The following is a 72,089-nucleotide window of genomic DNA, read 5'->3' on the forward strand; positions in this document are numbered from 1 at the left end:
AGTAGACAGGAAGTAATTGTGCGTAACTGAAATACATTTGCAATAGTGCAGTTTTACATAAACCTTCCTCTGAACCCTTACATCCTTTTAAATATATTTTAAAATTGTGAAATGGACTAGAACTGAGATTTGAGGAATGGTAGTTAGAATTAATGTGTCAGTTTGGAGATAGCTCTACTCAGTAAGGTAGGGTTTAAAAAACAGAATAGAAAATAATATATTATGTGCTGCCTTTCAAACAAGTGATAATGGTTGTTTGTGTATCATATTATTTTCTGTCTCTTTCAGAAGACACAGAAGACAGATGAAAAATTACCCTGTCTTGAGAGTGAGGCCTGTATTATTTGCATAGTTCGGGCTTAATTGTGGAATTTGTCATCGAAGGTATGGTTTTGAGGGCGGCTGATGTTTTGGTTTTGTAATTATAAAAGTGAATATGGTCATGCAGGCAAAAGTAAGTCACTGAGGGGTAAAAAATTGATATATATTTCCTTGAGAGGCATTCTTTTTTGTTTTCTCCTGAATCTCTCTCACTGCTTATTGCTTGCACATTGTGTAAGTAAGTCACTCAGGAGCAAGTATTTCAGTAATTATATCTCTCTGTTCTGTTTGTTGAATTTCCCATTCTGAGGAAGTGCTATGAAGTCACATAATCTCTGCTGCTCTGGTAAGATGGAAAACAGATGGATTCCTCAGTGGTCAGCAGTGTTTCTAGTTACATTTGGGTTTTTTGGCCTCTATGTTTCTGTCAATCTGCATGATTTTCTCTTTGTAAATTCGTGGTGATTACTCCCAGTCACCTTCTTGTCTTTCATGTGTTTAAAAGCAGTTTCCAGGATTGTTTCTTTCACCTTCCCAGGGAACAGGGTGAGACTGGTAGGCCTGCAGTTGCCTGGCTCCTCCTTCTTGACCTTGAAAGCAGGGTTTTCACCGACACTTGTTTTTTTGAGTCCTCTGAAGTGTCACCCAGCAGCATAAAACTTCCAAACGTAGTTGAGAATGACTTCACAATGACAAGATCAGCTCTCTCAGCTCAGGTTGGCACCACAGCAGGTCACATGGAATGTTAGATCCAGTTCACTTAAAATTTATTAATCTGATCCTCCCTTGCTCAGGATAAGTCTTTTGTCCTCTACACTTTGGCAGAGATCTCAGGGACCTGGAATTCCAGAAGGCAGGTCTTACCCATAAAAGACTGAGGTAAACAAGATGCTTTGACTTTTTTGTATAATTTTGATTCTTTCAGCAGCAGGCTGACATTTCCTCTAGCCTCCCGTATGCTGCTCATGTACCTGTACAAATCTTTCTCTTGGAATTTCATATCCCTCACCTAGATTCAACTCTAGGAGGATCTTGGTTTTTCTAACCCTGTCTTAGTGTACCTACATGGTGTTCCTGTGTCAGTTGTGTGCACATACTTGGTGCAGCCCCACTTTACCTTGGTTTGGCTGATTATAAGATCTCTGTTTTTTACATCATTCTGCATCCTTTGCTTGCAAACCACAACCACCACTTCCTTGCTCATTCAGAGGTCACCACCTTCTTCGGTCAGCATTCCTTGTTTAAGCAATCGCCAAGTTGATTAACCAGCCTCTTGGCAAAGATGCTTTTACCCTATGCAATTTCAGTTGGATCTTGTTCCCTTTCACCCTCAGTTCTTGAGCCTAGTAGAAGGTTCTATAGATGTAAATGCTGCACAACCACTTGCCCATTTGCAGGATATGTCTGCTTCTCCTCCAGTTCTCCCCCTTCACCAGCAGCATGAGCGAGACACCACTTGCCTACCAGACTTTGGCCAACACGCTGTGAACTGTGTAGTCACTAGATAGTCTTCTGGTCTCCCCTGGCTGTGTCCATGGTGCCTGAATGGAAGAGCACCTGAGGGTAATATAATAGTTTAAGGGCCAGACTACTGCCAGTCTGTCCATGGTATCCAGGACCCAGGCCCCGGCAAGCAGCATACTTTGCCAGGTGACAGGTTGGGCTGGCAGAGGTGTCTTTGTCCCAGAAGCAGGGACCCACCAGTGTTCCTTACCCCATGCTTCACATACTGCCACAGGATTCAGGCATAGATGGCTCAGAGGCTTCCTTGGACAGAACTTTCCATCCATGTGTTCTGCCAGGGCTTGGAACCTGCTCTGTAGATCAGATCTGCAGGCAGAACAGGAACTGTCCTCTTGGTGCTGGGACACAGAGGCTCTCAGACTTTGCTGCACTCTGCGTCTCCACATCCAGCTTGATCAGCTGAGACTGCTTCTCCTAGTGCAGTGGAGGTTTCTGTAGCTGCAAGAACTTGGTGGGGATCTTGTCAGTCTCCTTTTCAGCACCCCTGAATGTGCAGTTTCCTCACCTTCTCCCTCACCTTGTCTCCTTGGTGGGACGGGTCCTTCATTAGTACATGCTTAGAAGTACATAGGATTTTTTTTTATTCTAAAACTGCTGGTTACCACAGCCTGCTTACAACAGACACATTAACAACTGGCAGATTCAGTGGTATAATATCACATCGTGTTTTGTCTAGAGTATGTACATAAGTGTACATTGATACCATGCATGTAACAGCCAGTAGTGCATGCATGCTAGATATTAAGAGGGATTATAGGCCTAAATAGGTTTTATGATTATTATGAGCTTAAAAACAAGTTCTAACAACACAGCAGCTTTATTCAATATACAGTATGGTTCTAAAAGCAAATGTTAGGAAATTTGGTATTTTTAGGATAAAACCAAACATTTATTACTCTGCTGTACTTGAATGGGGGCACTGTTACATTAGAAGATAGCAAACAAACGTTATGATAAATGATGCAAAGGAGAAGTGTGGGAAAATGACAGCTTGTTTGTGTCTGATTTTGATAAGACATCTAATAAAAGAGGAAAAGACATTAATGAAATTTGTCAATAAGGTTAAGTAAAGAAATTTTGAATGCAATTGAGGATAGTCAAAAATGAAACAAGTAAGCAAAGCTCCTGGAAACAGTAGTTTGATAAACAAAATTTCAATGCAACAAGTAGAAGCTGAAAGGAATGGAAAGAAATCTATCAGAAATGGACAAGATTCCTGAAACACAGAAATTTAGGAAACTAGTGAGTAAGAGAGTAGATTGAGATATATGTGTGTATTGCAATAATAAAATATGTATATAGAGGTGGTCTGACAAGAAAAAATAACATCAGTAATCCCTCCCCTGATAGTTGTGCTGAACAGTGGTTAGGACTTAGTGCTGTGTTATGGAGATTGGTTTATGAAGCTGAGAAGTTCACATTGTAGGACTTGGTGATGTTTCTTCGGTCTAAAACAAAGCCCACTAAGGATGTAAACCTGAATGTTTTAAATGTGATTATTAGAAAATGTTGCACTGTGTGATATTTTTAATAATCTATATGAAAAATATCAGAGTAATGACTCCTTTCTCCCTTGGTTTGATGTTAATGTCATGAAGGAGGTTTTTTTAAGCGATGAAACCCTGAATTCTTAGTGAAGCTTTTGACTATTTTAGCATAAAAGCTTTAAGAAAGCAAACATGAAATACAGGGGGAGAATCTGTAATAGAGACGTGGGGTGAATCTTTGTGGAACATAAATAATCCCCTATATTTCTTATTTGCTTTGCAATCTTTTTTGTTTAGTGGAAGAGTTTTCTTTGCTGCTGCCACCTGACTGACAGTTGCTGCTTTACCTATTACTTGGTAGTTTTCCCAGGTAGTGATTTTACTTGCATCTTGTTAATAAATGTTACTTTTTAGCCAGATAGAACTAATTAATGAAATCAGAGAATTATTCACTACCTGATACTTGAAAAATGTACCTGAAATGTTTGTAACTTTTTATGTAATTCCTTAAATCAGCAGCTGACAGTTTTTTTTTTTTCTTTCTTACTTGAATGTATGAATTTGAATGTGTGAACCATATAGGCTGCAATATACTAGTTAATTTATTCTTTTTAAAAAAATATTTAAATATTTTTATTTATCTCTTTAGGATTGTCTTCCTGGGTTGTGACAATTTATTACCTGTTGTGTTCAATGGGGCAACGAATTCACTTTGTGGTTGATCCTCAGGGTTGGTGTTGCATGGGCCTAATTATTTTCATCTGGCTGTACAATACAATCTTCATTCCAAAGGTCATCCTTTTTCCTCATTATGAAGAGGGAAATATTTCAGTTGTGGCAGTTTTGTGTAAGTAATTTTAACTATTTTAACTTTTTTCTGCTAATAAAATAGCATCTCTACTTACCATGCATAAAAAAAACCAACCCTGTCAAAAATAAAAACTAGTGTGAAAGTAAAGACAAAAGGTAAGATAAAGGGTAAGATGAGTCCTACATTTTTTTTTTGTTCTGAGAAGCTGAGACACTTCATTTCACAGGTGTTATTGTAGAACATGTTTTTGTGGAGACTGGTGAAAAACCTGAATGTGGCTTTCAGGTCCTGTACTTAGAACTTGTTGACAGGATTTCAGGTTCACATCTCTAAGTACCTGTCAGAATTTGGTGTGATTGTACTGATGATTTGGAACACACTAAATTTTGTTAGTTTTGTCATACATCCCTGTAGGGGTTAGCTCATATGAGTTTTGCTGATAGGTTTGCTGGGGAAAAGGCTTGAATTATGGCTGGAACAAACTTCAGGTTGAAGATGCACTATTGGGAATATCTTTCATATGGAGGCTTTGAGGTGTGGTATGATTGGTGCTTGTGTGGTAAAACAGTGGAGGAATGTCTTAAAAACAGTAGTGTGATCATAGTAGCACATGCTGGTGCTATCAGAACTGTTTACTACTTTTTTCACTCTATTTATTGGGAGGTTCTTAATGTTGTATACTTAATATTAAAAATATATCTGAAATTGAATGAGAAGGCTGACTGTTTTCCAACTCAGTTCTGGAGCATCTGTATTTTTGATACAGTGCACTTCATGAGTATGAAAAATACTAACAAATGCTTATTTAATTTTTTTTTAGGTTATTACTTCTGCTCATTGTTTTGTATAGCTTCATTATTTAGAGCCTCAGTAGCAGATCCAGGAAAACTACCTGAAAATCCAAAGATACCAATTACAGGTATGTTAAATTGTATAAATGTTTCTGTATAATTGAATAAAAGTTATTTTAGTATCCTCAAAATAAGTAGGAATAAATTTGACTTTGTGAGATTTGATGGAAACCATGAGCTGTCCCTGCTGAATAAAGTTAGTATGTCTCTGTTTTTAAGTTGTAAATTTCTAGCACTTTTCCTTGTGTAGCCTCAAAACTTCATTTTCTAAAACTTATATTTTACCAGAAAGTCCAGCTATGTGAGACCTGCTAGGAAATTTTTCCATGGATTTTTTTGTATTCTAGACTTTCAAACATATTGCGTATGCTACTAACTTGATAATATTTAATAAAAAAATGTTTAGAGGTGGCTAATTATTTTAATTCTATTGCTTTTGTCTAAGTAAATTTATATGATGTTGAAAACGGTGGTGGGTGGTAGTTCTATGCTGGTTTTTACCTTTGTGGTTCTTACTCTTTTTTTTTTTTTCCCAGAGTCTTAAGACTCTGTGGGCTGTTAACAAAAAAAACCTGAATCATGATGCTAATTACAATGCATTTTTATAAAGTAGCAACTTAATGGAGCAAGTCCTTCTTTTAAATTTATCCCACAATTTCTGGATGATATCCAGTGCTCCAGAAGTTGGAGGAAATTTAGAACCTGAATAATTCTCCACAGAGATAGACAGTATTTTTATGAACTGTTGGGTGCTATTATCTAATGCATAGAGCTTTTTCTTAGGAGTTTAGAGTGGAGTAGTGCTGTTAAACAGCATGAGATTTATCACATTAACAGATAACACTTCATGAATGAAGAAAACATATCCCATGCAGTGAGGGTGAATACTTTGTCTTGTCTTGAGATATGGTGAATGCCCAGAATAAAATTTTGCTCTCTCTTCCTGATACTGAAAATCTAGGATGATATGTTCGAAAACATGGTATTTTTAGCGTTAGTGCTGATGATACAATGTGCATGAAGTAGACAGCTGATACTAGAAAGGGGTGCATCTCCGCAGGATTCAGATGTGTCAACACTAATTGCAGAAGACCTCATGCAAGTGTTTTTTCTTCTGGCAACTGATCCTTTGATCTAGTAAAATGTCAGGTGTTTCAGGCTTGGGTTCTGGAGTCAGAGTTTTTGCTGCAAGAAGAGCAACATGGATTTTGTAACCTGAGCTGGATAATGAAGACACTCGCTAGTTACAGACAGTTACATTTGTATTGAAATTGTCATTTACCTTCAAAACAACAGGACCAGTGCAAATTCCCTTTGTACACAAATGGGTTTTTTCTAATTTAAGGTGTCTCTTTGCATAGTTCTCCAACCTTTGCATGCTCCATTCAGTCCATATGGCAGTCATACTTAATAAGTGCTTCTGAAGGTGAAACATTTAGGCTAGGTCATGACTTTGATATTTTGGTTTGGTTTATGATGTATCAGGGATTTTGTACTTCTGGAGTGTCGCCGACCATCCAGTTCCCTAGCTGGGATGATCTGGGTGCCGCGACCTTCCCAAGTGAGTCGCCCACGGGGAGACGGCCTCAGCTCAGGCGGCACGGGCACTCCTATAGAGTGATCAGCTCTTTTTGTGAGATCGCCGCAGCGATCAAGCCTGTCAGCTCTATCCAGGCTGCAGCTGCTGATGCAGCTGTCTTCTAGGCAGGGGTGACCCAGGTGGCGCGGGAGAGATCACAGGAGCCGGAGGTCTTCTCCAGGAGCCTTCTTTATTCCTCTCCGACTCTCCGAAGAAGGACCCAAAAGTCCGGAGAGCCCGGTTTTTATTCGTAATTTAGGGGGTGGGGTTTGCTAAACCAACCAATAGGGATGCGGATTGAAAAACTATCCAATAAGGGCGCGGATTGAAAAGTTAACCAATGGGGTGCAGATTGAAAAGTTACCCAATAGGGGAAAGGATCCAAAACGGACCAATCAGGGTACAGAATTGAGGAGAAAAGACAACAACCAATCAGGGGTAAGGTAACCAACCTATCAGGAAGTAAACTTCAAACAGTACAGGGTTAAACAACTTGGATAGAAAAACTCAAGGGTTAGGCTCCCTCCATGGGAGTGCCTGGAGCGTTGCTCCGTCCGCATAGCCCTTATGAGCCTCCACAACTCCCCCTTCTTTATTTAATATAAAAACCTTTTTTGAAAACTTTTCTAAACATTTTAACCCAACTGCAAAGGTAACCAAAACAATCAAGATAACACCCAAAACCCACATAAATCCATTAAGGAAGGATGCAACCCATCCTTTCAATCCCCAGTTCTTAAAAATATTGTCCGACCATTCCGTGGGCTTTTCCATCTTAAGTTCTTTCACAGTGTCTTGGATCGCTTTGATCTTTGCCTGGATGCTTTCTCTGTGAGAAAAGAGGTTGAAACAGCACAGTCCCTTGAATTCTTCACAGCCGAGTCCATGGGCTAGCAGCAGAAAATCGATCGCTGCTCGGTTCTGGAGGGTGGCCTTCCGAATTGTCTCCTCGTCCTCAAGGAGGTCACTGAGCACCACGGATGTCAAATTTGCTTGCTTACCCATCCAGCACTCCAGGTGTGATAGCTCACCCAATGCTTTTGCTGCAGCTACCCATGGCAGAAATATTGACATGAGTATCTGCTTTTGTCGAGACCAATCAGTAATTTGGCTGTTGCAATCCTCTTGAAAGGTTTTTAAATCTCTTTTTCCCCAACCTGATTCTTGTTTCTTATTTTGCCAATCATGTAATAGCGTAACGTTTGGGGCCAAAATGGTGAGCTTACCTAGAGTGCATGGTCCTCCTTGAAGACGAGCAGGGATTCCTGCCCATACCCTATCCCCACAGATCATGAATATTCCTTTTGGCAACATTCTGGGATATCGAGTGGATCGGGAAGGTACAATACATGGCTGGGGAAGACCCCGAAAGGTCCAGTTCCTGGGGCTCTTCTGATGCATGCGGTAATATTCCCGTCCACTCATCCCAGGTGTCTACCGGATTTGGTATTTTCCCCGTAAAGGGATATTCATGTGGCTGCAGGGGAACCCCTACGAGGCAGGTTGACAAGGGGTTATGAGCATTGCCCATGGACAGGCACAGGCTTTGTTGTTGAAGGGACTTTGCAAGGGTGACCCAGACATTCTCCTGCGGCTGTTTGATTATCCAGGTCTGACCCATCTTAACCAGGAAGAGCGTCTGAATCACTGAAAGCATCCATGCCGTGACCAGTCGGTGGCTCATCTTGGCCCTAGGATATCTCATAAACAGAAAGCTGGGGTTAGCATCCATCCTTTTAAGATAGTCTTAACATCTTTAAACTTATATAACTTGGGGATAAGGGGGTACAGGAGAGAGGGGCAAGGGATTAGGATCAAGAACAAGGGAGCCGAGGTGTCCTGGAGAAAACAGGTTTGGGGTACGATCTTCCGAGCCTCTCTGAGGCTCAGCACAGTCTTTGGTAAACAGATCAGCACGTGGTGTCTCTAGCAGCATCAATCATGCCACTGTCTTTCGCAGAAATCGTCTGTGATCTGGTAAGTGGTCGGTGTATAGTCTTTGGTGTCTGTGGCCTTCTTTTTCTTCTTTCCCAAGCTGCTGTTTTCTGTGGCTCCGGTATCCCTGTGGGTGGCTCAATGACACTCGTGTTATTATCAGCACTTTCTTTTTCAAGTGGTCCCATGTATGGTTTTATGTTTTTTGCTGGGAGCCATCTTGGGCCTGAAGGGGTCGATACACATGCATACCCTCTCCTCCAGGTTATCAGCTGATGAGGTCCAGATATTTGATGGGACTCTGGATCCTTGATCAACACAGGCGGTTTCTCATCAAGCTTTGCTCGGGCCGAATTTGAGAAATGCCTTATCACGGGGGGGATTGGGCTCTGTACTAGAACAATTTAAGAAATTAATTACATATAGAGCCTTACAGAGTCTCTCAATGGGAGATAATGTCTCTGTTCCTCCCCGCTGTTGATGAAGGACCTTTTTGATGGTTTGATGAGTCCTTTCAACAACTGATTGACCTGTCGGAGAATATGGTATGCCTGTATCGTGCTGAATTCCCCATTCTTGAAAAAATGTTTTCAATTGCTTTGACACATAAGCAGGCCCATTGTCGGTCTTAATTTTTCGTGGTACTCCCAGTGTAGCAAATGCCAGCAAGAAATGTCTTTTCACAAAGGTGATGTTTTCTCCCGCATGGGCCGATGCAAAAACTGCCCCTGAAAAGGTATCTACAGAGACATGTACATATTTTAGTCGTCCGAAGGATGGGATGTGAGTCACATCAGTCTGCCACAATTCGTTACTGTTCAGCCCTCTGGGATTAACTCCTCTTTCGAGGAAAGGTAATTAGTAGGACTGACATTGTGGACACGACCCCACAACAGCCTTGGCTTGCTCTCGCGATAGATGGAACATTTTTACTAGAGTGTGTACATTTTGGTGATAAAATTGGTGCGAAAGTTTTGCCTGCTGGAAAGTGTCGGGTAAATTGGAGGTCTGTGCTACCATAGCTAAGGCATCTGCTCTTCTGTTACCTTCCACGATGGCTCCGGGGAGGTCAGTGTGTGATCTAACATGCATGATATGGAATGGTTGCTTTCTGTGGGAGATAAGAAAAATCAATTTAGAAAGCAAGGAATATAAAGTTTTGTTAGACACTTCCTTCAAAAAAGCATGCTCTGCTCTCATGACTACTCCTGCTACATAGGCCGAATCAGTAACCAAATTAAGAGGTTGGTCTTTGAACTTTTCAAAAGCTCTGACAACGGCTGTAAGTTCTGCAATTTGAGGGGATCCTTCCACCACCCGGACACCAGACTCCCACTGCTGAGTCCTCGGATCTTTCCAAGTCATAACTGACTTATGGGAAGATCCTGAGCCGTCAGTAAAGACTGTCACAGCTTGGAGAGGGAACTTTGGACAAATTTTGGGACCAGATTAAAATTTGTCTTAAACAATTTATGTCCGGGATAATGAATTGAAATGCTACCAGAATAGTTATCGAGAGAACTGGAGGCTATCATTCCTTTGGAGCAGAAACTCCAGCTCCTCAGCATTTGCCAATGGGACATATATGCATGTAAAATCACACTCTGCAAGAGAGCACATGAGCGATCTACCTTTGCGGATAACCGCAGCTATGGCTTCCTGAGGAGTAGTCACCTTTTTCTGGGGTTGGGAATGGAGAAAAATCCATTCCAGAATCAATAAAGGGTTCTTCAATTCAGGATCCCATTGAAAGAGCAGTCCGTAAAAATGTGGGGTATTACGTAGGATGGCCAAGGAAAAGGGTAGGCTCGGCTCATACCTGTGTGCTTGCCGAGCAGACAGGGCTTCTTGCACTCTGGTGACTGCATCTCGTGCTTCCGGCATCATGTGTCTAGGCGAATTGAGTGCACTGTCTCCTCTAAGTAGGTTGAATAGCGGGGCCAATTCCTCGGAGGAGATTCCCAGGAGAGGTCTTACCCAGTTGGTGAATCCACAAAGTTGCTGCACTTCATTGAGGGTCCTGGGGTTGGTATTAATGACGACTTGTTGTGGTGTCACTGTCCTCTCCCACACTCGGAGACCCAAGTAGTTCCAGGGGCTGGTGAGCTGGATCTTTTCCGGCTGGATTTCGAAGCCTGCTTCCTCGATAGCAGTCCTAGTAGCTTTAAGAACAACGTCTAAGTCAGCTTGGTCTTTAGCACACAAAAGGACATCATCCATGTAATGCAAAATAACACTGTCCGGAAATTTTTCCCTTATTGGAGATAATATTGAAGCGACATACCTCTGGCATATTGATGGGCTATTTTTCATCCCTTGAGGGAGAACCAGCCAATGGTAGCGCTTTAAGGGTGCCTGCCGGTTTAAAGATGGAACAGAAAACTCAAATCGGGGAGCATCCGCTGGATGAAGAGGAATGTTAAAAAAACAGTCTTTAATATCAATGACTGCGAGTGGCCAATTTCTGGGCAACAGCATGGGGGAAGGCATTCCTGGCTGTAAGGGCCCAAAGTCCTCAATCACTTCATTCACTTTCCTAAGGTCCTGTAACAACCTCCATTTGTCCTTCCCAGGTTTTTTGATCACAAAGACAGGGGTATTCCAGGGACTATTTGAGGGAACAATGTGCCCTTTGGACAGCTGTTCCTCGACTGAGGTCTCCAATGCGCGCAATTTCTCCTTGGATAAGGGCCACTGATCAACCCAAACTGGATGATCTTGCTTCCAGTTGAGTTGGGGGATATCCAAGGCGCGCTCTTCAGTGGCCCCCACTAAAAATCCCTGTAGTTAATGGTAAGAGTAGCCCCCCATTGGGACAGGACATCTCTTCCCCACAAAGTAATCGGGGCCCTGATGACAAAAGGTCTTACTGTAGCCACCTTTCCCTCCGGGCCACTAATGACAATGTTCTTTTTTGCTCGCCACGATGTTGCGACCCCTCCAATACCAGAAATAAAACCCGATACTGGCTCCAGCTCCCAATTTGATGGCCATTCAGATTTTGTGATAAGAGTTACATCAGCGCCAGTGTCCATCATTCCCAATCTTTTGATTCTTTCTCCTTGGGAGAACAGAGTGCATTTAATTACGGGTTTCCTTGCCCCCATCAACTGAACCCATAGGACAGTCGGGTTCTGTGGCACAGTATCTGGTAACTCTTTGGGCAATAAAAATGCCTGAGCGAGGGGTACTCCTGCTGGCAAGAAATAAGGGTAATCTAAGCATATAACAGAAATAAAAATCTCCTCTTCCGGATCGAAAGTCCGCACCTCTGGAATTACTGCCAACGCAGCTGGCTTACGAATAGGATTGCCTATGATTAAAATGGCAGTTGGTCCTCTCAGAGGTGCTTTTTTACCCGTAGCGATTCTATATATATAGTCTGAGTCAAATTGAACAGATACGTTGCTTACCACCTCGCGCCGGGTTCCCACCTGTATCTCGGTGTAAACCGATTGGTCTTCATCGGTGTGGGAACTTCTGAAGCTGGTACCTTCTTTCCACATGGAAAGTGGTCCTTGTTGTCCTCTTTCGGCAGCTGAGGGTTGCGATCCAGGGATGCAGGCTGGAAATTTGTTGTCGTCGTGCGGCGCCGATCCGCGCTCGCCCTGGCGTTTCCCGGCTTCCACCCCTTACTGTAAATACGTCGGTGGTCCTGAGCCATCTCTTTCTCAGGACAGTTCGCAATAAAGTGTCCAAATTGTCAGCAATTAAAACACCTTTGATTGTCTTTAGCTGTTATAACCGCAAAGGCTCCTGACGTGCCCTGTGCGATGCCTTGTGCTACTGCCTGCTCAACAGTGTTCTCAGTGGAATTATGTTTTATACATGCCTCTATCGTTTGATCAATAGTTGGTTCGGGATCCAAAGGTAAGGATCGAAGGATGGGCTTTGTGGCTGAATTGTCATTCATTAAGGCCATCTTTATTAACATCTCTTTTCTGGCATCAGCACTTTCAAGTTGTTTTTCTAAGGCTGCCTTTAATCTGTCCACAAATTTTGTAAGTGATTCGTCTATTCCTTGTTTAATACTCGTAAAACTTTGCACAGGCACTTTTTCATCAGGCACCAAAAGGAGAGACGCCTTTGCTGCACTGGCAATTTCTCTTAAGGTGGAATCCGGAATGTCAAACTGTTCAGTCGGTTTTAAATAATTTCCTTCCCCAGCAATTTGCTCCAATATTAAATTTGGTTTATCAAGATCATTTTGATATGCTGCCACCAGTGTAGCCAATTGTTTTTTCCAATTTCTTTCCCAAATTAAATATTCCGCTGGGGTTAATAGACATCCAATGATATTTCTGATATCATGCGGCAGCAGTGTATGTGCAGCAAAAGTGGCTTCCAGTATGTGCCTAAAATAATGAGAACCTCGACCATGCTCCTTAGCAGCCTTGTGAAGTTCCTTTAACTCATTAAAAGGCATAGCTTGCCAGGTCACCTTTCGGGCTTGTCTTTTGCCCTAACCATTATCGGAAACACTGTTATTCTGTTTGCCATATCCCAGTCTTTGTCCTTTATTGCCTCTTCCCTAACTTTTGCCCAATGGTCCTCAATGTCCGATAACGAAGAGTCACTGCTGTCGTCCTTCGAGGAGGATAAAGGGGGCTTGTTGCCTCGACGACCTTGCCTTTTGTTTGTGCTTGAAGGGGATGCCTTGCTACGAGTAGCATCCGAAGCCAAGATGGCTTCCTTCCGGTTACTCCCACCCTCCCTTCCGGTATTTCGCCGGGGAGGCAAGGGGGTGTGTTGTTGCTCGAGAGGCGGGGTCAAGGGGCGTGGTCTTGGAGGTAGGCGTGGCCTGTGAGGTAGGCAGGGCAATAGGCGTGGCAGGGGGCAGGTACCTTTCAAGGGTGTGGTCATAGGCGGGGTCTGTAAGGAGGGTGTACTTAGGGGTGGGGTCAACAGGTGATGACATCACAACTGAGTGGCCATTTTGTGGATTAAGGGCGGGAAAACTTGGGAGTGAAGGAGGTAAAATGGCGGGACGAGCCATCTTGCTGACGCCATCTTGAATCTAAACAGAACTCAATAATTGCAAACTTGAAACGTGTGGAGGGGGTAAAACTGGGTAGGTGGGCATAGGAAGGAGGTTGCAGGGAAGGCCCAGGGAAGTGTGGCCAGCACTGTCCTGAGAAGGGTAGAGAGGGGGTTGGGGAGAGCCCGAGAGACGGTGGCTACCCAGTGCAGTGCTGCAGGACGTGCCCGCCGACCCACCCTCAGATAGGGAAGAGGAATTAGGGACACGGGGTGAGGGAAGAGGGGTAAGGGTTTTTAACTGGGGTCCCCGAACATTCCCCGAATCTCCTCCCAAACTACTCCTTTCAGTTGCCTTTATTATTAACTTAAATAACGGAAAAAACTTCGCTACAGAAGTATCCCCTTCCAATTGAACAACAGTTAACTTGATTCCCACTGCATCCCAAAACTGATTAGACTTAACCAATGCTAACTTAACATTAGGAAAGGATTGAAAAATCCATTGAACAAAACCCTTCAAAAACTCCTTACAAAACTTAAAATTCGCTCCAACAAGGGTATTTTTAACTTGGACATAAAACTCCCGCTCTGATGGGGTGAGCGTTGGACGGCTCAGCTTACTCCCCATCCTGTCTCCACTCCCTCCCCTATGGTATAAGGAAAAACAGAAACAAAAAGCCCAACAAACTCACGATTCTTCTTCGCCTGAAAAAAACCGAAGGGGGGTGGCCGCCTGGTCCAATCGGCTGCTGTCCGATGTCTTCAGCAGGTCCTGATCGATGCCTCCTCGGTGCCTACTGATACAACACAGAAGGGTCCCTCGGAGGAACTGGGCAACCCAAGGCCGTTTCTTCCTCCCACAAGTGGGAACGGCTCACCAGGGGAACCCAAAAGGGGCCCCACGTTGGGTGCCAGTTGTCGCTGACCGCCCAGTTCCCTAGCTGGGATGATCTGGGTGCCGCGACCTTCCCAAGTGAGTCGCCCACGGGGAGACGGCCTCAGCTCAGGCGGCACGGGCACTCCTATAGAGTGATCAGCTCTTTTTGTGAGATCGCCGCAGCGATCAAGCCTGTCAGCTCTATCCAGGCTGCAGCTGCTGATGCAGCTGTCTTCTAGGCAGGGGTGACCCAGGTGGCACGGGAAAGATCACAGGAGCCGGGGGTCTTCTCCAGGAGCCTTCTTTATTCCTCTCCGACTCTCCGAAGAAGGACCCAAAAGTCCGGAGAGCCCGGTTTTTATTCGTAATTTAGGGGGTGGGGTTTGCTAAACCAACCAATAGGGATGCGGATTGAAAAACTATCCAATAAGGGCGCGGATTGAAAAGTTAACCAACGGGGTGCAGATTGAAAAGTTACCCAATAGGGGAAAGGATCCAAAACGGACCAATCAGGGTACAGAATTGAGGAGAAAAGACAACAACCAATCAGGGGTAAGGTAACCAACCTATCAGGAAGTAAACTTCAAACAGTACAGGGTTAAACAACTTGGATAGAAAAACTCAAGGGTTAGGCTCCCTCCATGGGAGTGCCTGGAGCGTTGCTCCGTCCGCATAGCCCTTATGAGCCTCCACACTGGAGGAGGCACTTCAGTTCTCTGGTATTCTCTAGGCTGACAGGAGGGTACATTTCTGCATAGTATAAATTGTGTTAAAAAATGATTTGGGGTGTTTCTGAACTCTGCTGGTAGCTACTCTATTAGTGAGTGACACCTTTGCGACACCAGATGTATGGGAACAGATTGTAAATTAGTTTCCATCTGTCATTATTACTAGTTTAATGATCTTCGATATTAGGTTTGTTTACTTCCGGTGTCCAAAAGTTATTTTGCAGCAAGAAAGACAAGATTAGAGCTGCCTGCAGGTGGCTCAGAAGTACTAAATATAAATTTATTTTGTTTACATAGTGAAAGTGTTTTAAAGTAAAAATTTCAGAATGTCCAACTGTAAATATTAAACTTTTTTTCGTTTTTTCCCTCTCTCCCTGAGATCTGAGAAAATTTTGTGTCTCAAAAAAGTTTATTTAGGTAGAAACAAAGTTGAACAGTCAAAGTATTTAAGTTTCTCAGTCATTCACCTGTTTTCCTTAAAGACAGAAAATATATGCTTTTGTGACTGGAATTATTTCAATATTAATCTTATTTGTTTTCCATGTGAAGATGAAATTTTTGAACATATAATTTGAATTTTTATTTTCAAAGAATTCTTCTAATTTGGATGGTGCAATTTGAGATAAATAATAGCTAAGCTGAGCAATAGTACTCCTTGTACTTCCAGCTACTCAGTATTTCTGGAGATCAGCTTTTAAAGAATCTCACATTAGTAATTTAAATATAGTATATATTTGTAAATAAAAGACTATTCTCTATCTCTTTCTTTGATTACCTTTTGTGTAAAATTGCATATGGTGATATACATGCCTTTAAAATGCTTTGAGGTGGAGGATGCTCCTGAAGTGTTCATGTGTGTCATATTTTAGTTAGCTAGCAGTAGCAGTGTTTCTTAGGAGGTTCTGGAACAGCAGGGAGATTGTATCCTGATTCTGTGAAGCAGATATTTTTTTTCACAGTAGAAATGTAAGGAAATAATTGAGTTACAGTCTTCCTTGTCTGAGTCACAGCTTTTGTACTGTAATAATTACTTTGTAGGAATTTATAGGAAGAGAGAGCATTTTGGAGAAGGAAACTGGCACAGAGCAGCAGTAATATCTTCCAGTTTAATTAAGGTCACAGTGGGAAAAAGCTTTTTATGTGCTGCTGATCCTTCTCAGATCATAGTAAGATTTGTTTTTTTAATTAGAATTACGAGCATACGGATTTATTGTGAGCACACATTACTGAGTTTAAATCTCTCTAACGTGTCTTTACATTTTCACCTAGAACTAGAACATTGGGAGTTATGTAACAAGTGCAATATGATGAGACCAAAGCGTTCACACCATTGCAGTCGCTGTGGACATTGTGTGAGGAGGATGGATCACCACTGTCCATGGTAAAACCAGGACATTTCTTCCAGTAATTTACTGTTGTTTTAGTGAATCACTTTGAAATTTGTGGTGTTGACTGCTGCACATTTTTCCTGTTTCTTTCCCAGTGGTGCTTAATCATTTAGGCATTTAAAGCAGAGAAGTAATAAATTTGAGCTTTCATAATTCCCCAGCAGAACTCAGAGTAAGTGAAAATAAACATTCCTGAAAGTAGTTCTGAGGTATCATTTTTAGCAAGACAAACAGCAGAGGACAGAATTGACATCAGTATTCCCATATGTTGATTTAGCCATTTTTCAAACTACCTTTTTTGTAAAGTTTTTGCTGCTTCAGTGAATAGTACTAGTGTAGTGCTTCTGTCACAGTGGCTTAGCTTGGTACTGATGTCTGTGCTAATGCTTGTATGAAATTGCATCCATGTAACTTCTGTGAAGCAGACTATGCCCCAATTTCAAAGGTTTTTGATCTAGTACTTAGAATAGATGTAAGGATAGAATCATTGTGTTTCCTTTACTCTTTTCATGTTGGAGTGCGCAGAAGGAGTTTCTGAATAGGGATGCCTGTATTGTATTCTGTGCCTTTGCTTCATTTCTAAGTCATATTTCTTTGTTATTGAGGTAGCCTGTGACCACATTTATTTTAAAATATTTGTTTGTGTTTCCAGTTTTTGGACTGTCTGTAGTTCACAACCTGTGAAATGTGTTGAGTAGCAGAAGATAAGACATTTTATTGTGAAATTTTGCAGACTTTAAAAAACCAATTTTATTATGAGAGTATTACTTAAAGTTGTAGTAGTACCTTTGCTATATGAAAATACAGAGCAGTGTGTCTCATTCTAAGCAATTATCTCCATAGCACAGCCTACACTTTAAGGTATGGTGCAAGGCATCCAGTAGTTTGCTCCATAAGCAATCATAAAGTCCTCTATTCACAATATTATAACTTGAGTGTTAAATTTCTCTTTTTATGTATGCACACTTTGTTTCTCTGCAGGATTAATAATTGTGTTGGGGAAGACAATCACTGGCTCTTTTTACAGCTATGTTTCTACACCCAGATCCTTAGCTCCTATACGCTGATACTTGACTTCTGCCATTACTACTACTTCTTGCCTTTGGAAAAAGAAAATTGGGTAAGAACCTGTCTTCTCTGTGAAGCAAACAAATAGTATTGCAATGTGGCTTGTTTTGGCATCCAGTTACTACACATTTTTGGTGGTTCAGCTTCAGTCTCAGTCAAGAGAGTTCAACTAGCTGTATATTATTAGGTAAGAAAACTTGATTGATGTTAAGTAAGAAAATATTTTTATGAAAGGGAATATGATTTCTGTATGCTAGAAACACAATACTGGTTTTCTTAGAAATCTGGGAAGGGTGGGGAGAACCAGTCAGCTTTCTTTGGAAGTGATTATGGGTACTGGAAAGATGAGATTGAATACTTTAGATGTTATCAAATTTCCTTTTACTTTCTCCAAAGAAAAATTAAGATGAGTATATAGCTATCCTAATATTGTGATTTAAAAAGCTGATATTGCTTTTTTAAGAAAGGAAGAAGGTGCATGATCATTCTGCAAGGGGAAGAATATACATTGGTTTTGTAGCAGTATTTTGTGTTGCTTTGAAAAAGTTGTGTGGGTTAAGGAGTAATTAAATTTGGTTTGTTTTATGTGGACTGTATATAGTTACAGTATTTTCATGTCTTGTCATCAGTAAAAGGTTGTTGTATACACAGAGAAAATGGAATTACCAACTGGACTAGAGTAAAAAATTAAGGAATTTCTTCCGCTATGAAATTTATATTGTTAAGTTGCTATCTGGTGCTCATTTATGCCTATTATCTGTAGTATTCAGAATACTGAAGAAGACTGCTTGAAAGTTGCTCAGTGCTTGAAAGTGCCAGGACAGCAAAGTTAGAGCTCTTTCTATATAAAAAAACTGTTATACCATCTTGCTTATGAAGAGGCAAAATCTTCTAGCCTAAATCTGAAATGAACTTTTGTATTTGTGCTGCACTATAACAAATACAATAACACTAAAGAGAAAAACCTAGAAACAAGTTTAAATAATTTTCAAAATCAGGTAACATTTCAAATGTCACAAGTGAAGAGAATAAAATCATCACAGATATTGCACTCTAAATTTTGTTGAGATTTTTTCTGAATACTGACATGCAGAAGATTTTTTAATACTCTCTTGATGTCATACCCCATCATACTCTCTGCTGGTGATGTCATACTCATATTTCCAGAGTACTGGAACCTGATCCTTCATTGTGGGTAAGGCAAGTCCCATTTTCCATTTTTTTGAGCAACTGAAGCTTGTCATATAGTTCTGTATCCTACATTATATAAGGATTTCACTTTGTGAAAAATTCTATTTCTGGAAAAGGATGAGGCATAGTCTTCTGAGCTTCTTATTTGTTCCTGTATCAGTCTGAAGTGGATGTGATGTTCCCATAAAAGTGTTTGCAACAGTGATGTGGCAAAGGAGAGCTGAATGTGTAGGAAGACTGTATTCCTTGGATAATCAAAACTGATAATAGTGCTATATTCAAATTCATAGATACCAAGTTTTTGTTATGGAGGATGTTCCAAAGTTGAAGATTTTTGTAACTCTTTCTTTAAGAAAAAAAAATATTCTAAAGGAATTTAATTACTTTTTGCATTTACATCAATACTTCAATTTTAATCATTAAAAGGCCTCTGGAAATATGGAACAGAATTTGCTGTCTACTTGGAGCATCTTTCATAGGCACTGAAACAGATTTTTTTAGCTTCTAATAGTATAATGTCATGGTAGGGTATTTCCTTTTTATTGTGAATGTTCCCTGAACGTATTTCTTCATGTAATATTATGCTGTATTGAGTAATGAGCCAAAGTTCTGTCTGTTAGCCTTGCTTTTTAGAAGTAGTATGAAGGGTAACCAAATTATTTTCTTGGAGCTGGTCTGTGCAAAGGAAAGAAAGGGAAATCATGTTTACTTCAGAGGTTTTACAGTACCTAAATAGGTGATAATAAATAATCATTAATGATTACAGTTCAAAAATCAAGTATGAATATGTATAGAACTTATTCTTGCTGGCGTAGCTGGATTAATTTGATGTCTTTTGGAGAGAGGTCTAATTTTAATATCTACCCCGGTGACAGGTTAGGAGGTAGAATACATGTGCAACAATTATTTTAACCCATTTTAATGTATTTGCCTGAAGAGTGGATCAGGTTCCTGTATTTGGCTGCCTAAGTTTACAGAGAGCTTTGGAAGAAATCAAGTACTTTGCTCTGTTTAGTTTTGTTTAGTTTTACCGGTGGTTTTATTTGGTTTTATCAATTTCTGCATGTGAACATATGGACACTCAAATGACACTCATTCTTTTAAAAAGTGGATCTGTGCTATAGTATACAGTTTCCTGTGCCTCCGAGAGAAAAATATGTTTATACCGTATAGAAAAACAGTAGACACAGCAGGTCTGGGCTGTTCAGACCTTCTTTAAGTACAGTGTAACACTGAATAGTATTTTGCTTTCTCAGTTTTTCAGCTCCAGAATGGGAGAGCGCAGAGTGAAGTAGAGAAGACTAAAATAGTTTGTTAGCATGCCTAGTCAATATATATCTCTGGAAGATGATACCAGAGTTCCATGAAGCTTATTTTTTAAAGTGTTGCTAAGGCGCCACAGAATAATTTGTCAGAACTATGTCTTTTTGACACCAAATGAGCAGGACTGAGAAGATTAGCTTAGTAGTAGTTAGGGTTTTAGGCAAGCATCCTGCAAGATTATTTTTTTCTTCGTATATCAATTAAAACTGAAGTACCACAGCATTCCAGAGTGCGGTACCTTTAACCTTTCACAAAAGTGCTGTTCTTTGTTGAAATTTTGGCTGTAACTGAGAGCTTAGATTTTTTGAATTGACAGGGGCTAATATTTAGCACAGATTCAAAGAACTGAGTAATTTTTTTTCTGAACAGCCATCTGGAATAAGCTTATTTTTGCTCATTTAAAATACTTGTGAATTTTTTGGTGGTGTGCCTTCCTCTAAATTTTATTCTTCAGATATAAAGTAGTGCATAACACAGAAGCTGTAGAATTAAAATTGCTTTTAGTGCTATTGTGAAATAATAATTTTATTACAGTACTGATTAATGCATTGTGAAAATTTGATCAGCATGTTAGTATCCCTTTCTGAATTAAAACTTGTGTTTTTATTTTTAAAGGATCAAAAAAGAAAACCCCAGGAATTTGATTAACTATGCTGAGTTAAGGATGATAGCTCTAAAGGCAGTGGAGGAAGCTGTTTCTATACAGTCTTTCAGCTTCATCTGTTGTTGCAGAAGATTGCTTCATAGTAGTCTTGGTTCTTGTAACTGATACACGTTAGAAAGTTAGGTTATGATTGTTGCCTCCGTTTGTCCAGCAGGAGGAGTGCAATTACTGCTAGAAATAAAAGAGATGGTAATTAAATTGATTATGTTGTATGATAGCACAAGAAAAAGATATTTCTTGAGTAAAATCAGAGTATTAGTTCTTCTGTAAGCTTTGGTGATTTTCAGAGGTTAACACAGGAATATTCTTAATTTTATATCTTCGTGAAAAAATGTCAGGAAGCCTGTGTCTTTTAGGAAGTAATCAATCTTGTGAATAGTGAGATGACAAGAATAAATATTAGACTTCTCATCAATCCATAGTTGGTCTCTCCATGACTGTGCTGGCACAGATTCTAGATACAGCTGGTCAAAATGCAAAGGTAAATGTATTATATTTGGCAGTATATTTTACCTTATTTGTAGAAGGCTTTTAATCTTTTAAGCAAAAGAAATTCTGCTGATACATTCTGTTTGCTAGAAATGTTGCTACAGTAACTAGCCAAACCTCCTGACATACAAAAACCTGTGCCCCTTTACTCTCGTTTAGTTTTATTTTGCCCCTGTTTCTGCAATTACAAATCATTGTCTTTGGAAGAAACTTTTTGCAGTAATATTAATACTGACTAATATTAATTAAAATCTGACAATATTTATCATCCAAAGTCCATTTATAGTGTCCTTACTCTTAGAATCACAAAATTATGTATAAGATGGGAGAGATATTTTAAAAAACGAAAACACAAAAATTTTCCTTCTCAATGTTCTGCAAAACCAACTCAACCTTGCTCTCCTACAATATGGTTAAAAGGACAGTACATGAATATTGAATTAAGTCTTTTCTCTTCCTTCCTATAAAACCTGCAGTCTGTAGTTTTCAGTCCACTTTCTGTAAAGCCTGGCTTTCTTTTGTATTATACACTGTTTTTGCCATAGCCAAGTTGATAGACTATTACTTCATCAGTGGGCTGGGGCAGACATTTTAGGCATTTACAACTGAGCACAGACCAGCAGGTTATCTTGTGTTACACAAAGTGTCATTTCCCAAGGAGAAAAGGGGTCTCTTAATACATTTTCTTGTATAGTCATCTCTCTGTGTGTCACATTTCAATAAAGAGTAGAGATTGAATAAATTAGTTTTCATTGCAAATGAAAAACTATGAAGATGCTGTCTTCTGGAACAGATACCATAGTCCTGTGTTTCCTGCTGAAAGCTCTGCCCTCAGTACAGTGTGCTGCTTTAAAGGAATACTATAAATCCTTGAAAACAGTAAAACAGTAATGTAAAGGGCAGGGACTTGTTTTTGAGCCTTTTTGTTGGTTTTTTTACTGTTGGTAGGGTACAAAGAGTGAATTTGGAAGCAGTATTTTTATAATGGACTACCATCTAGAGCTGGACCCATTGTTGTTTTTGACCTCTCTCCTGCATGATAGTATAAAAGCTGTGGTAGCTATTGTCCTAGTCACTGGAAGCATTCATTATAGGGATCATCTATAATGGCTGATGCTCACAAATGAAGTTGAGGCATGTGTTCTGCTGTGGGGTTGAGTAAGTCTCTTGTTTATCTGTCACAGAGACTTCTTTATGTAGAGTGTTTTGGTATTACCTGTTGAGATAAAGATACCAGATTTCATGGTTTGCAGTCCATTTTTCAACATAATCCTATGCACTTTGTGACAAGTTTATATTGTGCACATTTCTATCCATTTTTATGGGTAATTAAGAATCCTTGCAATTTGATTGGGTGGATAGAAGTAGCAGCTAAATGGAATTTTGAAACCTTTAGAACAGGCAACAGCCAAGGGGAGTGTACATGTGTGGTATAGGAAATGCTAAGTAGAAAGGCAGTGGCAGCAACCCATGTGAACCAAAGTTTTGACAGACCAGTTAGGCTGTGGAGCTGACATAAGGAGTAGAAAGAGGCTACCTGAAGAAAAACTCGCACGTTGTTAAAAATGTGCATTCAGCATCTGTGCCAAGGCCTGCCTGGCACAATGTAAAGAAAAGATGCCTTGGCAGAAAACCCTGTTGTGCCATGACAGCTGAGTCGTCTTGCATTGGTGATGTCAGCTGCTCTGTGTGTATGCTTTGTGGCTCAGTCTGTATAGTTCCTTTTGTTAGCAAAAATAGCCTGCACCCCAAACCCCAAAATCACACTTTCTCAGTACTCACACTGCACTGAGACTGTTGAATACTATGTGGTGTTTGAACAAGAGGATCTGTTCGAAACACATGGAAAGAGAGATTGATTAATCATTGACCAGTTTTGATTGATTATAATTTTGATTGGTTTTCTCAGCTGAAAAAAGTTCCTGTCAGTTCTAAAATGGAATAATTAAACCAAATTGCATTGAGCTTTTATGCAAAGCTGCAACATTCTGCTACTTCTGCTTCTTCTTCTGCTGCTGCCTCTTCTGCTCCTATTTCTGCTTCTGTTTCTTTTGTTTCTTCTGCTTCTGTTTCTTCTGTTTCTTCTGCCACCGCTACTTCTGCTGCTGCTTCTGCTGCTTCTGCTGCATCTGCTGCTTCTGCTGTTGCTTCTTCCCCTTCCCTTTCTCGTTTTTCTTCTCCTCCTCCTTGCCCTTGTCATCATCCTCCTCCTCCTTCCTCTCCTCTTCCTCCTACTCTTCTTTTTTTCCTCTTCTTTCTCTTGCTCCCCTCTTCCTCTTTTTCTTTTCTTCTTCTTCTTCTTGGAGTTAAATATTTCTATTACAATGTAGAATTGTGTAAGTCATTCTATTATTAAAGCCTGATTGCCAAAACACTCATCTTTGCCCAAACCACTCACTGCATATACTTTGGTTTTCTGTAGAAAATTGTTTTTCTGTCTGTACAGATTTGAGAGTACAGTATTGATTTCCGGTTCATAATTGCTTTGGATTTCATTTCCTGGGGGTGTGGAGGACAAATGGGAGGAATATAGGAGTATTGACAAGGAATGCAAGGATGCAACAAGGAAAGCCTTATTGGAATTGAGTCTGTTGAGGGATATCAAGTACAACAAGAATGGCATCTACAAGTACATCAGCATCAAAGGAAAGACTAAAGAAAATGTGGGAATGCTGCTGAAATCATATGGGTAACCTGCTGACAGAAGACATGGAGGAGGCAGGGTGAATACTCCTTCACCTCAGACTTTACTGCTAAGGCCATCCTTCAGGAATCCCAGAACCTGGAGGCAAGAGAGGAAGGCTGGAGAAAGACTCGCCCTTAGCCATTGAGAGTTTGGTTAGAGATTGGCTAGGCAGACAAAACCATAAATCCATGGGCCCTGATGGGATGCACACACTGGTGCTGAGGGAGCTGGCAGATGTTGTTGCTAAGCTCACCTTACGTCTTCGAAAAATGACAGAGCAGAGGTTCCTGATGACTGGAGGAAATCCAGAGTCATGTTCCCATCTTCCAAAAGGGCAACAAGGAGGACTTGAGAAACTACTGGCCAGTCAGGTTCACCTGCAGCCCTGGAAAGGTGATGGCACAGATCACTCTGGAGGCCATGACTAAGCATGTAAAAAGAAAAGGTCATCAGGAGTAGTCAGGATGGACTCTCCAAAGGCAGATCATGTTTAACCAATCTGATGGCCTTCTGTGATGACATGGCAGGATGGGTCGGTGAGGGGAGATGTCCACAAGTGGATGTTGTCTACCTGGGCTTCAGCAAGGCTTTTGACACTGTCTCCCATAACCTCCTCATAGGTAAGTCTTCCTCCCTGGAGACACTCAAAATCCACCTAGATGCATTCATGTGTCACCTGCTGTAGGTGATCCTGCTTTGTCAGGGGGGTTGGACTGGATGATCTCCAGAGGTCTCTTTCAACCCCGATGATTCTGTGATCCTGTGAGTTGGGTCTGTTCATCCCAGAAAAGAAAAGGCTTCTGTTGCCTGAGGGGATCCCACAAGAAAGATAGAGAGCTTCTATTTACCAGGACTATGTAGTCGCAGGACATAGGAGAATGTTCTCAAACTGTCAAGAGTAGGCATAGATTACATATTAAGAAGAACTTCTTTACTCAGAGGCTATGGAGGCACCAGAAGAAGTTGCCTAGAGAATTTATGGTTGCCCTGTCCCTGGAATTGTTTAAGGCCAGATTTGATGGAGGTCTGAGGAGCCTGCTGTAGTGAGAGGTGTTCGTTCCATGGCAGGGGAGTTGGGACTAGGTGGTCTTTAAGGTCCTTTCCAATATACATTAGTATGTGATTCTGTGATACTTAGTTTGAAAGGTCTATCCTTTTTTGTACCTCTATTTTAACATGGGTTAAGTCAGGTGAAAATTAAGCTTGCCTTCCATATACTAGGATTTTCTTTTGTCATGTGTTTGGTGATGTATTCTTTTCATGCTGAAAATTACGTTCAAGAGAAGGAACTCTTCTAAATTAAAGTTGCAGGATGTGCTAATGGGGGAGTGTCATGCTAGATGCAGAATGTAACTTTGCTGTTGGCATTCTTCTCTTATATTTTACTGTTTTCTGTGAAGTTGAGCTTGAATACATCAAAATATTACTAATTTAATAAAACATATTAATGAAGATAATGAAGAAGAAGTATTTTACAACTTACAGAAGTTGTGTCTTTTCTTGCTTTTTTTTAAAGATTTCATTAGCTAATGGAAAGGGAAATAAAGAATAGTTTGACTGCTTTTATTTGATTTATCTCTGAATTAACTCATTAAATGAGTAAGAAGGGTTAAAATAAATGGAAATTAATTAATATGTTTTCTACAGCAGCAAGTGAGACCAGTATTAACAAGGGAGGGGAGGGGGGATGCACCATTGCACTCGTTCAGAAAAGACTGTTGGGGATTGTTTTCTGGTTTAGCTGCTTAACTAGTGATTTCTAATTGTTCATTAAGTACTGACTTCCTTCACAGCTTTAGTAGACAGTTAAACTTATTTTCCTGAGTTTATATTTTGAATCTTCATGGAAATTACTTACATGAAAAATTAGGTGGTTGTTTTTGTTTTTTTTTTTTCCTAGACATAATTTGCTTTAACTATTCTCTGTTTAATTAAAATCTAGTTTCCCCTCTTCCTCAAGTTTTAGTGCTTGAACATAAGCAGTGTTGGGACAGGGGGGGAATTTGTTGTGTTTTGTTGTTTTGTTGGTTGGGGTTTTATTTGGTTTTCATTTTGTGTTGTTTTTTTCATTCAGTTCTCTTCCATATACTGGTTGTAATTTAAAATTTACTTGAAGGGTTTTAGTACTTTCCTGCCATGGTCTAGCTTTTGTAAGTGGAAAAACAGATGTGTATATTCAAAAGACAACCTTAGGAACATAATTGTAATGTAAAAATAAGAGAATGGGGTCTGAACTTAGAGTACACCTGATGTAACTGCCACATAAAAATGTTCTCCTGTGATAAAAATACGGTGCTCTATCCTTTGAAGACATTACATAACACTCTGTAATGCTTTTCGTATTTTCTGCTGGATGAGAACAGGCTTTCCAGTGCAGCTGATCAAATGTATCCATATTCCTGTGTACCCTGAAGCATCTGTACTGTACTTATCTGAAGATAAGTTTATGTTGAATAATAGCACTACAGGGAGAACAATCCAGTACAGATGCTTGGACTTTGTAGGTACAGTCTTCAAGTTTCAATCTTGGAATATTGTTTGTTTTCTTTCAGAAGAGGTGATGTAAAAATGGAATGTGCTGTGCCTGGTAGCCAAGGTATAAGAGTCTAAATAAATCAGACTGTTTAACAGAGTAGTCTTCCTGTATTATATAGCTTGTGTGTGTAGTAGTTTGGCACAGTTTGAGATGGAACATTCAGAAATAACCCATTTGAGCTTGAGCTATTCCCAAAACCTTAACTGCTTGAAGGAGTTTGTTTTAACATTCTGACAAAATAAACCCCCAATTCTTAAGGTATATAAAGAAAAGATTATTGGTTTCTGCATTTAAAACATAAATAAATATATCAATAATATGCAATATAGCTCAAAATCCAGTATTTGCCTTCAGCTTTAAGGCTTTCAGAAGACCTCTTGCAACACTTATCTAGTATTTCCATTTGGTTCAAATACTTTAATTAACTTGTAACTGCTAAAGTCTCTCTTCTTTCTGTCTTGTTCTAGGATGTGTTTGTATTTAGACATGAACTTGCTCTCCTAAGAATATCTGCCTTCATGGGTCTAATAATATTAGGTGGAATAAGTCGACTCTTTTATACTCAGCTAATGGGTATTTTCACTGTAAGTATCTAATTTTAAAAATATATATTAGTTTTATTTTCAGTACAATTAGTAGAAAAGCAGATTGCATTTAATGGAAGACTAGAAAAACGCTTGCACTATGAGGTAAATGTTTGATATGTGGTCTGTCAAGCCTCTTAACACCAGTGAAATCTAAGGAGCTTTCTAGCAAGCAAGTGCTAGAAATTCCACCATCAAGTGAGTTTCCTGATTTGTATTAGTTAAATAAACTTATAGCTTGTCCTGGAATTGTGCAGTGTACAAGGTACGTGGTTGATTTTTGTTTTTATTTTAAACTCTTGTGTACCCTGGTCAAAATTATGTGACAGTGAAGCTAACTGATAAATCAAATTTTGAGAATACAGTGTCTTTGTTAAGTATTTTGATAAATATGCTTATGTTCATCTCTTTACTTGCCAAATTATGGAATGTAATCACGTGAAGTTTACAGTCCAGATGCATATTTTGCATTTAGATACACAGAAAAAAAGTCCTCAGCATTTAAAAATTTTCCAATTAAATGAATTTGGTAATGTAATAAATACGTACAAGAAACAAGCTTGTTTTGGCATAATATCCTGTTCTGTACATTGGAAGTTAATAGCTGCCAGCAGATTCTTTTAAAGTTATCTTGAGAATCCATACAAATGTTTAAAATATTGTTCAACATGATGAGACAGTACCTGAGTTGGATATATACACGTTGAAAGAATCTATGATCTTGCCTGCTGAGCTTTTTTTAAAGGGACAGTTATGTACAATATGACAGCATCTTTGTTGCTACAACTATTGGAAATATGCTTGAGATTTCATTTTGGAATTAAGAAGGTTTGCAGAGTATTAACTTTCGTAGGTACATAATGGAAAACCTCCCAACTGTATTATGTACTTCTTTTGGTATGGAATAAAGCAAAAAAAATAAAATACTGTGTAGTTTTTAATTATGTTAGATAAAGCAGTAATACTGCTTTTTTGTTTTATTGTATTACCTTTGCATATTTGCTACCTTTTGCTTTTCCTGTCATGGAGGTTATACTGTCTATTATTATTACCATTCTCCAGCTACTCTAACATAATGCATTCTACACTTACTCTCAACTCCCAGGTCAACAGATTTACCTTTGTGCACCTTTACTGTGTGTCTGATTTCTGTTCCATGGTCTTGCTGACAGGTTTTCTCTTCCCTGTTAAGCTGTTGCCTTTATGTTTGCATCATCTAGAGCTGGGATATTTTTCTAGACCACCTCTATGGTGGCTATCTAGCTGAAGTGGTGAATTCTGCTCACCAGTAACAGGTGAGACAGAGACAGAAACTTAGTGAGCATAATTGTTCAGATACTGAAATACTAATGTCTTTTTAGTTTCTTTTAAATGGATGTATATATGAGAAGGATCAGGAAACCCATCTGATCTGTACTGCACTAAACCATGGACAGGGTATAGAAGAAAACAAGGAACAGACCCTAAATGTATCATTCTGTTCTGTGTGCTGTCAGAAGCTGGACTAAATTCTAGCAGTGACCATCAGCATCCATTCAGATACTATTATCTGATGTGAAATAAGACCTCTCAGACTGAACCTGCTTCTGTCAGATCTGTCTGAAACCTGGGCTGTTTCTGTTCTGACACAGGATACCGACTGTGCTGCCACTGCAGCAGGCACAAATGCCCAGCTGTAACTTCACTGTCCTGAGCCTTAACACTTTCAGCTGCTGTAAAGTCTCTTTATTCTTTGTCAGTTGTATACTATACTGTGAAGTACATGCTATTCACTTACAGAGCTGGTAGCTACACTGGAACACGTGTGGGGTAATAGCATTTTTAAGTCCATTTTCTGCTGAAATTGTAATCACTGAGCTGCAGTGTGCCTGGACACTTTTCTGTCGTCTTTGTGAAACAAACATGCTGCAGTTATTGTGGATGTGGATGGTCTGTGAGAGGCAGATGCTAAAAAGAACAGATCTTCATTAAGGCCTTTCACTGCACTCTTGTCTGTCCCCCCAATAGCAGAGGGGCTATTGTCACATGGACAAGTTTTTATAGGCTTGATGGGATTGCTGTGGAAGTAGAAATCCATTTCTGGTATGTCTCCAACCATTAATTCATTCACACCATGTGCATGCTGTTTCATTGACACACTGGAGAATGTAGGTCATGTAGTCCATCCCCCACTCAGAGAATTTCATACCAGCAGCACAGTTGTCTTCTCCCTTTTCATTCCTTTCTTTGTAAATACAGAATTAACAAGAAAAAACAATACAGTTGTTTTTAGGAAATCTGCTTGACAACAACCAGTCAGACTTCAAACAAACAAAACAAGTCTTTTTGGTGCAGTTGTGCTTAGTCTACAAGTGGTGTCAGAAACTCTCTCTGTACAAATGGTTTTTGGTTGCCAGGACTGAAGTGTGGAGATATGCTTCCTGCATAAGGATTGACAACTTTGGCTAGCAGCTGGAAAAGGCAGAGGAGAGGGCAACAGGTGGGTTAGTAGCTTTGCAGGCTCCCAAAATACATGCCTGTGGTGGTAAAGTAGGGAAATAATGAAACTGATATACCCACCCAGTAGGTGACCACACTAAGTGTGCAAGACATTTAAGCCCCGTAGAAGCAATGAACCATGAATAGTAAGAAGCAGTGATGTTTCTACTGTGTACTGTGCTGCAGTTACCATTCAGCATCTAGCCTTCCTGTGTAAATTAAGCAAATTGTACCTGAAATGAGCTCTATATTAAATATGAGATTAGCGATAATATAAGGTATAGATCAAATCTTAATAGCAGAGCACAATCATTAAAGTGTAATGGTGCAGACAAGGACCTTGAAAGAAACTTAAGATGCTTGGAGGCATGGATATGCACAGTTAAAGCATTTATGTCATATTAATTGCTTCATAGCTATTCTTGAAAGCATTAATTTCAGTGATTATTGAAGCTGCCTAGGGATGTGTGCAAGGGACAAGAGCATGTGCCTTTTGAAAGAGGCAAAGCAACTCTTGTGCTTTTATGGGAGAACAGGTAATAGACTTTTTCATGGTTCATGCTCTTGTGCCTCTTCTTACAGTTTAATAGATACCAAGATTAATTCCACAGCTCCTGGGGAAAAAAGCTGGTTTAAAATAGTAGAGGCAATAAGCGCTGCAGCTCTGTGATTTAAACTTTGATGGGTGCAAACTATTGCTGAATGAGTCCAGCATTTTAAGGTTCATTGGTGTTTGACATTACTATTTACCTGTATTTCAAGTACTGCAAAAAATTTTGGAAAGAGAGATAAATCTAAGATTTATCAAACTTTAACCTTTTTGTAGCTAGACTTCCTGATTCTCCATAGGGTAAGCTTGGTTGACCATCATTACATAATTTTCCAGAAATGAAGCTAATAACTTTTGTTTTGTCTTAGTAATATGAGGCTAAGGCCTTTTTGTATTCTTTTTTTTTTTTTTTTTTTTTTTTTGTTAAGAATAGGACATGCTTATTAAAAAAATCCAGATTCTTGGTTTATGTTTATATTTACAGAGGGTTATCCTTTTTCCACAGCATCAAAATAGAATTTAATGTGTAGAATAAATTTACATACGTAATCTTTGTGTACATTTTTAAAAGCAGAGTTAAGCTCCACTAGAGCTAAACACAAGATTCACAAGCCATAAAAATGAGCAGAAGTTTTTCATAGGCTTTCATAGGATTGGCATTTTTTCCTCTTTGACGTATTTTTTCAGCATAAAATGTTTGGCTGAATGCATAACAGAAAGAATATGTGTGATATCCTCCAATGTATTTGTCTGGAATGGGGCAGTAGTTAAAAACAGAAAAGCAAAGCAGCACAGTATGAAGTGCACTTGAAGTATTCTGCCATGTGTGCTGGCACCTCGCAAAATTTAGGTTTGTCACACAGTTGACTGATCTGTGCCTGTCATTGTATAACTGTCACTGGTTATAACAGTAGATGAATTTTTTAAAAAGTCTTTTAAAAAATATGCAGGTATTCTGCATATGTGTGTATTCTGCTGTTATCCTGCTTCATGTGTGTTCAGTAGATACTAAGGTGCTTGGAAAAAATTTGCTCTCTGGTAAAAATGAAAACTTTGTAAGTTGTATACTAAAATTTGTCTCTTAGAGGGAGAATGTTCTTGAGGCTGTAGCGCTTGATAAGGTGATTAATAGACTAAGTAACCTACCACACAGTAATTTCTCTGAGTATACTTGCCACTACTGTGATTGTGGTATCACTTTTAGGGTATCATTAGCACAAGGCTATTCATAACTCATTTGGAGGTCCAGGAAGCCAAAGAGCAAAGGAGGTGACTTCCTACAATGAGAGGAGGACAGCTGGTTGGCAGAACTGTCCTTAGAGGAACTTTTGACATGAATTGTTACGATGAAGAGGGGAGCAGCTGAGGTGGCCTCTGTATACAGGATTAGTGCTTTCTCCCTAGAAACTAGCATATGTGAAACACAGTTCTATCAGAAGGGGCACGTGGCTCTTTTCATCCTTCTTCCCTAGTTCCTTTCCCTGAGCTTTATATGCCTCTAATTTTGTTATCAGCCTGAATTTTGATGCTTCTTCTAGCATGTACTTTACATTACTCTTGGGGAAGTTTTATTTGGATACTTCAAAAACAGAAGTATCTAGGTTCTCTCTTAATTCATAAGCCTCTGAAATTTAAATTTAAAATTGTAATTTAGTAACTCTAGGACTCTTAAGATAGTTGTCTTAGAATCTCATCAACAATTAGTATTCTTACTTAAAATATTTAAGTTTTTAGAGAACTGGATGGAAAAAATTGGTTTCACCCACGAGTTAAACACTGTCAGAGGTAATTTCCAAAATGATCATTCATTTATGTTGAATGTCTCTAGTGCTTGTTACTTGCTTCGCTACTCCTCTGTTCCCAGTCATTTATTGTAGAGCAGTTTTTGGATTTTATTTTCCTTAACTGGAAATTTATATTCTTTAACTGGAACCTGTGTTCTTATATTCTCAGGCAGCATGATTTTTAAATTGCATTGTTTGAAAAGTAGAAGCAAACTTTTAAGTAAAACAAAGAAAAACATACCAAAAAGAATTTTGGGATTTGCACCTTACAAGAGTGCAACTCTTTTACTCTCTACTGAAGGTAACAATTTGAAAGCTTATTGTTAGGCTTTACTTCTGACCTCCTCTAGCTGCTTGTACTCTGCAAGTAGTCTTTGGCTGGCATCGCTACAGGGTAACGAGATAGCTCCACAGTGGACACTTTAAAACTCCATGAAGGTGGAGATGGGGATTTTTGTTGGCGATTTGTCCTAAGTAGTAGAAGTATGATTTACACATAAATTATCACTTTGTCCATTTCAGAAAGTTTTAAAATCTTCTGGAAAAAACCAAGCAAACAAACCAGACAGTATGTCTGGTACAACAATTGTATGCACCTATTAATGACTGTACTGAATTGTACTGAAGTGACAAAACCAAATCTTATCTACATTACAATGTTCTGCACTTAAGCTAAAAGAAAGTATTGAGAAGGTTGTATCTGTGTTGCTAATTTTTATTTCCATTTGATTTTTTGTGTAGTTATATGAAATAATAAAATTTATTGGAAAGCTAAATCCATTAGTACCCAGAAACTTGCTTGCTTTCTCAAGACATATTTTCTTGACATGTGTTTTTTAAGAATTCTTCTTTTTATATGTAAGAGTTTTTTTTCCTCTAAAAATCCCCATAACTAGCATGTCTATTCATTTATTCATAGGAAAAAGCATAAATACACCATGGAAAAAAATTCTCTTTTATCAACACCATATGGTTTTTGATGTATAGTTGATGAAGTTTAAAAAGAGTGCTTTGATTCAGTCTTTTTAAAAAAGGTAGAATGGCCAGGATGCTCATGTGGATATTAGTAGAAGACAGCCCTTGCTTTTGCATTTCTCTCACTCATATTCCATTTTAGTTTTGAGAAATTATTTCTCTGTGTTTTTCACATTAAGAGTTAAATGATGATAAACCCTAGTTTTTTCTATTTGTACTCTAGGATTCTTCTGTTGGTTAGGTTTGATCTACAAGGCATTACTATAGAATATGTGAAAAATGACATGGTATGCTGTTTTTTGAACAATGACTTTTCTGGGTTTTTTTGATGTTTTTTCATATCTAGTGCATTTTTAAATTGTACCCAGACATTGCTAAGAAGTATTCTGTTTGTTGACCATTTTTTAAAAGCTGGTACCTTTTGCATGTATGAGATTTTCTTCCTCTCAAGATCTGTGGTGTTCTTTATTTTGTTGGCTGCCACCTGTCTGAAGCAATCAGCCACTTCTTTTTCTTTCTCTGTGCAAAAGGAAAATCCGGTCTTCCCATGCATAGTGGAAGGTAACAGGATAATCAGTTCAACAGTGATCCTCTGATGTCATTGTGGGAGCCCTGTAAAAGCGGATTATCTGTGACCCAGATAAAATAATTAGAAATTACTTGGACACTTACAAATAACTGATCTACTAATCTCATTTCCAAAGTTAAAAAAGGCTTGTCTCTCAACGTAACACTACCAGATGTTTCAGTTAAACAGCATCCTTTGCAGAGACTAATCTGAACCCTAATTTTAAAGGATTACCTTTGATTGTTTTTATCTCAAACACTAAACAGTGTTTTCATTTTTCTGTATGTTCTAACAAACTATTTCTATGGAATAAAAGAAATTTTCTTAATTCTTCCACTACGGTCCATTAAATATGATTGAATGTGATTTATCCTAGTATTGCAGTGAAAAAACTTTTAATTGAAGTTATTTAGTAATTAACTTGTTTCTCTGTGGCAGAACTATTTAATGGATAGGCTTTTATAAATTTAATAGATACCATGTGGCCTTTGTGCAAGGTAGTAGATGTATTATCATAAACTAAGTGGACAGTGACTTTATTAATTTAATTAATGCTACCAGGGTTTCCTGTTAATTAACTGTTTGAATGGCGTACAGTGATATGCCAGTATCTTGTTGCATCAGTACTTTCGGGATGTGGAAAAGAGAAATTTCCCTTTATTTTCTTTAGAAAGGATAGAAGGGAAATAGTGTTCAGCAGCCTGTCTGTTGCACAATACGGTGCATACATTTTTCCCATTAGAAGCTTTTTAAAATGTTGATACTTGCTTTTTATTGTTACAGTGTTTCTCCATTTCACCTTAAATTATTAAGTGTATTTTATGAGATAGTTTTTCAACCTTTTTACAAAGATTACAAAGTTTCAAAATAATGAAAATGTAGCTGCGGTTATTCTGGTAAAAAATCAAGAGTTAAATCAAGAGCTAAAATCAAGAGTTTTTTAATTCTTTGTGTATTTTATAGTATTGATCCATTGCTGATTTAATATGCAGAGTGACAAGTGATCTAGTTCTCCTGAAATGCTTTTTGTCTTTAATAATAAGTATCTTGTAATTAAAAATATTTACAATCATATCTTTAATCAGATAATCTATTAAATACTGTTTTGATTAGTGAATACTAAGGGCTTTTCCTGGTTTTTCAAACATGGCAGAAGTGTAATCAAGGAACTATTAATCCTCGTAATTAAGTTTAGCATATTAAAAATTAGGATTGTTAGGGGAAATTAGGATTTCCAGGCAATTGTATTCTTTATGTGGCTGCAATATAGTGTGAGATATAAAGTAATTACAGAGGGAAAGCAAAGTACATATAAACTATAACCCCAAAGAGTAATTGGAAATTACTAACAGAAAATAACTTAGTGTTAACATTATCTGTCTTCCTCTTCCTCATTATTCTTATCCCTTCCTCTTTTCCTGTCTTTACCTTTAATCCACCTATAGCTAGATCTCCTATTAGGAGACTGTGTGAAGTTCTCTAAATTAAATTGTCAGGAATTAGTAATGTCCTGGTCTTTGGATATAATTTTGTTAACTGTGTAAATTCTTTCGTATCTTTACCTTATTTCTCTCAAATAGGTTTGCAATTTGTTTAGCATTTTAATGAATGTATTCTGACATCTCTAAATACATATTTACCATAAAAATAAAATGCTTGTTTATTTTAAAAAAACCTCTCTTATGAGCTGTTTAAAATATAGAAATAAATAGACACTCTAAGTAGCGAAACTTTTTTCTCATCTCTTTTATTTAAGTCACTACATGGTCTTATGAAAATATTAACATTTTTATTGTAATTAATAATTTACAGTGTTTTAAGGAAAAAATGCAAGTTAGAAAATGTAATCAGATTTTATATCGTGCAAGGAGTATAAAACATCATCGAGTATCATGCCAAAATTTTCCCTAGTTCATCACTAAAAAAGGAAGTCCTCTTACTAATCTGTTTTTCTAATAGTAAAGGTAGTACCTCTAACCAATTGGAAAAAAGTAACTATAAAAATAATATTTGAGTGTTCCAAGGGCTGAATACATTTTGTTTACATGTTGCTTGTGAGATTTAGGCATCAGACCTTTAAAATTACTTCTGTGTGAAGAACAACAGCTAGCTTTCTTAAATATTTTTCCATTATATTTTTGTCTTAAGGTATTTTTAAGGATCAGTAAATATAATATGTTTTGTCATGTTGCTTATCATGCAGCTATATGCAGCAGTCATGCCATGGATTTGAAAGAGCCTGAAGTTAAGATATATGCTTGTATTTTCTCTGTTGTAGATGATTTCTTTTCGTTGAGTGATTATCTGATATCCAATAAATAAACTGGAAATCTGTTTGACTGAATTAGTCAAGAGCATAGAGGAATTCAGGGCTATTCCCTGGAAGTAACAGAGTGTAGCTTTATTTTTCATTTAGCACATGAGTCTCATACAGGGCTTTAAACTCAAAATAGAACTAATAATTTTCAGGCTGAACATAATTAGAATTGAAAAAATTAACCATCTTATATGAAAAGTTAGATTAAGAAAAGAATGCTAAAAAGTGGCCAAGAGTAAATCCAATATGTATTTAATGCCAAAAAGAGAAAATTTCTGAAACAAAATGTGTTCTTTCTGTGTTCAATATTTTATATTCTTGAGTTGCTCACTTGTCACTTGCATGCACACCATGAAAGGATGTTAGATAGCAGAAGAAAGATCCCTTTATATAAAGAATGTGTTATCTTGAACTTCAAGATAAAAGCAAAGACTGCAAATCCAGGAAGGTTTGCAAGTTTTGTTTTCTCTTTTTCTGCTTCATTATACTTTTCTGCTAATTCACCTATTCTGAATATTTGAAAATACTGAAAATGGTTATGTTCTACTACTGCAAGTATTTAATAGAACTGTAATGATTGCATGTCTCTTTAAGAAAACACAAAAGAAAAATTGAACCAGGGATTGTACCCGCATGCTTTGGAGTGTGTCCTGCAAGTTACAAATAGCAGTTTATACTTTGTAAAACATGAATCAGTAAGCAAAGAATATCCTTTGCATGTGCTTTTTTTCATGATGAATTAGTTCATGATAAAATCCATCCAAATAATTTGTTAAACAGTGCATGTGATCTTTTTAATTTTTTCTTTTCGACAGTTGGTTACGCTAAATAAAAGTGTAGACATAAAAGGTACAGTTCTCTTTGGAGCTAGCGTGGATGCATCCATTTGTGAGTGAATCTGAAGTTGATGTTCAGAACTCTGTTGGTGCCTTTACATACGTTTCTTTCTTTCCATCCTTCCTCTTACAGGAGTCTTTCTTCTACTTCTTCTTAGAGTAGTCTTGTCTGTGTCAGTAGCTTAGAGTAACCAAGCTGCTCTTATGAACTTGTATATCCTCAAAGTGAAAAAACTCCATATTTTTTCTCCCCTCAGCAGAATCTGAACACTTTGCCCTTTCCTATTTCTATTCCTGTGTTTATTTCCTCTAATTTCTTTTTCCTGTCAAGCTAAGGTGTGATTTTTTTTTCTCTAGTTGCTTTAAGATGCTTATCATTGTATATGTATCTCTGAATAAACTGGTGCAGGAACAATTTTTGTTTCCAATCTGGATGATGACTTTGAGCCATCATTTCAAATTAATCAGTTGTGTTTGTCAATTTCATCTTGTATATAATTGCAATTTTTAAAGGTTTTTTTAGAGTTAGATATTACTAGGACTCCCTAGATATGTGATGTTTGCTCATACCAAGTTATTTTAAACTTTTGTATGAGTGCGGGTGCTCAGGAAAGGTTTTAACATTAGCATTAGCTTTGATTCTGGAAAAAAAATCTTAGCAGAGTTCTATTTGTACTAATAGTAATCCAAGCTGATAGTAGATGCAGACAGCCAAAGCCTCTTAGGCTGAACACAGTAATTCTGATGTTGTAGCAAAACCTTGGTATGCATCAAATGCATAATTAAGAGATGATACTCCAGTTGAAAGACATTTGTGAGATGTCTTAATGGACAGACCACCTTGTCATTCAGAAGAATATTGGGTATTCTGGTCCTTGGTCTCCAAACGAAAAAAAATTCATGTCTGAGAAGGAAGCCTTAAATAACAGGTCAAAACTCAACTGTGGCACTCTACTTTTCCTTCATCTCCTGTCTCAAGAGGGTCTACTGACTTTCCTGGGGTGCTGTGAAGTTCCATTTTCATGTCAAAAGGTAAATTGGTTCACTCTCAAATGAAAGTACATTTCAAATGAGCCTGTTTGGCAGCAGTGTTGGGAGAGGGAGGGTGTGAGGGGCATCTTGTTTCTTAGGTTCAGTCACTAGCACTTGTTAAGCAGCTAAACATCAGAGCAATGTTTCTTTGCTAGTTTGCAGCTTTTAAAATGTGTCTCTAAATTTTTTTTTTTTTAATTTGGAAAAAGCATCCAAGAAGCAAAGGACTTACTGCTCAGCCCAGTTTCTTTACTGTAAAGCAAAATAATCTAAAGTATATGTTGGCATTTTAAGGTAAGGGGAGAGGGAAAGGAAGTGGGAAGGAGAGGAAAGGGGAAAGGGGAGGAAAGGGAAGGGAAAGGAAAGAGGAAGGGAAAGAGAGGAGAAGAGAGGAGAGGAGGGGAGGGGGGGGGAGGGGAGAGGGTAAGGAAAAGGGAAAGGACAGGATTGAGTTCCTGGCTTGGTGCTTTTACTTAGTTAATTTAACAGGTTACAGTTTGGAGGGGAGCAGACCCTGATGAAAACCTTTCAGGTCTTGATAACATGCCATGACAACACTTGAAATTAAATACGATCTCCAGTTTCCAGCTTGTGATTTTCCCCCAAAGAATCTCAAACATAGTATTTTAGGGAGTAGTACAACTGTACTAATGAATAAGCAATGTGTAGAAACAGCAGAAAGCCATGTTTAAGGTATTTGGTGATGTTGTTCCTTCTGCATCTGAATCTGATTTAAAAGCCCCTCTTTTGAAATGGTAGCATAAATATTCCATAGCTACCAGGCAATTTAAAGTGTGGACTAACATGTTACTGGTTTATGAAAGACCATTTGCTTTCAAACATGACAATATTATTTTGTGCTATTTTATAAACAGCTTTGAATTGACCAGAGAATAATTTCTAGAACTGAGATATTTTTGCAGTTGCAAAAGAAGCTATAGCATCCCATGAAAATGCTATTACCATCTTGCTGAAATGCTATGGAAGTAATCTCTTAGTTCACTTAGTCCTTTTTATTCAAAAAGCCATGTATGAATTTCTGTGGTTGGCACTGACAAAAGCTGAACAAAAAGCTAGTCCAAGGAAGCAAAGTACTCCTTGGCTGTGCAGTTGGGTCCTGCCCTAACAAGGAGAATGAGTTGTAGTCTTGTAATGCTTTCCTGATACTTGTGGCAGGAGAGGGAAGACAGGCTCATAATGTGAGAGAAGCAGCAGTTTATCTGTGGGAATCAAAATAAAAAGCAATATTTACAGTTTGCTGCCTCCAGTCCTTTCCTCCCTCACTGCTCAGTGGATGTTAACACCCACCTAATGATGGAGCCAGCATGGTTTATGTAACGTTCACTGGGTATGCCTTCTCTACACAAACTTCTGGGCAAGAGCTTTAGCATCCTGGTGGTTTGGCATGAGAAAAGAAGATTTCTCTTCTTTGCCATAGTGCATCTCGAATTCAGCGGGATAGTTCATGGACAGAATTAAGATTTTTGCTGTTTAGTGTGTGGTAGGCAATCCTGTTCCAAAACTCTTCAGAGCTGGAAGATAGAAAGAAGGACAGAAATTGGATTGGCAAGGGGGTTGGGGCCACCCATGTCTGGTGGAGGAGGGAATCAGCTTCCTGTACGTTGCTCCTCACTCACATTACACGCTTCCCCCTTAAAACTTTTTGAAAGATGAGTCGGAGTCCCAGCAATGCCTGCACTGAATTGCATGCAAGAACAGTGAAGGAGCACAAATGGTTTTTAGTGCTAGGTAGTGTTTCCAGATGACAATGAAGTTGCAGCCTAATTAAACCACAGTCCTTTCGTCTGTATGTGGTTGGGACAATTGAGATTAGCTCTTGCTCTTATTCAAATTCTACTGTAATTTGACACGTGCATTATGTGGATGCCTGCATCAATGAAAAAGAAACGGAAATACCAAACTACCAATGAAAAGGAGTTGAAGTCATGAAGAATATTTCAATTAATTGCATTTTGAACTTCACAAGTGATTTTGGGATGTAATGAACTATAAATTTGTATTGAAACCCCCTACATGATACTTGCAAAGGAAGCTTTTTTGTGAAATCCATAGTGAAAAGTGATAAAAAAGTGTATTATTGATAATTTTCAAAGTTTCTTTGGGAGATGATCTAAGCTGAAACTGATCTGTTACTTTTCTTAACATTTTATAATTAAAGTGTGAATTTAAGTTGATGTTAGCTGCAGAATTGTTTTCACTCTGCACATTATTTAGCTTTTATATTTTCAGAGAACAATTTTTATATTTGGTATTCAATTGTAGGAACTGTAGAAACTCATTGTATATTTTCAGTTGTGCTGTTTGTGTTATAATACTCATGAAGCTAATTGTTTTGAAACTTCTGATAAGATCCTGCATTTCAAAATACTGCATCTGTTAATGACTGCATTTTACTTGCCTTTCCTGTGGTTATCTCAGTGAGATACTCTAAGTCTTGAATGCGTGCTTGTGGAAAGTATGGCAAGAGTGGACCTTACACACATTGCTTCTAAATGTCCTGTGCATTAATTGTAGTATCTGAATTAATTTTAGCTGTAATAATGCTCTGTGTTTTTGTTCTTTGGTATCATAGTCAAACTATACAGTATAGTTTCATGTCATGCTTGTAAAAATCATTTAACGCACTGAGTTAAAATTTGTGTGTGTAATCTCAAATTCATTTAAAACTAATATGGCAGATGTGTAATATGCAACTTACTGAACTATTGTCAAAACAGTGTACGTTAATACTTCATTCCCTGCTATATATACTTGCTTTTGCATTTTTAAAGCATTTTAAGAGTTAGGAATGTAAATAAATACTTTTTAATTGTGCTTTATTTTTTCTTTAACAGGACACAACAAGTATAGAAAAAATGTCAAACTGTTGTGAAGACATGTAAGTTCTGCAAAATTCCTACATTGCTGAAATGCTAAGGGAGTAGCTGCTTGTTAAGATGATTTTGCATGGTACTGTGCTCTGTACTTTCTATCTCTGGTGGCACGTCACTAATCTTTTGATAGTGGTTGTACACAAAATAGCCTCATGTTGTTCCCTTTCTTTCTCTACCCAAAGGTAGTGGAACTATATTTTCTTTTCAAAAGTATAGATCAAAAGATACTTTCTGCAGAGTTTTGACATACATTTCATTAATATTGAGGTCTCCTGTGCTTCAAAAGATGCCTTTGTTTGATTGGTGACACAAACAGTTTCTGTTCTCCAAAGTTAAGTCTCAGCTGCATGTTGTAATGAAATAAAAGTTGTACTTGTGGTGCTTGGACACAGTTCATCAGAGTCCAGTACTGGATCCCCAGCCAACCTACATTGTTATAGCTGACTGAAGTGCACTGTGGGCATGCTGTCTTTCACTAATAATGCTGTCTTCTGTAGATCGAGGCCCCGAAAGCCATGGCAGCAGACCTTCTCAGAAGTTTTTGGCACTCACTGGAAGATCCTGTGGTTTATTCCTTTCAGGCAGAGGCAACCACTGCGAGTTCCCTACCACTTTGCCAATCATGTCTAAACAGATGGATGGTGGGCACAGATGGGTCCTCCGTGCTGGAAATGCATTACAGGTTTTATGATAATAGGACTATGACAGTCTTCAAGTCAATTAAAATTCAGTCGTAGGCATCACAGTGTGCCCCGGGCATTATTTTAGTTATGGTCTTGATTACACTCTGAAATTAACCCAAGTTAAACAATCAACTTCAGGCTTATTTACTTTCAAATTAGCTTTCCAAAGAGATTCCTTTTGTCTTTGAGGTTAATACCAAAAGCAAACAACTAGAATGTGGTGTTCATCCAGTTTGATATTGTCTCTTTAGTATTTTTTGTTTAGGAAGCACTGAAGTTTGCACTGATGGTTAGATTTCTCACTAAGTTTCTTACTCTGCCTAAATGTTTTTTAGAGTCTTTTTCAGTAGGTCTGTGTGGATAATAATAATATTGCCTTTTTTTCCTGCTATGCATGTTTAAAATTCCGTAATTCTGCCAGTTATTTATGATATGCAAAAGTCATCTTGCCACACTGCACTATAAAAGGTAACATAAAGCTGAAGCAGAGTACATCCTAAACCTTTTTCAGAGAGGTTTTGTAAAAGCACACAAAAGTGTGTGTTTGCATAGAGCTAGGTTTACAGTTATCTTTTGACCTAGATATGATGTTAGTGAAAAAGTGTTCATGTCTTTATGTCAGTGAGAGGGATTAAGTACTTCAGGGTAAACTATGCAGATACAAAACGTGTTTTCCCTAAATCCCAAGGATTTGAATGAGCAATAATCAACAAAGAAGTTGCATGGTGCAAAAACTAGAATGATTACTTTTAAAAAATACAGACGTCGTTAGCATGATGTAACATAAAGAAGACTATATTGTCAATAAAGTTAAAAAATTGAAATTTACTTTTCTTTAGTCTTAATTAGCCAGAGTTGGTCTAAGTGTTTGTATATTGAAAAGAGAATTATACGTAAATATAAATTTGCTACTAATATGAAGTATATTAACACTTTTAAAAGGGTACTTTGTTGATGTAGACAGCTTGTTGTTCTTTCAAGTATGGAAGTAGTTAACCAAAGAAAGCATCTTTCAGATCTGGTAAAATGATAACTATTTCCAAAGTACCCACTCAATCTTCCTTTATATGGAAAAATTATGTACTTACTTTATCCCTCTGTATTTATACAAATATTAGCTTCAGATGATTGTGAAAACTACAGTGGATTCACAGATCAATGTTTCCAGTTATGCTGCTTACTGTGTTTGTTGCATAGTCTAACAGGACTAGGGTCCATCTTAAGTAGCAGCCATACAGCAAGACACAATAAAAGACACTAAGTCAGGGTCTGATATATGTAGATTGTGCAGAAAGTGCTAGTTTATTTGTGAACAGTTACTTCAAAAAACAAGTATAAGTTTTCATGACTGGCATTTGCAAAAATTTTTTTGATCAATTCTTTTTAAGTCTTAGTGCACTTACTGCCAATGTTAGGTGTCCCTTTATTGAATTAATAGATTTTGATGATTGAAACATTGAAAGTTTCAAAAAGTGCCTCTTAAAAATCATGTGAACTTTAAACTTTTGTAAATGTCTAACATTTGATCCAACTTTACTTTTCCTGTCCTTTTAAAAATAGATGCAATGTTTTATTACCTTAAATTTCAAGCCTAATTTTCAACCATTTTCCTTTTTTTTTTTCTTGTTTTTTTTCTCTTTTGTTGTAGTGAGGTTAGGCTTTTCTTCAAGCGGTATTGGCATATTGGCAGCAATATTTAAACAAAATAAATATTTTGAGTAAATTGGTGAAAAGACTGGAGCAGTGCTTGAAATTGAAAGGAATGTGGATGTACATAATAAAGTAATGGCTCTGTTATTTTCTTTTCCTCGACCCCCCCCCAGCTGTATTAATCTTTCATTTCTCATGCCAATATTTAAATGTTCCATGAGTGAAACATAGTTTGAAGGTTTTAATACTAATCAGTAATCAGAGCAGATGGTACAGTGCTTCCTGAACCTTACTCAGAGAACCAAGAATTTAACTATTTTTTGGCATATTTATTGTGGAGTGTATAATTGTGTATTCTGCTTCTCAGTGTTACTGTTTCAGTGAATTGTCACCGTGCATGCAGCTCCAAGCCCATGGGTGCTGAGGCAGAACCCTTAGTTAGGAGGGGCGCTGGTGATTCCTGAGGCTGGTGGCAGCTGAGGGATGGTGCCCTGAGGTGGCAGGGCCGGGAGCGGCCGCAGGACCCCGAACACCCCAGGAAGCCATCCGAGACATTACACCTCCCTCTCGAGCAGCTGGCAAATTAGAGAACTACTGAATTCCAAAACACTTACTTAAATGACCAAAAGGTGAACCCGGAGGCTGAAGTATCAATTATACTCTCCAGCAAGTGATATCCATGAAAATTTTGCCTGCTTCTGAAACAGAAGTGCTAATTTCACAAATTCATGTTCTCAAATGGTTCCATATTGTTCTATTTCCTTTTAAATCTACTTTTTTCTCATTCTCCTAATCATCATAACATTAGGAATCAATTTGCAACATAATTAAGATTGATAGTTCATTTCTATCTCTTTTCTAATTGTTTGGGGGACAAAGGGGAGAATTTGGAGAGACTTGATATTTTAGGAGGTACTAAACTTTATTCTTTGAATGAGAGCCTCTAAAATGGTAAAAGTAGTATTTTTTTTCTTAATTAATTAACTGAAGGACCCTATGATGCTATTAGTTTCTCCAAGTAATGTTTCTAAAACTAATTCTCAGAATAAGTTGTTCTGTCAGGAAAAATCAGACTTTTAAGAGCCAATTTGAGATCTTTCAGACCTTGAAATTCTTGAATCCATCGAACCATTGCTTTCTTTTCCTCCAAGTCCTTGAATATTCCTTAAGATTCTTTGCTTTAGTAGAAACTACATTTTTAAGATTGATTAGTGTTTGTAATTTTTATGCATTTAAAAAAAAATCTTACAGACAATGTTACTTAATTTCATCCTAATATAATATCAGAACCACACATGCTTTATTGAGAAAAGTGAATATTATCTTCTGACTTGGCAATATTTGAATTCCTGAGAGGCTCAAAGAGAAGTTAAAGAACCAATTAACTTCTTCCCTGAAAACATTTGAAAGTAGCTGGTTTATTTGCAGTGTGGGATAACTTCTGGTAGGACCAAAGAATGTTAACGTGCTATCTTCTCATAATCAGAGGTTTGAGATTTCATTTGGAAAATGCTGATGTCTAAAATAAAAGGCAATGCATTAAATAATGTCTGTGAATGTGTCCTCTGATCTGTTTCTTTGAAGGAGAGGTTCCATCACACAGCTGGTCGAGTAGTTCACGTACACACACAATCATTTTCAGTCTTGAGGAGGAGTTTTGAGTCTTGAATTCTCATATACATGGAATTTTAAGAATAAATTTTCTTTGCATCAGTCTTTAGTAATACACATAACTTTTAAAATATGTTCTGATCTGTTCTTCAGATATTCCTGATAACTATTTTGATTCATTAGTTTATAAATATATGGTTAATAAAACAAAAAGTAGAATGTCATGTATCCTGGTTTATCCTCAGCCAGCAACTATGAACCACAGACCCACTCAGTTGTTTCCCCTGCAACAGGCTGAGGGGGAGAATTGGAAGAGTATCTTGACCCAAGAATTTCACATTTTTAAAGACAATCTATAGGTTTGATAGATAAAGCAAAAGCAAGGCAAAGCAAAGCAAAATAAAGAACTAATTTACTGCTCCACAGGTTAAGTCTGCTGGTGTTCAGTAGGAAAGCAGGGCTGCAGTGCATGTGACAGTGACTGGGGAAGACAAACACCATCACCCCAAACATTCATGTGTTCCTCCTTCCCCCAGCTCTTTTTGCTGAGCGTGACGTGTGGTATGGCATATCCCTGGAATCAGTTGAGGTCAGCTGTCCCAGCTGTGTCCCCTCCCAGCTCCTTGTACACCCATGCCTCCTTGATGGGATGGTGTAAGGAGCAAAAAAGGCCTTGTCACTGTGTTTCCTTGTGGTGCAGCTGTAAGGGAAACTTCACAGTGTTATCAACACTCTTCCCAGCACAAATCCAAAACACAAGCCCTGCGATTAGCTACCCTGAAGAAAATTAACTCTACCTCATACAAAACCATCAGATCATGCAAATTACCTTGTTTTGAGATTCAGAATCCAGGATATTTATTTCATTGTTCATGCTACCATGTTTGGTTGATGATAAGCTCAATATGACCTGGTAACGTGTGCTTTCAGCACAGCAAACCACTTGTTCCCTGGGCTGCATCATAATAACTGTGGCCAACAGGTTGAGGGAGGTGATTTTTCTCCTACTAATAAGTTGATCTAATTCTAAATTAGTTGGAGCATTAAGATCGCAAAAATAACAGTGCGATACTGAATGCTGCTAGAAAGTGCTTTTGGGAAGAACAGCTACTTCTGAATACAGTGTCCATACTTAGATAATGTAGTATGTGACTGGATACTTCAGGAAAAACTTCAAAAGATTTTTGTATTACTTTCCCAGTGGGTGAGCATTGACCTTCTATCTGTGGACTGCAGAAGACCTAGGATTTCAGTCCTGATGAAATTATCCAGTGGGATGTTGTGTCTTGACCAGGCTATGGCAGTCGTTAAAGCCACTTATTGCAACAAGAGCCATCTAACTATCAAATTAGATATAACTGTAAGAATAACTTAAATTTACAGTTGTTTTTAAATAGAAAATTTTCATAGAAAATATGGAATTTGACTTCAAATTTCTGTGAATTGCTGGGTGTTTCTATGCACATTCCCTGGACTGATCTATGTGTATCTACAGACAGAAAACTTTCACTGTCTCTAACAGGCAGAGAAATAGTACTGACTTTTATAAATTAATGTTCTGAATTTTGTAGCTCACACATGGACGTGTGATTGAGATCTTATTTCTTCTTACTCTTGACTCTTTTCAAGTAATGCTGAATGAAGTTCCTACTGGAATTGTGGAAAATTATGAAGTCTAACACTGGTTGTGTCTAAATGGTAAACTGCATAATATTAAAACAGGAAAGCTTACTCTAGTATTCTTTTAATCAAATCTGAAAATACAAGAGTATGTTCAGCTGATAAGCAATGTATTGTTTTTTATTTATCTTTGTTTATTTCATTCATGTCATGTTTCTGTGAGATTTTTTAAAATTGCTTGGAGTTATGATTTATTTTTTGTTCCTACTGAGAATTCTTTTGTCCTATATTTTTATGAAGTTTTATTTTTAAATAAAAAAAAATAAACGTTTCTTTCTCCTCACTGAATTTCATTTACATTGGTTTGAAGTTGTGTAAATTGTTTACTAAAATTTTTCAGATCCGTTTGTAGATTTTCCTAATGATGTTATAAATTACACTCACTGGTGTGTATTTTTTATTGTGACAAGTGAAAAAGCTACAATGCCAAATGAATGTTTTGAAAAAATGAACTGTGAAAAATTGCTGAATAGTTAGTGAGGCACTTACTATCCGGCTTTGTTGTTTGCTTTTAAGAAAAGAGCTGAATGTTGGTGGAAGTATTGAAAATTTTCTCTGTGAGAAGTAGTCTACCAACTGATGTTGGTATACAATACTGGTTATACTACTGGTTAATTTCTTGCCTGCATAATAACAGTTCCATCCTCTGATGTAGCTATCAATTAAGACTTGTATAAATTGCCATTTTTCAAATTACAAAAGGAGTGTTTGGGTTTTTTTTTAATCTTCAACTTTTTTTTTTTTTTTTTTTTTTTTTTTTTTTTTTTTTTTTTTTTTTGTTTGCTTGTTTTTTACAGTGTATTATATTGTTCTTCCTTGGAGCAGTTTCTGAGATAGCTGAATGAATTTGTGTCAGCAGCTTTCTGTTTTGGATACACAGGAATTTATGTCAGATTTTGATGCAGAAAAACACAAACTTTGATCTTTCTCAAATAAGACACTGGCTTTAAACATGTAAAAAGAAGTGCAGCAGTGAACACAGGAAAAAATATAGAGAACAATAAAACAGAAGCTGCTGGGTGTGGTGAAAGCAGTAGTGTCAATTTTAGAAGTACAGGGAAGATTGTAGACATCTGGGAAGATCACTGCAAGACTAGTAAACCCAAGAAAAAAAGCCTAGTGATTATGTCTGCAAGGAGATGATTAACATAGCTGAACTGTGTCACTTCATGAATCAGGAGGCACAAACCACATGGTGATGGTTTGTGGTGCAGGCCTTGCATCTTCTGTTTCAATGCAAGAACCAGAGTCTGCTAATAGCAGTAATAAAAATCACTTCTGTAGTGATCTTTCCACAATAGCCTAAAACCAGCCTGTATAATTCTGTTCTATGTGTATTCCAGAAAAAGCTGTTCTTACCTGCTGCCAAAATGTCTGTTTCCCTTGCCTGGAATTTCAGTGGGCCTCTTTCCCCACAATAGTTTCAAATCAGGTTATCTCTGAAATGAAATTTATTTAATGCTTACAAATCAGATACAATTGGCTTGTATTAGTGCATGCCCTCTTTGCAATGTGTGGAAGCTGGGATCTATTCCTAGTTGCCCATAAAAATAATTTTTAAATGTACACTTCAATATTTTTAGTGCCTAAGGCTCCTGAAAACATGTCTTGATGTGCTGCTTCTGAAAGCATTTATTGATGTGTTTTGTCAATTTATGAACTGAATGGAACAATATTTTTGAGTCTATAAATTTGTTTTAAGGCGTGAGCAAGTAGTAGAGATGAACAAATACATGCAAACACTCCTGATTAAGTCTGGAGTAGTCTGATTAAGTACCCATATGAGCCAAAATAATACTAATGTGGAAGAGCAGTTAGAGGCAAAAAATGGATGATGCGTACTTTAAGCTGAATAAACAGGCTTGAGGAAGGATGGAGGATGTGTTAGTCTGAATAAAATGAAGCTAAGCTCAGCTGAAAAAATACAGGCCATAATTTGTGTCAGTTACAGCACATTTTTTGTATGTCTTCTAGTTTCACAATATTTTTCTCGTTAGACTTCCCATCTCAGAAACATTCCCTTTGCTGAAGGATTAGTGTGAGAACAGACATATGCAGCAAAGGCTTTGTATGGAGTAAGCCAAAAACCTGTATATCAGTTTCACAGAGATAAGCATACAATAAACTGGATGGGTGCTGCTGAGAAGTAACAACTCTTTCAAACCCAAGTAGTAATTTATTCCCAAATACAGCATGATTTTGCTGCTTAGGATATGCTTCCCAACCTCATCTTATTCCATGAAGCTTGGACTTTCCTGTAGCTGTGGCCCAAACCCCCAAAATCCAGTCTGTTGGCTGCCAGGTAGGTAATGGGCTCCTCTTTTTTGGTAAGTATAAAATGTAAGATGTGTAAGTGTGGACAGTGCAGAAATTTTGAGGGGTGGAATTTGATAATTTGTTTTGATAGCTAATGGATGCTAACTCACTGGGTTAGACTGCAAGTCTGGGGTTCAGAATATCTGCCTTCAGTTCTCTGTGTGACGTGTGGTTCTCTTAGAGAAGACACTTGGGTTTCCGACGAGAGAGTTGTGCAAAGCTGTGGTGCTGAAGGTGTGCTCTCCACATCACTGAAACCTGGATAATCCACTTTAGAAGAAACAGCCATGTCCCACATGTCACATAAGGAATTTGGGCTGCCTACCATCCAGCATTTCATAGGTGACTAGAATTTGAAACATATGTGTTTTTCAGCTCATTTTGATAACTTCTAATAAACTTATTGGATACACAAAGAAGAGAGATCACATAAGAGACTGTATTTAGTTTTTTATTTTGAATTTGGATTAAATTGAAGGATAACTGATGAGTATGTCATAGGTAATCATTTGAGATGAATTTATTTTGCTCTCCAATATTGAAGTTTTATGTGTATGCCTTTATTTTAGAAAATACTTGTAGGGAAATTGAAAAGACCTTTCTGCATCTGATTTGGCTCTTCTCTGCGCAGTTATGTAATCAGGGCATATTTCTACAAAATCATAGATGAAGCGTGTGTCTGGATGAGGAATAATTCTGCTTATTTATCACTAACAACCAGTATTCCAGCTGGTAGATGGGGTCCGCCGCTTGGGACCCAGAGAGCCACCCCCAAAAGATGTCTCGCTAAAGACAGCTTCTTGGGGGGTCAGGGCGCTCCTCAGCTGGCAGAGGGGCTTCTCAGCAGGAGGGCAGAGCAGTGATTTTTCAGCTCAGTGCTTTCAGCTCAGTGATTTCAGCTCATGCCCTTGTGAGTTTGCCCCTCTTTTAGCCGGCCGTGGTGAGAGAGAGAGAGGTCTCATGTGGAATTTCCGCAGGTGGTACTTTATTGCAAAGGTACCAGCGAAAGGCTCCAAGGACCAGAGGAACCTCTGCTGACCAGAGGAAACCCAGGGGTTTTTATGGGACACCAGGGTGGGAGGAAAAGGGTACAGAACCAATCAATTGTAACAGATCTGCATAAGTTCGAGAGGGGTCTTGTGGGTCTCCGGACAAGTCGTCGTAGCTAGGAGGTTTGTCTTTGTCTTAGGGGCTCTGGGTGAAGTTGTGAAATTCTTTCTTAACTCCTCAGCTTGGCTCCCTCCAGGGCAAAGCAGCTGGGGCTTCGCCCACCCCCACAAACCAGGACTGGAAATTTTTAAGTCTCTTCATTCAGCAGTAGTACATATTCAACATCATCAGCTGTTCAGCTTTATGTTAAGGTTTTTTAATTGGCACTGAAAAATCAGTATTTGGGTTTCCTGTTCTTCTACCTCAATACTCCTGGAACAAAAAAGCCAAGTGTATTTTTTTTAATTTAGACAAGTCAAATGATCTCGTAGCCTCCTAACTCCCAAAAAATACTGCTACAGGGTCAAATGCAGCAGGTACTACCTTCACATTCTTGGGTAGTGAGAAGCCACAGCAACATGTATGAACTAGGAAAGGAAATGCAATGTCTTTTCCACTGATCCAAGTGTGCTCTTTTTTAATTTTTTTTTTCTGCATATTGGAGAGTCAGGAACCTTGTTTGATGAATAAAGCATATATTTTTAATGTAGTGTTTTTTTCAGATAGAGGAAGTAACAGCACTGCAGCCACATGACACCACACAGAGATGGGGCTGCAGAGGAGTCTGTGAGTAGTAGCAATGTGGCTCTGTAACCCTTCTTTCTTCTTGCTTGTTTTTGCATATTTAGAGAGAGATCTAGCACCATCCTCCATATCTCAGAGTAGCTCCTCCTTGTGGGTGGGAGATAAAATTTTTGTCACTAAGTTTATATTAATCTTCAAGTAATAGCAGTTTTAGTGAAAGAAGGGTCTTGTTTGGTCTCTATCCTTTCTGCTGCCATCAATTCAGCTGCTGTTCTGTTAAACACAACTCCTTGGAGCTTTCCTGTGGCATAGGTGAATTATGAATGGGTGCATCTGCATGAGGCATACAGTGCATGCGTCCTGAGTCTTCCTGCAAATTCTCTAGACATCTCACTTTTCAAAAACTAGACATACCAACCGTGTCGAAACTGGAGATGCTTAGAAGATGTAGCACTGATGGAACTGTTGAACTTCAGCCACAGTCATGTTGAATTGATCAGGTTTCTCACCTGCATGCCTTTTTCAAAGCAACAAAATAATCTTTTTTCTGAATGTACTAGCCATACAAATTGATATCCACATAGCTTGGAGAGTATTCTCATTAAAATATGTTTTCTGAAAAATTAATTCAAAGGCAATTAAAAATCCAGAGGTTAATGTTATACCTATAATGTGTCACTCCCTACATATCCTATTTTATCTGCTTAGGAAAAAAAAGAGAAAAATTAACTGTCACATTTGAAATCAGAGTGCATATATGATTCATAGGAACAATTTTGCATTTTTGGAGAAGTCTGAATAAAACCTTTATTCTTACAAATAGATCTTGAATTAATCTGAAAGGTAGATGATACAGAGCAGAATTTAGCTGAAACAATTATCTCAATTATATCTTTTGTTTGAGAAAGTCAGCAGTGGCAAATTTTCTGATAGTTATTTGCCGCTGATTCTGATAAAAGATATTTTTTTAGCACATTGTTTCAGTGTATCAAATTTTGGGAAAAAAAGATATGTGTATGGGTGAAAGAGCAATTTGTTTTCTCATAAAAGATGGTCAGTAAATAACAATGATGTATTCCTTAAGAGGGATTGGACAGAAAGATATTATTTCTTCAACTAGGGGAATACTGATGAGGCTCCATATGTCCACTTACCATTACTAGGTTTAATAAAGGTTTTGGCAAACATACTTTAAATGCACTTTCAGTTGTAATGCCTAAAGTTTTTGAATGTGAAGGTCTGTATTGAATTACAGTGGTAGTTGTGTACAAAAGCAATGCTGTGGATGTTGAGCTGTATTTATTTGTTATGTGAAATGGATGGTAAATATGTAATGTGTAATTAGTTTGTGAGGAGGACAGCAACTCTAGGTTTAGTGAGGTCTTTGCAGGATATGCTGTCTCAGTCCATACTTTTTGTGCAGTTATTTCACAGAGGCCAAAGGACATTTGAAGGTAGAAATCTGTAGCATTAACTAAATATGTTTTGACTATTATCACCCAGAGGAGCTGGGTAGGTTGTAAGAATAATAAATTCGATTTTTCTAATATGTTCTTGGAATCTTAAGTTGCTTAGATGAATTGAACTACATTATTATATGAAGTCTTTTCAGAAACAAGCTTTACAAAACAGACACTGCTGAGATCCTGGAGCAGTTTTCAGACAGGTAGTGATTTTCCCAGATGTGGACTGAGTTAAATATAGCACTTCTTTCTATTTATACACAGTTTGTTCATCTCTGTTGTAGCTTGCTGTTCTGTGCTTCACTGGGGTATAGAAAGAAGATGAACTGAAAGAAATAGTGCTAGCTTCTTTTAGAGCTGCACCACTGAGCACCCTGTGGACTTCTAATTAGCTATGTTTGCTCTTTCCTGCAGTTTTCCAGTATCTAATGTGGCAGCAGAGGATTTGTCAATTTGTTGAGTTACTTCATACTCTGCTCACAGTGTTCTAACATTTATCTGGTAAAACTGGGCAAAAAGATTCAGACTCATGAATATAAAAGAAGAAAACAACAAGGTGGGTCAGAACTTGTATCAAGTCACAATAGTAGCAGGCATTTATAACTATCAGCATATATGGATAGGTAGCTAAATCAAATGCCAGTAATCACAAGGATACTAATAAATACTCAGTTAAAAAGCTAATGCTTTTTTCTGGAAAACTCAATCCTCTCCTCTGCCATCAGATGCCTGTGTGAGGCCCAGTGATCTGACACCAAAACTCAAGGCAAAATACATCTGCATAGACCCTTGACGCATCTGGCTTGCCTTACCATGGACTGCAGCCTGAGGAATAACCTTAAGTTCTGTTTTCTGAGACCTCACCAACCTTCCAGAAATGAGCAGGAAAAAATGTTGAAGGGAAGATCGTGGCAGGTGTAAGCCTTTTAACAACTGGACAGACACTCAGCAGAAAAAGACTTGCTAAGAAATCACAGGTCTCACATTAACATTTTACATCTACAGAGCTTGCTTCTACACCCCCTGTATGGGATTCATAGTGGCGATCTCATGGAGGACCAAAGAGAAATCAACCTTTTGCCAAGGGAAGCATGTGCTCAGTTTCGGGATAGGACAGCCTCTGTGACTGTCTGCTGCAGTAAAGACTCCCAGTGTTGAGTGTGCAGCTGAACACTGTTTAAAGACCTCCTGTGCTTCCTGCCTTCCCGCAGATAGGAACTCACACTGTAGTGCATTAACATTCATCACCCAATGGTGCTGGGCCTGACCCAGCCTTGTGCTGAGTGAAGTCAGAATTCTTGCTTAGCATCTGGAGAGGATTATGATTACTATCAACATTATATAAGGAAGTTTGCTTTTGCAGTCAAAAACATTAATTAATCCAGGGGAGTTAATAGGAAATAGAGTTCCTAGATGTTTTGAGTAGGAAATTTTCTTTTAGTCTTGGCCTATTCTCCCCCTTTTCTCACTTCAGTTGAAAATCACTCAGGTGAAATCAATTGCAGCTATGCCACAATGCCTCACCCTACATAAAGCTCAACTCTACCTCTGTAATTTTCTCTTTACAAGCAAAATGGGCTTTCAGACTGTGAACTCTATAAGGATGTGAAAGAACACAAAAATACTCATCATGGGGAAATCATTAACCATACTACCTGGGCAGCCAGGTGGAATGAAGATAACCATAAACCTCACTCAGAGATAAGCCAGTAGCTACACTGGTTGGGTTAAGCAGATACGCAGATACATGATACACCACCACCCCAAACCAAGGAGACGCCACCATTTGTGCCTCATGTCTAATAACAAACCCCTTTTACATCATTCTGGCAAAAAATGTCAGAATGAAATAAAGAATCTAAATATAAATATTGGAAGAAATGAGCTGGAACAGGGCCTTCCCTTTTCTTTTCTCTTCACTTTCTCAGGAGTTTTGTTTCATTAAAAAAAAAAATCTGCTCCAGTTGTGCTATTTTTTGTTTAGTTTCACATTCTAGTCCTAATTCAACTCCCACATCTCCTTACTCAAGTAAGTAGTCCTCACACCTAACCAGCTGATAGGAGACAGGCAGAATACGCAATATATGTGGTGACTATGGACTGATCCTGTGCCAGACCTGCTTGCTTTAGGCAAAGTGCTCCCAAGAAGCACTGGGTTGACCCTGGCTGGATGCCAGATGTCCACCAAAGCTGCTCTGTCACTCTCCTCCTCAGCTAGAGAGAAAATACAATGAAAAGCTAGTTGAGATAAGACTGGAAGAGATCACTCACCGATTACTGTTGTGGGCAAACAGACCCAGCTTGGGGAAATTAGTTGAATTTATTACCAATCAAAATCAGAGCAGGATAGTAAAAAGTAAAACAAATCCTAAAAACACCTTCCGCCCGCTCCTCCCCATTTCCCAGGCTTAATTTTATCACTGATTCACTACTTCCTCACCATCAGTAGTACAGGGAGACAGGGAATAGGTGGTGTGGTCAGTTCATGACAAGTTGCTTCTGCTGCTGCTCAGGGAGAGGAGTCCTTCCCCAGTGTGGAATCCCTCCCACAGGAGACAGTCCTCCATGAACTGCACTCTCAATCCATCCTTTCAGCTGCAGTTCTTCATAAACTGCTCCAGCATTGGTCACTTTCCAAAGGGTGCAATCCTTCAGGAACAAGTTCCTCCAGCATGGATCCCACGGGTCACAAGTCTCATGCTTAGCATGGGCTTCTCTCTCTCTCCACAAGGCCACAGGTTCCTGCATAGAACAGGCATTCCGTGGGATCACAGCCATCTTTTGGGCATCTGCCTGCTCCTGCATCCTCAGTAGGCTGAAGGTGGATCTGTGATCCAGTATTGACCTCCATGGACTTCAGGGGCAGAGCTGCTTCATAGCTACAGTGGAATCTCATCTCAGGTGCTTGGAGGTCCTCCTTCCCCTCCTTCTGCACTGACCTTGGAGTCTGCAGGGCTGTTTCTTTCTTTGGCTGGAATTCTGTGCAATAGCTGTTCTTTCCTTCTTTAGTATGTTACTGTGGAGGTGTTACTGCCATTGCTGATGGGCTCAGTCTTGGTCAGCAGTGGGTCCATCTTGGAGCTGGCTGACATTGGCTCTGTTGGACATGGGGGAAGCTTCCAGCAGCTTCTCACAGAGCCCACCCCTGTAGCCTCCCACAACCCAAACCTTGCCACACAAGACCAATGCAAATCAACATACAGAACTGCAAAGTCACTAGCAAAGATTTTAAGTCTCAAATTAGGAAGAAAGGTTGTGACTTCTGATGGATTACAAGCAAAGGAAACACCTGAGTTAAAAGGGATGACAAGGCAGAAAAGTCTCGGAGCTAGCCTCCTCTCAAACCAAACTATAATTAATGCTAAAATAAACATAGAAACATATATTTGGAACAAGTAAAATTGTGAAAAATGAATCTAAAATGGAACTAAAATAGACTAGGAATGTGTTGCATCAAGAAAATATGCCAACCTACTTTTTGTTTGGAGATAATTGAGTTCCATGATGTATTAAATAAAGGAAACCCATCTAGACTCTTTTAGAGAGACATAATTTTTAATATGTCCAAGTAATAAACTGAGTTAGCCCAGAGATGTAGAAAATTATTAGAGATTGTGAGGTGTGAAAAGAATGGGGTAGAGCTAGCTGAGAGAAGAGCAGCGGTTGTGAACTGATACATATATGGCATACGTGGTTTTTCAATACTGTAAGTTCCAAACTTTTACTGCTTACAATGTCCTAGGAAAGGGCAGCAATCAGCTTTGTGTTTTTTTAGCACCTACCCTGCCTCCTCAGATTTACAATTCAGACTGGGGTAAGGGCTCTGCTTTCCCTAGAGCCCTCTGCTTTTACTGTTGCCCACACCAGCTCACAGTGGACACAATGTAAGTGTTTTGGTTTTGGCTGATAGACCTGTTTTGGCAGCCGCTGAACTGGAGATGGGCTGTAAGCAAAGTGCTTGCTCCACATCCAGTTACAGAAGTGTACTGTATTTGATAAAGCCTACCAGTGTGCCCCTTGCTTCAAAGAGAAGGTGAAAAGAATCCATCCTTTCTTCTAAGGAGACTGTGAGCAGGCAGCATAATGACCTCCATTTATTACTGGGCTTCTTAGCACTGAATCTCGGGGGATACAATTCAGATTTGTATGATTCTCACATTGCTCATGGGGATGAAATCCAATCCACAAATGAGATGGATAGAGTATTATTCTGTACTGAACATTAAAGGCTACTCTCTTCATGAAACAGGCACTTACTGAATAAAGAATGCTTGTGTGAGACACACAATTCTTAAATATCAAACTTTTTTTTTAATGGCAAATGGAACTCCACCTTCACATTTGAATAATGGTTTTTCCTTTGGGAAAAGTATTTTTAGACACAGAAAAAGTTAAGTACTGCATTTCATAAACTTTTAAAAGAAATAAAAGTAAAAGAATGCTAGAAGTTTAGCATTTTGATTTATTGTGCATTGGATTCATTATTGCACATAGATTATTTTGATGGAAGCAACATTAATGAAAAGTTTTCTTGGCCTTAGAATGTACAATTGAACATTCCAGCTCATGGGCATGTCTCCCTCATTTGCTATCTGACTGTCTTCTGCCCAATTTGCAGTATATCATAGCCCACAAGCATATATACATAGATATACAAGCTGCATCAGTTCTTTGGACATAATGATATTGTATCACTAGCCATTTTTCAAGTTAAGCCATCATGTGGTACCTGCTCCCTCCTGTATTTTCTGCCTGTTCCAAAGTACTGCTGTGCTAGGCTTTGAAGACTAGCAGGCACTTGTGACAGGAGAAAAAATAGGGGAGTTGGAAGGACACTATTAGTCAGTCTCTCTGTCAGCCTTCATATTTAATCTCAGTGATACTGTTGTGGCTTCTGCTGGATCCTCTGCCAGGAATCTTTATTACTTAACTGTGGAGCTCTTCACTCCCCTGAAAGAATCCTGCCATGTCTTGGACACCCTAGAGCTTCATAAAAGAGGAAGTATTTTTACCCACAATGAAGAAAGTACTAAGGTGGAAGTGTCTGGTTTTAAGATGCCCAGTAAATGGCTTCATAGAAATAATGTTTTTTTATCACTCTGGCAGCCAGCAGAGATGTTTTTTGGGCAAATACTGCCATGGCTTAATTAATTTTTTTAAAAAATTTTTCTCTTTACTAATGAAAAAAATTATAAAGGCTAAGCAAAGTTAATAGCAGTTATTCCCCACCCCCATTATTGCTACATTATGAAGGAATAATCCAATTTATTTTTTCCAGGGTACATAAATCAGTCAAAGGCAGCAGATTGTCAGGCTTCTGTAGCCATGTTCTGCTCCCTTAATAGAAATGAAACAGCCTTGTGCTGTTAAGGATGCTTCTGTGTGAGTCTATTTCAACAGGTTTTGCAGCTGCCAATGGTGTTGAATTAAAATATTTACTGATGAATTAAAATATAAAACAGCAGGAGAAACAGGGAAAAGTACATGCTGAGGAACAGTGTGAGGAAGTCTCTCAAGAACTGTTAGGTTCTAGGATCACCAGTCCTTCTGGATTCCCATGATGGTCTGAAGCAGGGCTGTATGTGCACCTGGTGAAAGAAGGGAAGGCCAAAGGGACTTTCCATACACCTATGTAAAGCCTGTAAAATCTGTCACTGTAAATAGCTGGGACTGGTCTCCCAGCTTCCACCCAGCTCCCGTGCGTGTGTACAGGCGTGGATGGGTTTGTTCTCTACAATTGCATAAATCTACAATACTAGTTTTGGTCTCTGTGTCCCAGCACTGCCTATCCTTTTGAGGATCGTACTGTGAATTCTTTCTTTGAGCCTGTTAGTAGGTGTTGGGACCTTACAGAAATAAATTAAAGCATTCCTGAAGGTTCCTTCTGGGTATGAAATGGAATTGTTCCCTGGAGAAAGATCAAAAGCTGAGTCAGCCTAGAGAAAACAAACCTTGCAAAAACCTAAACCTTTGGGGAAAAGTCAGATTGGCAATTAGTTCTTAATGTGTTAGGAAGACATATATTAGAAATGGGTGAGCTTGCATTTTATTTATTTTAAATATGAAACAGATTTTAGTTCTGCCAAATTTTATATTTTCATACATGCCTTTTTTTAATTTGAAAATATTTTAAAAAATGTTTAGCCAAAAGAAATTTGGGTCAAATTCACTTGAAAAATTAATTTGAATAATCCAGCTCGCTTGAAAATTCAAATTATTCCATTTGAAAACCTCCAGACATATCAGTGTGGAAGTCTGAATTACCTTGAAATTCATTGCTGTTACATAACAAGCATATTGTACTATATGCTTTCTTCATAAATCTGTCTTTTTCTGACAGGAAAAGGAGGTAATCTGGAAAATTTTGTCCAATGACCTGTATGTGTCTGTTATGGTTATGACTGTATCTTCAAGCTGCACAGGACATGTGGTATCTGCACATATTACAGAATTAAAAAAATCCCATCTGCAAAACAGACATGGCTGGGAAAAAGGCAGACCTCCCAGCAGGCAGAAGGCATGGGAGCAGCATGTGTACGGGAAGCACACACTGACCAGCACGGCAGGCATTGTTTTCCTGGGCGCCAGAAATCCCCATTTTGCCTTCAGGTGATGCCAGAAGGCAACATGCAGCAGCCGAAGGGAAGATCATCTTTAACTCTCTCATTCCTGGATGTACAAAAGCAAATATCCAAGTGGTGCTTGTGGCTACAGGAGATGCATAGTCTTCCTGAAACTTCAGGAGCTCTCTGAGATGGAGTAGCTCCACTGTTTCACTGAAGACTTAGTAGAAGTTGCTGCAAGATTTGATCTGCTGTAGGCTGGGCATCTGAGAGCAGCTTGAGACCTCTCAGCTAGCTACCGTGTGATAAAACTTTTATCCTCTTTTAAGCACAGTGAACTGGCTCATGATTACCTAAAGTGTGGGCTCATACTCCCAGCCGTCACAGTGCTGCTGGGGATTTGTGAATTGCCCTAGTAAGGCAGATTAGTGGCTGAAGCAATTGGTCTCTTCACCTGTGAGCAGACTTCAGTGGGTAGGAAACAGCAGAGAATCCCCGTCTTCAGTCAGTCAGTCCCATTTTCCCTTGTGCTGGCAAATATGCTTGTTAGCATGTTTGAAGTTAGGGGTTACGTGTGAAAGCACATGTCCAGGGTTTATCTCACAGCCACAGCTGACTGGTTTCTGTAGTCCCACTATGATGAGCCTGTTAGTAAAGGTCACGTGAAAGATTCAGCCTCAGGACATCTGCCTGTGCACTTCTTGCCAAAACCTGGATAAAGCTCTGCTGCTGGTGCTCTCCATACCTCATAATGTTTATCAAAAAGCCAGCTTGTTTGAGCATGATGTAGGGTGAAGAGCTGGAGTTAATCCCTCCTGTGTGGTCTAAGTGTGCTGAACACCTGATCATAGGCAGATTTTACAGTATTCACAAATTTTCTCATGTCCCAATTGATTACTGTGACCGAAATGAAATTTAAAAGGAAACACCCTCATCTCTTGTACAGAAACTCTTCTAGAAAAATAGAAAAAGAGCTATGCAAATTTAGGGGATTGGAATGTCCAAAATCCCCATTATTTTTGGTCTGACTTTTTTGATGCTCCCCTCATCGGTGTATTTAAAACAACTGAGAAACTGAGGCTGCAGGCCAACCTCAATAGCACACAGGGAAAAAGAAAAATGGCTCTTATCTTTTGACATACTGGGTGCTGCTGCAGAGATGTTCTGTTTCCAGCATTCTGAACTGGCTCAGAGAGTCATTAGGTTCTGTCAGTGTTTCAGGACCTAAATAAATGAGCTCTTAACTCAGGAGCTGACCTTGTGGAAACAAGGGAAAAAAAGAGAAAATAGTAGTAATCATAAAATAAAAACAATTGTTGTTGCTGTTGCTTTGCTGTTATTACTGTTATTGTTACTATTTTATTGTGTAAATTTTAAAGGCAAAATTTTAGAGAGGGTGGACAGGGTGATTGCTTTGTTTTGGTTTTTGCTAAAGATGGATCTATTGGTAAGGCACATACAGAATCTGCAATACCTCAGTAAAAAATGCTGATCACTTCATCCAAGACTGGTAAATCATGGTCCTTCTTTATACATCTTTTAAATGTAAGCCAGGGTTTATTGATTTCCTTTGTGTGCTTATATATGTACTTTTTCTTTTCTGCGCCTTAAAACGAAGTCAGAATTATTTGTTCTTCTAAGCTAGTCCTTTCTTCAGGGAATGAAAAAAATTTCCATTAGGGGAAAAGCCCTGCAAGGAAAATGTTGCAAGAAGAATGCCTTCTTATGCTGGTGGTGGTATGTAGAAGAGGCAAATGACCCGAAGCTGTGGGGCAGAAGGGAGTCGTGATTAAAATAGTTCCCTCCCCACTCACCTCCCCCTTCGCAGCTAGATCATCCAGAGCAGATGAGATCAAGACCATCCATGGGAAAGAGAGGAGGAAAGTCTGTGTCACTGAAATTCTAACTACACCCACTCCTGTCTCCTTCTGAGTACTTACAGCCTTCCTATTTCTTGCTAAAGGCTGACTGCAAAGAGTTAAACTGTTTCCATATGTCCAGTTCCAGAGTTTGTAGCCTTTGGCAGCCCCTGTCGCATCCAGCTGCAGCTGCTACCTGTGTGTTCCCGGGGCGCCCACCTGTGCACGCGTGTGCGGGCGCCCAGACCCACGTGTGCGCACACGTGTGCTCTGACCTCTGGGCCAGGGCCCCACTGTGACAACGGACCAATCTGTCCTTCTTGGGGGACATACTGATTCAGAATAATTTCTTTCCCCTCTTTTCTTATACTCAGAGCAGACCATGGATCATGTCAAACAATATGCAACTGAGAAGAATGCAAATAAACTGAAGTCCGTGTAGCCCAGCAGTGCAGCTAGCCGCCCACTTGCGAGATACTGAACTGGTGTACACATGATACACAAAGAACGCTGGCTGGTTCACCAGTCCCTTCAGACAAAAGGAAAAAAAAAAAGAAAAGGAAAAAAAAAGAAGAAAAAGACCTGATCCTTGTCTTTATATTGGTGAGGTTGGAGTTCTTGCTAATAAAGGAGCTTTTCCCATGATGCAGTGTGATAAGGATTGGCCTACATGTAGCCCAGCAAGCCACTGCTGATGTTTTCTTGATTGGGTGTCTTATCTTCCATTGAGCTGCATCTGATGAAGGTTGCTGACAGCATAATGGCAGGAAAAGCATCGGATAGCTCCATAAAATGGCAGCTTTGCTATGACATGTCAGCCAGGACCTGGTGGATGGTAAGTTGGTGTGATAACTTTTTACCTCTCCCTGGAAGTGCTTTTTTCTTTTCTGAACTCCTCCTTCACTGTTGCAATGCACGTGCTGCAAAGTTCAGAGCGCGCATTTTGCAGCTGCAGCTCCGTGATTCCTTCAGAGCTCCCAACATCACAGTGAGATAGATAGGATTTCTCTGGTGCTGTAGGGGCGTGGGCCTTCTCATTAAAACAGCAGCAAGTACAGCATGGGATTTTTCTTTTTCTTTCTCCATTTTATTTCTTCTTCTCCTCAGCTCTCTCTCTCTTTTTTTTTTTTTTTTTTTTAATTTTTTTTTATTTTTATTTATTTATTTCCTCCCTACCCTTGCACCCTGTGAAATGCAAATTTTTTAGTTTGCCAGGCTAGTTGGTATGAGAATGTGGAGGTGGAAGCAGTCACGGAAAAAAAGAAAACAGTCTTGTCATCATGCTTTTGGCTAATTGTTCTTGAGTTGGTCTCTTAAAAAATAGAGCAATCTGCCTCTTTATTCTGTTTCGTCTGAATAATTATTTAGAAAGTGTATTGTATCATGTTGTGAGCAGCCTCCTAATCACTATGCGATTGTCCCCCACGCTTCTCTTTAATTTGGAGTCCTCCTCCCTACCAATGAATGCAGTAACTGGAGCAACTACTGATTAATATGCCGCTTGTCATAATTAAATTTAGTTAATGAGGATATGCATATTCAGTCAATTTTTTCTTTGTTTGGATGAGCATGGCTTTTTTGTTCATATTTATACAGCTGCAAATGAAAGCAGAGAGCTGGAAAAAAAGCAAACCTTATTGAACTCAGGGAGAGGTGGACCCTGAGAGGCAACTTTTTTTAATGTTACCAGGCAAAAGAGCCCAAGACTTTACTTAATCAAAACAGTGAGACCAGGATAAAGTATTTTGGGAATGAAAAGCTTTTCTCCTTAGCAGAACTACATGAAATTTTCTCCACATACGGATTTTTTCACTTGTGGACAATGGTCTCTTGTATGCAACAGCCATGCCATGAAAGGGATATTCGGCTGGCTTGCATTCCATTATGAATATTAATTTCATTCTTGGGTTGCTTTGTCTGGTGGCATATTTTTATCCTTTTCATTCCTTCATTGATTGCCTTTGCTTGTTTGTCTGGATAACTGTAATGCTTACTGCATGCATTGTGTTTTTACAATTAGTACAGTGCTGAGACAATAGGCACTTTATTCTTGGGCAGTGGGTCTGGGGAGCGCCAGTGGAGAGCACATCTCAGTGCCTGGACAGAAGGCAGGTTTCTGATTATAACTGCCTTCTTACACTGCTTTGCAAGGACTTCGCTATCTTTCCAAAGGTGGATCTTGATACGTGCCTTCTGTGAGGGTATCATACCTGAAGGGAGTATTTAATTTAAATTATGCTTTTACTTGTGATTGTTTCTCAAGTTTCTAAACACAGGCAAGAAGAATTATTCTGTCTTTGCTACTTGTTGAACTACTGGGGTAACTTTAAAAAGAGCAGTAGAATGTGGATTATGAGAAGCTGTTTTGTTAGCCTGCTATTTTGCTGGGGGTTACCCTGTTTAGTATAATCTTTCAATTCATGTTTTTATCTTTAATGAGATTTTCTTCTTGTAATTTTGTACTTTACTGAGAAGGGCTGTTAAAGTGACTGACAGATATTTAGATATACACACTGTGAAATGTTTGCATTGTGTATTTCCTTAATATTGCATGTATGAAGGCTTGCTTTTATTAAGGAGCACATCTTAAGTTTAATATAGTATTCACTAAGGATAGCTTTAAGTGGGATGCATTGCTTCCAAAGGGAAAAGAAAATCAATACTTTCACTGCAGTATTTTATCCTGAATGATAATCTGTAAAATACATGTAATATAAATGTTCATTGTCCTGAGTGTGTATTTCATGCACATTTTGGAAAGGGAATTTAAGAATACTTGACTGTTCTGTTTGGGTAAAAATCCAATGATATTTTAGCTCTGCATTCTATTTTGCATCATATTTCTAACATAGAAATTTGTGGCTGTAAAATCTAAGGCAAACCCATGTGCAATATTGATTTTTGTCTCTCAGAAAAGAAAAACCTCATACTGCAATGCCATAGTGTGCAAAATGCTATCACAGAGTTAATTGTATAATTATATACAGCAAATTCCTATCCAAAATATGCAGCGTGAGTAAAACATTAAGACTTCTGAGTGAAAAAACCAAGGAAGACAGACTTCTTCTTTCTGCTTCTGCTTTTCTTGAATGATTGTAAAACAAACAAACAAAGAATTGTAAATGCCTTTTGTGGAATAGGAAATATTGTATAAAACGGTTACTCATAGTTATGAAAAAGTTAATTAACAAATTTTATGACAGGCATCATTATAAACTTAGTGGAATTTTATGATACATAAGCTGTCTATAACTGTTTTGCAGCATGTAAATATTAGTATCAAATTCTATTTGAAAAAACCTAGAATATTGGCTTTTGATAATTTTAAAATAATTACATTGAACTATTCTTGTCAAGGAAGACAACATTCTGTCTCTTTCTTTAAATTAAGTGGAATGACTGTTAAGGTTTTAGGGTGCTTTTTGTTTCCTATCTTACTGTTTATTTCCTTCATATCCTTTTATTAGGCTACAATAACAACATGTGGTTTGTCAGGGAACAACCAAACAAACATAAATTACACAGTCTCCATCTGTGTTCTCCTGAAAAGCCGGCATATTTACTAAAACACAAAAGGGCAAAAGTTTTACTGAGAATGCAATAAACAACCAAATGCAAACAAAAGTAAACTTTTAACATACTAAATAACTGAATATATAGAAAACTGTTAACTGGTTCTCTCCCTCAGATTGCGTAAATATGACCATCTAAGTTGTGAATCGTATTTTTACATTAAACTTTTTGTTGAGGGAAAAAACATGAAATGAGCAGATAGAATCTGTTTATCAAGTACTGTTCAGTAGAAATGGGAAATAATCTAGAAACATTATATGCTGTAAAATCTCCAGTTTATAAAGTGAGGAGGAATGCTGATGAGGGTGATTAAGAGAATGATACCCATAGAAACACTAGATATTTTTTCCTTGTCCCTTCACTAATGACAAATGATTCATCTGGGATTATAATAATAATTATGTTTTGTGATTGACTTTACAAATTTAATAATTCATTGCTTTACAGATCTCAAAATTAAAATTTGAATATTTAGTTAGAAAATTTTTTGACTGTGCTAATAGGGTGTTGGGATTTTCTTATGGGAAAAATTCCAAATATTTACATCTAAGACATCTATTGAAAGCTATTTTGTTAAATCTATGCTTAAGTCAGAAACCGTGTCTCTGATTTGCTGATCATTTTCATGAAATTCTATAGAGGGAAAATACATATTCTAAAGAAAATCTCTTCTTCCTAATCTTAAAATCCTATTTTTATACACAAATTTACATGCATCTGCAGTACAGATAATGAAGAACTGTCTGTTCAAAGTCTTGGGAAAAAGTATTGAAATCACGGGTTTTATTAAGAACAATCCAGAGACAATGAAAAACTTCTGGTCTATTGTATAGTCTATAACACTGGTCTAGTCTATAACCCTTTGTTATGCTTAATGGCTTGATCTGATGATCAAAAACATCATAACAAAATTTTGGAATAAAAAATCTGTCAGTAAAAAGTTTATCACCTTGTATTAAGACTGTATTAATAGGGCATATAATCTCAAGTGGAGGTTGAAATAATAACAATTTAGATGCTATATTTCAGCATTAAAAATAATTATTCCAATCCTGAATTTATTAGCAAATCCAGGTTTTAATGTACTTTTTGGTTTAACACAAATGTCAATCACATTCCAGGGGAGTTACAGTATGTCAATATTTTGCAGCAGCACATCTGTGCAGTTTTCTAATTTGGATTAAAATGATATTCATAACACAACAACTCCATCAGTTGTTCAGATGTACAGCTTGTTTATGAATCCTTTGTTCTCAATAATGACTTTTAATTAAATGATTTAGAAACAAATGTCAGTATAACTGTGGACATATTGAACATGCTGTGCTTATTCATGGACCTAGAACACCATATATTAATTCTATAAATTTCAGGGGGAGGACTGGGTAAAAGGATAGAAGGTTATATCCATGACTTATTTTTCAGTTTCCTTTGCATGAAAAGTGCCAACAGTATATAAAACATACTGCAAGATCATTTACTGGCTATAGAATGATTATAATTCTGAATGATGAGCCACAAGACATCTTTTTGAAGATGTGTTTGTTAGACTTATGAGATGCTATAAGTATATAGTTTTTATTTCTTGTTCAGAACCATTGCATTTCTGTCTATAGAAAATATTTGGCTCAGGTACTCTGTATAATAGGACAACTCAGAATAAATTTATTTAAAATCAGAAAGGTCTGTAGGGAGAAGTCTAAATACTGAATGCATGTTCATCTCTATTGTTTAATGTTTTTTATTATGGAATGAATAATCTTCCTTCATCGAGGAAAAACACTGTAGCAGTGCACATACATTACACACATACTAACAGCATGCACTAACGTAGAATTAAGGTGATGTTGATCACCTTAATTAAGGTGACGTTGATCACTTTCAACACTCCTTCATTGCTGATTTCAAACCAAAATATGTCCCTTTAACCAGAAAAATGCATTTGTGATTACTGACGCGCATGTATTTCTCTAACTCCTCTGTCTTTGGACACATTATGAATGTGTTTCCAGTTAGATTTGCTACTGTGGGGTGTTTAGCAGTTGCAGCACCTTCTCAGCAAAGTAACTTTTTCTGCATGTGCTTCATACTTTTATCCAGGGCTCTACTCTAGGAGTCTGATAGTGCCTTGGTTTGTCTAATCACTCTGGCAATGTTAATAGTTTTCTTACCATGAAAACTGTATGTCAACACTACTATGAACATTAGTTTGTGTGAAAGTGTGCTTGTGACTGTGTATCTAAAGGTGTGTGCACTGTGTTGGCTAAGGCATGACCCAAAGTTCACTAAAATCAGGAGAAAGCAACTATGTAATTCTAAAGCATCTCTCTACAGCATGTAAAATTCAATTGTACTTTCAATAATGTGTTTGAGATTTACACAACTGTAGTATTTAAGGTGTAATTAACATTGCATTGGTGTTTCATGTATATATTCAATTATAGTTTTCCTTTGTAACTTCTCTAAACATGTATTATGACTGAAGAAATATATGTTCCAACCAGGCTGTGGCACCTTGCTGTACCTGAACCCTCTGTAGGACCTACAGAAATTCTGTGCAACTCGTAATAAAGTTGCTTTTTCTGTTCTGAAGTTATCACTTGATTCTTTCACTTTCTTTTTTTTCCCTCCAGATACTTGATTTCTTTACTCCATTTTAAAAAAGAATAATTATGTGAAAAAAACTGTTGTTTTCTAGCTGGAATTTAGTCTCCAATGTTACTTGACAATGACTGAATACAAATAATGAAGAAATAAAGCTGGTTTTGCTATGCTTTGTCACTAATATACTGAAAATTCTGTCAAAAAACATTTACTCTTTAAGATATATTTTCACGATCCTAGTGTAAGACAATAAAATTACAGTCATGAATGAAGCAAAATCAGGAGAAATGGCAGTGCTAAATAAAAGGCAGGTGAAGCTTTCTGCAATTTCTTAGTGCAATTTAATTCAGTAACAGAAGTTACTCAGAGAAAAAGAAGTGAGTAGGTCATTCCTTTTGTAATTGTAAAAAAGACATGGCTAGGTGTTAGCTACAACTGGCACTGAGATTATAGCATCAAGGCAAAGATAGTTTGAAGAAGAAAGAGCTTCACTGTGAACTGATAAAATCAGTTCTTTCAAATCTTTAAGACCAAAATCTTTAAGTTTAGAAGCTAGCTTTGATTTTCTTTATGAACTGCTAATAGCAACTTTAACACTTCTTGCTGTGATGCAGTGATGTGATTGTGTTAAAATTTTACTCCTGCTGTTCAGAATTCAAAATAAAACAAAACTGCATCATCAATATTTTAACAGATCCTTTACTTTGCAATGTCATCGAAATGTTCCTCTGGATGTTCAATGTAATCAATAAGTTTTTCTGTCCTTGAAGTAGTATGCAGTGATAGATCTATGTTGTTAAAACATAGGTTCAATGTCAAACATCACATCATTGTGATTGTCATTGTGGAATATCAGTTTCTCAAAGATGTTCAGCACTAAGGGGGAGATTTTCTATGTAGCATCATTTCAAATGATGATTCACTTAGGGAATATAGAACAATATTACCTTCCAGTGGAGGTGAACTTAATTCTTTGTAAGTCAAAGAAAGATTGTGCTTAGATTGGTTGGACTTGATGTAAATTTCCTCAGTGCTCAAGAAAATGAGATTGGAAGGGTTTTAATTTCTTCCATATAATAAAGACTTCTGATTTATTTCACATAGTAAATTTGAACCAATAAAGTTATGTGATCTTTCATTTAGGGTAAGAAATCTGTAAAATAAAGATGTTACCGAAATCTTGTATCTTGAGAATAGTGGATGCAATATAGGAGCTAAGTTCACCTTAAAAACAAATAGAGGATTGAACTGAATTCTTTAATACTGTGTCTTTAAACTAAACCAGTTAAACACTTGAAATGCTTAATCTTCCTTTTGTGGAACTGCCAAGTTGTCCCATTTAACAAGTCATACTCCATTTGCTCTGGCTGACTAGTGTTTGTTTGCTCTACCTACCTTTTATGTGTTTTGAGAAACTCTGCTTTTATAGCACCTTCAAAAATCACCAGTTAAGGGATATTAAATAAGACTCATTCACCAGATAAATCTGAGTGTGCTCATTCCATGCATAAAGGCATCATTGTGCTACCTGACAGCAAAAGTTTATACAGTTTCAGAAACCACTGAGATTTTTTGCACCATCCTAAAAATCTGATGGGGTTTTTATTTCTCAGAGCATCTCTGCAGACACACTGATGTTTCTTAAGCAGTGTTTACTGCCTCAGCATCCGAGCCACAACACTGTTCCTGCATGAGTGTTTGTAAATCAGGGCTTTGTCAGTGGAAGAATCTTTGAGGATACTGGAGAGAAATGGTGATGGGTTTTCTGCTGGCCACAATATTGCTGTGGTCTGTACTTACATCAGCCATTGCTTTCACAGAGCTGTCATCTCTCTGGCTAGAGAAGCAATGCAGTGCCCTTTAATGCTAAGAAAGGAGAACATGGTCCACATAAGTTTGTATAAACATATTGTCAAGTTTCTTAGCCCACCAATCAAATTTATTTTTGAGTGCACTTTCACAGGCCCAGTGTTAGGAGAAATTCAGTAGATCTGGTCCAAAGGCTGCCATTTATCCACTCAACAACCACAGTAGAACCAGCAGCAGCAGCCCTGGATTTCACTTTACACCTAGACTTGAATCTCAGCTCTACAAGGCCATAACACAATTCTAAAGCCCAAGAGTTTCCCATCCTTGGTACTGATAATTAGCAAGTTTGAGAGACAGGTTAGGACTCTAGGGGGAGAAGCTGAACTCGATTAGCCATTTGCTTAATTTGAATTAATATTGAAGACTTCAGTAGCTATTTCAGTTCATTCCCACCAACAAGGTTTTCACTTTAATCCTGTTAATGATGTGTCTTGCTCCAACTTCATGCTGTGACTTGTCATAAAAATACATTCTTTGCACTGAAATTAGTTATGAACCTGGAAATTATTCCAGAGGGGAAAACATTATGAGTTTCTCTTAAGTCTGAGACTACCTTAGATGAGGAGTAGTTGACAGTGAGAAAAGGGAGAAGTTCTTTTATACTTTCTCAATAAAATGACACTGTGGTTAATACTGCTGCCCAGATAATAGGTGCAAAATCTTACTTTAGTGTGTGCAATGTGAACGTGTTAATAGCAATGACAGGTAAGTTCTGAATTACTAAAAAGTCTTACCTGAAGTTCATATCTTCATATGAACTTATGAAGATATGAACTTCATATGAAGTTCATATCTTCAGATCACTTCATCTGGATGTGTTTTTCCATAGTGCTACAAGAATTATCTCAAGTTATTTTACTGAAAAGTGATAGGGAAGAATATAATTAATTTTATTGTACTTTCACAAATCAATAAGCAAACTGATGTATCATTAACTGACATAGTACCTGCACTTGATAGCATATTGATTATTCAGGCCTTTTACCACAGCAAAAATTGTATGGGGCCTTAACTCTGAAAGATGCCTTTCCTTCTTGGAGTGAGTTCTTTTATTTACATGCTATACTCCCTGTTTTTTTTTTATACTGTGTTTGTCAGTCTCTACATCCCAAAGAATGCTGATGTGTAATTAAAATTTCTTGGTATCTGATGTAAAGTTTGTCTTCTCCTTGACTAATATTAGTGACTATCTTAATTTTCCATACACATTGCCAACAGCAAAATAATATCCATATAGAAGTACAATATGTGACAAGCATGGAAGGGAGAATATCTGAACTGATTCTTAGGCAATTTCTCAAATAAAAGGCCTGATTTAATCTTCCTCCAATTTAAGCTGCATCTAATAAGACCCAGTGAAGACAGAATTGCAGCTCACCTGTTTCAGACTTGGTATCCTAGCAAATAATTTTTCCAAAGCATTTTGGAAGTCACTTAGATTTTTTCATAAGCTCTCAAATGACTTTTATAACATGATAATCTTAATAACATTTGCTGTACAGTTTATATGCAGATTTTTTAGATTTGTGTCCTTTTTTTGACAGCATATAATATCAGATTTAGAATGGTATTTTTCTGCAGTCGTTTGAAATAAGAAACTTGAAAAAGTAGAGAAGAAAATCTGAAAGGTGTATTTTTGGCTATAAATAGAAAAGACAATTGTCACTTTAATTTACTCTTTTACTTCAGGTATTGTTGCTAAACTTAATTAAAACTGACTGAATTGGCTATTTAAATGAAGTGAAAAGAAGGTTATGTTCTAGAATTTATAAAGGTAAGGTTTCCAAGTAAATTCCACAACAGTGGCAGTGCCCTTCAGTGCATATTTTTATACATAGGCTAAGAGTGAGCTCTAATATTAAAAATAGATTTTGATATGAGGAAGGAAATCGTGCAGAATTATTTTGCTGCTACTTTGTGTTGTCATCCACTGTTTATTGCTCTGAATTCTACAGATTGATCACAATTAACTTGCTACTTGTATCTTATAATCAGGTCTTGATACACAATGGTGAATGTATCAGAGCCTTTCTTTTCCTTTCAGGATACTGTATTTTTCCCAAAAATAATGAGCTGTTACAGTGTGAGTATTGGAGATTAGTGCATGGAAAAATGAGTAAACCTGTACTTTAGGAGCATAATTGGATAAGTAGAATATTACAACAAGCATGTTATAGGAGTTTGACATGAATCAGGGACAAAGTTGAACAGGCTACTAAATTGTGTAGGTATACAGAGCTGTACTTTGTTGTTATACTTTAAAGATTAGCAGCCTTGGTGGTACCATGTTCATTATCACACAACTTTCCTGGCTTAGTTTCCCTGTGTGCACTGTTAACTCAGACAGGCATGTGCCTGATGCTCTGTTTTCCACACACGATGCTTTTTGGCTGCACATGGTTTATATATCAGAGCAGCAGAAGTTGCGGCAGCATGGTTTGGGAAACAGGCTCAAGGTGTAACAGCAAGCAGATATGACTATAAAGTACATAATCTGCTTCTGTAGGAAGAGAGGAGAAGTTGGGTGACTGATGACTTTCTGAAAAAAAAAAAAAAAAATGTTTCTCAAGTTTCTCCTGCATTCCAGGCTGGAGTGGAAGAGAGAGTTCAAGGTTAGCAGTGAGCCACGGAGTGCTGATTGCTTTGTAATGGAAAAAATTCAATTACGTGAAATATTAGACTCATCTCTCTGTCTTAGCTCTACTAAATTTATTTAGTCAGGAAAAAAATAAAACTTCTCAACAGATGCCTGGCTGCCTGGGTACAGAGAGGAAAATCATAATTTGTCTGTAATCCCCAATGCAAACAGTTGTTCATTAAGAAACAAAACTAATGTAATCTTGATTATTTGCTTGGATTTCTACTCTATCATGGTGTTTTGTACAGCTGGCAGGCTAATGTAATTTTACTTAGGAATCCAAAGCAATCTGGTACTCAGACAACACCATGCAGATTTAGGGAAATTTGGGGCTCAGATTAGCATAATACTAACTAATCATGAATATCATTTGCATTAATTAGAGTATTGGGGAAAGATGTTTTTAAATGGAAGAAAATTGAAAGAAAGATTAAGGGCAAGGGCTTACAAACCCAGTTTTGCTTTACGCAAGAATGTAACAGATGATTTATGCTATAATGCCTAATATTTTAATATGTAAGTATTAATTAGAGTATCAGCGAAAGATTGTTTCTAATTGGAAGAAAACTGAAAGAGAGATTAAGGGCAGAGTTTATGAATCTGCTTTTGCTTGATGCCAGTATGCAGCAGATGATTTCTCCTATAATGCCGAAGAGCTTAATCTGTAAAAGATAGGGTGACTAATACACTACACATTAGAGACACTTCAAGGATTTTTTTTGAAATTAGGCTCATTTCAAGCAAAAAGAGAACTAGATGGTGAATGCTTACATCCATACTATTACTAATAGTGACGTAAGGAAAAAAAATTATTAGAAGGCATATGTTGCAAGTTGAAGTGTAAATTAACCCTCAGTGTTTTAGCATTTGGTATAGCTGTTTTCTTAATAATTAAAGTATGCCTAGGTTATATGAGTGCTTTCTTTGGGAAAAAAAAAAAAAAAAAAAAAAAAAAAAAAAAAAAAAAAAAAAAAAAAAAAAAAAGAGTTCACTGTCCATACTGTGTTCTCTTCCCTGTATTGGAGTGATCACTCAAAGCTTTGTGATGAGATATTATGGTGATTTTAAATACCAGATTAGGAAAACTGTTACAAGGTATGCCTTTGCTTACAATTGTTTTTCAGGAATTTCTTATATGCTTATTATTATTATTATTATTGTTATTTATTGCTGCAATATAGTAGTCTATTATTTCTATGGTATACAATTTCTTCAGTAGCCCCAAAGAGTTCTTGGTTAGGGGGTGTAATTTCAAAGTAATGGCTGGTCAGTCACTGAAATTAAAGTACAATAGATATTACTGTAGTAACAGATCTAATTTGGAGGAATGTAAGGGTTACACCAGGGCAGTGTTTTGTGTGTACCTCACATACATTGCCTGTTCTTACAG

At 38.0% G+C, this 72,089-nt stretch overlaps 1 protein-coding gene across 1 annotated transcript; it reads left to right on the top strand.

Annotated features, from left to right (window-relative positions):
- Positions 1-301: 301 nt before the first annotated feature.
- On the top strand, positions 302-44,714 carry ZDHHC21 (zinc finger DHHC-type palmitoyltransferase 21). The gene is made up of 8 exons (XM_066338523.1): positions 302-384; positions 3,982-4,179; positions 4,964-5,062; positions 16,363-16,474; positions 17,463-17,601; positions 26,906-27,022; positions 40,418-40,461; positions 40,954-44,714. Exons 2-8 carry the CDS (start codon positions 4,026-4,028, stop codon positions 41,084-41,086), a joined length of 798 nt encoding a protein of 265 aa, XP_066194620.1. The 5' UTR covers positions 302-384; positions 3,982-4,025; the 3' UTR covers positions 41,087-44,714.
- The last annotated feature ends 27,375 nt before the right edge of the window (positions 44,715-72,089 follow it).

Source organism: Sylvia atricapilla, chromosome Z (genome assembly GCF_009819655.1).
Source record: "Sylvia atricapilla isolate bSylAtr1 chromosome Z, bSylAtr1.pri, whole genome shotgun sequence".
Lineage (NCBI taxonomy): Eukaryota > Metazoa > Chordata > Aves > Passeriformes > Sylviidae > Sylvia > Sylvia atricapilla.

What these genes read in the sequence shown, in the direction of transcription:
- ZDHHC21 (XM_066338523.1), top strand. Translation starts at nt 4,026, where the DNA reads ATGGGGCAACGAATTCACTTTGTGGTTGATCCTCAGGGTTGGTGTTGC. An exon ending in CTTTGGAAAAAGAAAATTGG is followed by an intron (nt 17,602 to 26,905) that starts GTAAGAACCTGT and finishes GTCTTGTTCTAG; the next exon opens with GATGTGTTTGTATTTAGACA. An exon ending in AGCTAATGGGTATTTTCACT is followed by an intron (nt 27,023 to 40,417) that starts GTAAGTATCTAA and finishes TTTCTTTAACAG; the next exon opens with GACACAACAAGTATAGAAAA.